Source organism: Canis lupus, chromosome 38 (genome assembly GCF_003254725.2).
Source record: "Canis lupus dingo isolate Sandy chromosome 38, ASM325472v2, whole genome shotgun sequence".
NCBI lineage: Eukaryota > Metazoa > Chordata > Mammalia > Carnivora > Canidae > Canis > Canis lupus.
Genome location: NC_064280.1, coordinates 13,077,508 through 13,146,614, shown reverse-complemented (window position 1 = coordinate 13,146,614; position 69,107 = coordinate 13,077,508). Strand labels below are relative to the sequence as shown.

Genomic DNA, 69,107 nt, shown 5'->3' with positions numbered 1-69,107 from the left:
GAATGGAACTTTATACTTACTGGTCAGCAGCATATAAATTCCATAAATTAAACAAAGTTTTATGTATTCTTCATTTCTTTTCAGACTGATCTTCCTCAGAGGGCCTTTGTTTCATGTTAATTCCATCATCAAAGCTTTGTTCAACCATACTGTTCTCTTTAGGAAATGTATATCTTCATTCAGGATTTGCTTCCATACATATATCCCCATTATTTTTAAATCTTGGAGTGATCTCCATATGGAACTTTCGGCAACCTCAACATTTTTTATCATGGGCTCGCTCCGTCTCCCACTCCTTATATAAATCCCATCCTTGTCCATTTAAAAGAGACAATGTTCAGCTTATTTCTTCCCTTAATGCTCTAAAAGGAACAATCCTGTGATCTCTGAAGATGTGAATGGGAGAAAACTTGGCTAAAGGCATTATCTTTCCTTAAGCATAATCCGGGGGTAAGGTCAGTAAATCAGAGGGGAAAGGTTCGCTCTTTTTACCTGGAGAGAAGCGGAGAATGGGCATGATGGTTCATATATTCCTTGGTGTGACCTCCAGCTTTTTAAAATGACGCCAGGTAATCAGCCATTAGGCAATAAAAAGTTCTTGATGGGCTGAACATTTTAGATACTAATAGCCCCAGTGGATTTCAGAACAAAGCAAAAGTTAGATTGTGAGATTGCAAGAAGCAAGACTAAAGTTAGACTTTTATATCAAACCAAGTAAAAAAAAAAAAACCAAGTCAACAATAGTTTTTAAAAATTTAAACTGTACTGATGTTGAAAATTATGAGTTAAACTAATAGTGTTTGGTGACTTCTACCAGAGAAAAAATTAGCCATATACAAATCCATTTTTTTCTAGTCATCTGGACACAAAGAAATAACTTCAGAGATGTTGGACCTTCCTCCACCACATCGACCAGACACTGGAGTAAAATTTTGGGGTAATATGTCCCATATCTTAAAATGTGGATCTCCTCGCTTTACATCCTGAGGCCAGCCACGCCTAGAGGGAGCCCTCACATGGCTCTTCTACCCTCGTCTTGCTCCTGCATTCATTTGGCTCATACGTGCACATCTTTCTTGTTACTAGATAGCTAGATTGAGAACATGGATTACTTTATTTCTTGTTGTTCCATCTACTAGTGCTTTAACAGTGCTTTGTAATCATAAGCAATAATAGAAAAATTAAAAAGAAATAATAGAAAGAGAGAGGAAGAAGACATTGCCAAAGATCTTAGCCCTAGCTAGCTAGAAACAAATATCAGGAAATTAAGTTAAGAGTAATCTCCAGTTATATGCTACTGTATAAACATGCTTTTCTAAATTTTTATACACAGTAGTCTATTGACATTTCTATTTAGCATAAATATTTCTTAATATTTAAGTAAACTTGGCAAATTTAAGAGCTGGAAGGGACATTAATCGGTCACGCGATCATTTAGTTTATCCTGTCTTTTGTCAGAAGGCTGAGAACTTTCTCCCAGAGATTCAAGAAAAGAAGACTTCCTCAATACCCCTCCCCAACAACCATCATTATCCTAGCCTCACATTGCTTATGGCCAATGGAAAATAGCACCATGTTAGATGAGGAAACTTGGGGAACGTGTGACTTTATGGTTTAAGGTTAAGTGTTAGGTTCCTTTTTTCTTTGAAAAATTAGACAAATTGCTTTTCTAAATCCACATTACTGGTGCCTTTTGCAAACTGCGAAGGGTCTGAGATTTTATCTATTTGTAACCTAAGAAGCTAACCTGCTCATGTCTGCTAGCAGAAGACAAAAGACTTGGGGGTCAGAGACAAGGGATCTATTACTTACGACAAAAGCAGCGAGAGTATCAGCACGTGTCCCTTCCCCAAGACCCAATTCCTACAAGGCAGTATGAAGAGGGACAAGTGGTACCTGTGCATATAGTGGGTTATGTTATGGGAGAAGAATTCTAGAAGAATTCTGACCTTCAAAGCTGCTCTTTGCTCCTGACAGAGACCTTATTTCTCTAACCCAAGGCTGTCTACTGTGCAGACACACCAGGAAAAGACAATCTGGGGCAAAAGCAGCGAGCGCCTCTGCTTGCAGATGGACAGACATATGAAAGGCTCGTGGGAAATGTCTCCTCACGGTGATCATCTAGAAGGGTCAAGTTGTTGACCTTTTACAGGGAGAGCAGTTTAACTGAAGCATCACGTGCTGGGTTGCATGCAAGGTAAGGTGGCGACAGAGCTCTCCGCCACTGAATCACTCCTACATGGGCTCTTAAGACAGATCTCCTTTCAAACAAATCCTTAGTCCATCGCCAGATGTCTAAAGGGTAGAAGTTATGCACTATTGAAATATAAGTGGTGAAAGCAGTTTTAATTTTCTTGCTGGTGCTATTATCTTTTAAGTCCTAATAATCTCTCTCAGGCACAGGCCTTGAGCCTATAAATCTGTACAAGTTCAATTAGCGACGCAGTAGAACTTTTCCTCAACAGTGCAAGGCACTGATAAAAGCCAACAACACAATTCTAGCACGCTGCTTATTAAGAAGGGAGACACCCACACAACCCACGACAAACTGAAAGCCTTTTTATTTTGATGGTACTCGTTCACTGTCTATCATAAACTTAGCGAAGCAGGCTTTCTCTATCCTGCTTTCCTTTTATTGGATATAAATCACCCCTGACAGGAAGTTTTATGCCTAAATCCGTTTACTGTCCTTGTTGGTAGTCTTTAAATTAATATTTATAAGCCGAAAAGGCCTAAAAGGATGCAGCAGTAAAATAGCTAAATGCTTCAGTTGGGTTTGAACTGATTTCCATCCACCTCCTTGACCATTGACATTTTTTAATTACTCCTGACCCAGCAGCCATTGTCAGTTCCGTCCCTACGCCTACAAATCACTGGCTGTGGTGGGATGGTGGTGGACAAAACAGGAGTTCAGCAGGGTTTAGCTTCTGCGCTATGCGTGAATTTTGAAACGCGTTTGTAGGTGAGGAGAGAAATAGAAGAAAGAGAAACTTAGAAACCAGCAGGGGCTGAAAGAAAGCAATGGCATAGGACTTGTTCAAACTGGAATTGTGTCATGATGGATCTTTTTAAATCCCATGAAAATGCACAATATATCCTAAAAATTGCCTGTGAATGAAACATTAAGCTAAATTAATTGTTGAATTTACATGTACGACGTTAGCCTAACACCGCCGAGCAGACAATGTTGATTCCATGACTTCATTCTTCATTGCTGCCCTCTGATAGCAGCTCTTATTCTATTAGCCTCATTGTGTTCACCCCTGTTTTGTTCAAGGGTCTACACTATTATTCCTTTGCCTAGCCATGTGGTGCAGGCAGGCTGGCCCCAGCCCCATAGGGGAGCTTTTTAAATGGTCCAAGTCAATCATGGTGAAGGCATGAGAATGTGACACATTTCTGGCCAATGTGACATGAGGGAAAGTAGCATAGGGAGTGCTTCCTTACTTTTAACAGACACGATAAAGAATGGCACTTCTTAGCTCCTTGTCACATTTAGAGCTAAGTGGCCTTCTTGTCACTCTGAAGAGAGCCAACTGGAGGTCTGATCCAACACATACAGGAGGAGGACTGATCCAGTGGAATCCCAGACAAGCAGAGCTGAAACCCTGACATACCACTCAGGGATTTTGCCCTAACTATGGATTTCTTGTCCTAGGGTAATAAGTCCTTTATTGTTGAAGCTAATCAGAGCCATCGTTTTCTGGTACTTGCATCTTAAGTCATCTTTCTTTACCTCAAGATATGTGGTATTGCCTAGGACACTAGGCCCTCAGAAGAAGTTCAGCATTTATAAAAACAGAGCATTAAAATAAGATAAGCATCTATATATTCAGTTCTCTGTGAGTCCTTACTTCTTCCTCCTAAAATAAATATATCCTTCTATGTGTTGCATTTCTCTGGGAAGGCTTGTATCTTAGGATTCTTCTTTTCCTCTGTAATCCCTTCTGCAGGATCACATCTGTTCTTGAATGTTGTCACATATGAGATTGCTTCCAAGTGTACCTGTTCAACTCTGAATCTTGCCACTGCAGTTCTCCTTCCCCAGCTGCTCGAAGGGTGTTTAATTTAGGCCTGAAAGATACCAAAGTATTATCTTTCTCCAAACAAATTCTACTTCTTTATTTTTTCCATCTCTGCTGAGGATAATGCTCATCCATTTCATATTCCCCCTGCAAGTTGTCCTTACTCTCTCCCACCCAGTTAGTGAATCTGACCAATTTTTCCTTCACGGTCCCTCCTCATACGTGTCACCATAAAAGGAATCTGGCAATATCTTTCAATGTAGGAATCAAGAACAGATGGATGCCTTACAGAGCAAGCAAGAGGCAAGGGGGCTGGGACCTAAGCCAAGGAAGAGTTAGGTCTGTTCACCTTCACTCCATGGCCACCTTCAACTCATTGTACATTTTTTTACTACCTATTCAAAGTTCAATGTCCCATTTGTCAGTCTGAAGTTGCATGCCACACCCTCTCCTCCCACTCCTACTCCAGTGGGATCCAGAAAGAGAACCTGGCCCCTTTAGAGCTCATTGTGGGAGATAAAGTGATGGACACTCACCCAACAAAACTATATACAATAGAAGATTCACTCAAAAGGGAGATCAAAATACTCATAGAAAGGAGTGAACATATAAGGTTGGTTGCTCAATAGACAGTAACCTAATGTCCACTAACATAAAATTTAACTTTCCCCCAATTTACCCAACACAGCTTTAATCCAGATCCCTGCCACATATGCGGTCCTTATTGTGGAGTCAGCCACATATTTGGTCTTTCTGCCTAATAGAACTGTCCACTCTCCACACCCATGTTAACCAACTTCAGCTCCTCTAGACTTACTGGCCTCAAATATGGCCTCAGTTTGGAGATTTTCCTGCTCAAGGACCTCTCTTTCTAAACACAAACAGCTCATCACCATTTCTCAAGTCCCCTTTCTTATTTTATCTGCAACATGACCCTACAGCATTTCCCCACATTTCTTTATTGCTTCCATGTCTATATTATTTAATCTCAACTTATTTTGCTTATGTCTTCTCCTGTTCTTGTACTTCCTTTTTCTCTTAAGCCCATGCAAAAGTATTACTTAGTTAACCAACCATACAACCAACCAACCAACCAACCAATCAATCCATCCACCCATAACTGCTTCCAAGATTGTGTCCTACCAAATTCCACCATCTTTGTGTCCTCCTCATATCCAATATACCTTAGTATTTATATATGAAGTAGATTAGTGAGCAAAGCAACATTAATTAGACAGGAAACTGAGGGGGCAGGAATTATGTCCTACTTCCTGTTGAAGGTTAAGTAAACGACAGGATCTGGCAGACAGAAAACATTCAATAAATGTTTGCTATCACATTTATCTCCACTCCCCATGCCTGCCTCTCTGAGGCAACCATTTTCAATTCTCCTAAGTGTTTCTTCTCCCCCCACCTCTTCTTTTTCAATATTTCTAAATAATATGGTTTTCTTGGTTTTTCAGTTTTATGTATTTATGTCCTGCCATGGAAAGAATAAACTGACTTCTCTTAAACCTCATTTGCCTCTTAACTCTACTTCTCTGCCAGGACTCCTGGGTAGTTCAGGGGTTGAGCATCTGCCTTTGGCTCAGGACATGATCCCAGAGTTCCAGGATCAAGTCCCACACTGGGTTCCCCACAGGGAGCCTGCTTCTCCCTCTGCCTATGTCTCTGCCTCTCTCTGTGTGTCTCTCATGAATAAATAAATAAAAAATTAAAAAAAAAAAAACTCTACCTCTTTGCCAACCTAACACATCAACATACTAGCTCTCCTTGTATCTTACCAAAATAATTATACTATTGTTTTTGGCTGAGGCATTTTATAGCATTTACATTATTGGGTCTATGTTATATATATATTTTCCCCCACAATCTCTGTGCTATTAGCTCTCCAGGCTACTGCTCAGATGGTACTGCAAATGGTCCTTTACCATCATCCTAAAAGTCTCTCTTGTTTTTCTGCTGGCTTGGATCCCTTGCCTTCTGGATTCCATGCATTCCTTTTCCTTGGTTTAGTTTTTACAGAGCACATATTTTAATAGTTTCTTGAAAAATGGTACCTGGGAGGTAAACATTTTTTTCAGGCCCTGCATGTTTAATGTATCTTTATTTGCCCTCACACTTGGTTGATAGTTTAGCTAGGAACAAAATTCCAGTCTGGAAATCATTACCTCTTAGAATTTTGAAGACATTCCTTCTCTGTTTTCTAGTTTCCAATTTGCTATTGAGAAGACTTGTGACATCCTGAATCTCAATCCTCTGTACTTCATCTGTATTATGCTTTAGCTTGTTTGTTTTTCTGGAAGATTTTAAGATCTCTTTACCCAAGAGTACTGAAATATATGATGGCATGCCTTGGTGTATATCATTTCAAAAACTAATTGTACTATGAATCAGCAGGACCATCAGAGCTCAAATTAAGTTCAATACTCAGATCCTAAATGCAGCTGACTTGACCTATTAGCTGCATGTGATATAGTTGGTCACTATCCTTTCTTTACTTCACTTCCAGGTTTCTTCCTCTGACCTCATTGGTTACTTCTTGAAAACTCATTTACTTGTTCTCCATTTCCTAGACCTGCTAAAATTGGTATATTCCAGAACTCAGTCTTTAGAGCTCTTTTCTGTCTTCATTAACTCTGTTGGTGACTATCTACATGCCACCTATGTTTGTGTGCCACCTATAATCTTCAGATCAACACTTTGAACAGCTTCCTTGATATCTCTGCCTGCTTGGCTCAGAAAGACCTTAAGTAACAAGTATGCTCCTGTCTTAGGACATACTACCAACATAAGCTATCTGAAGGATCTGCTTTACTTTGTCTTATATCTATTCTATCAAATTTTTAAATTTCTCTGATATTTACAGGAGTTGTTTTTCTTTTCTTTTGATAACATCCTACTCGTGTGTGTGTGTGTGTGTGTGTGTGTGGTTTCAATATCTTCTCTTTCTGAGGATATGAACTACAGAATTTAAAGTGTTTTCATCTGTTTTATAGTTTCTATTCTTTGCATTACCTCTTTTCTCTCCACTTTCCTTGTTATTAGTCTCTGCCTTTCCCAGTAGAGACTTTCCCCATATGTCTGGTGATCCCTTAGCTGTCTGTTTATATTTCTGAATAAATCATTAGGAAGCTCATTGCAAGCCTCATGGGGCTTGTTGACTGGTAGGTCTTACAATACAGTGACCGAGTGGAGACTAGGCCATTTCACTGGGGGATCCTCAATTACAGAATCATTTTTTTCTTTTATTTTTGTCTTTCTCTTGAATTATTTATATTCCTCAGTCTTCCACCTGGTGGGTCTAAGTCTGCATTTTGGTTATTAAGAAGGGAGCTGGGGCCTATGTGTTTAGCACATTTTAATTTAATGGTATAATTTTATTTTATTTATTTTTTAAAATATTTTATTTATTTATTCATGAGAGACACAGAGAGAGAGGCAAAGACATAGGCAGAGGGAGAAGCAGGCTCCATGCAAGGAGTCTAGAGTGGGACTCAATCCCAGAACTCTGGGATCACACCCTGAGCCAGAGGCCAACGCTCAACTGCTGAGCCACCCAGGGGTCCCTAATGGTCTAATTTTAGTAAGGACTCCCATCCTTGCCTTGCAGACTGATGTTCCACAGAATGCAGTCTCTTGGGTAGGTATTCCAGAGAATGGCCCTTATGTCCTTTTCTGGAGTTGAGGAAGAGTTGCTGCCTGGATGGGGAAAGAGATTGGGGGTTCTAATTGTTCCTAAAGGAAATTTTTGACAAATTCTTTTCATCACGCCCACCTGGCCTTCCTGACTGTGAGATACTTTTTGCCTCTCATTCCTGAGACAAGATTCTCAGGTAAAATCAGCCTGTCTCTTAGCCACCATCATAGGGAAGGACTCAAGTTTCAGCTTCCTGGGTCTGACTAAGTAAATGGCCACTTCTCTATCCATTAGCTCTATCCAAATGGTATCAACTCCTGTTTCCTCCTGAAACTTCTCTCTTGCTTTCTTTGTCTTTGGAGATTTATGCCCTTTTTCTTTCTTCATTGTCACTTTAGCATAGTTTTAGAAGGAGGCTGAAATAAACAGGTGTGCTTATATAATAGATCTTCTTTTATTACATATTTGACTTGGAAAACATAGGAACTAAATCTGCTAAGTAATATGCATCATCCTTCTGGGTAATGCTGTTTTTTGTCAAATGCAAACTGTGATGTGAAATAATGAGATTAGCTTTCTGATGTGGCTCATAATCCACCTCCAAAGGCAATTTTAAAAAGTCAGTGTCAAAATGTTTTGAGCAATAGCTGTCTGCTTAGGATAAGTGACTAACTTCCAAGGGGACTACTTTGTAGGGGACAACAGTACTTTAGATATTTTAATTCTGGTTTTGTATAAAAGTTGATCTTTTACTTTTCTCAGATAATGCTTCAAAGTTGCTCTTTGGCAGTTTCTCTTGGGTGGGTTTTGTCAGTGAAATAATTAATTCCCTCAGGGAGCTCTGACTCTCTGCAGTGGTCATTGGACCATCTCTACAAAAAAAAACATTTGGGAAATTCATAAAAATGCATGTTCCTGAGTCTCAACTCAGGCCAGTTGAACCTGAATGTCTGGGGGCTTGGGGTCTAGAATTAGATTTTTAGCAGGTATCTCAGGTGACCTTAAAGCACAGTAAATTCTGAGAACCACTGCTTTGACTTGTTGATTTGTAGTAACCCTCTCTTACATTTGTTGGGCCAGAAGCAAGAATATAGAAGCTCACATAGCATGCCTAAAAATTTGAAAATCAAGTAGTAAAAAAGATATAAATCAGCCTAAAATTATTAAAAATAATACATTCTATTCTCTTTCACAAGTATCTCTTCATAACAACGTGGAAGGAAAATTTTAAATGTAGCGTTCTCAGGTTTCTTAAAATTCGAGCCAAATCTTGGAAATATGGAAAAAGCTGGCCTTAGCCCTTGACCCCAGCCTGTGGTCTAACCACCTTCTCTCCCATATGGCTCAGAATTTTGCAGTGAATGACCTCAGGAGAACATGAAAGCACACCCCTATACCCGAGCTCCATGCACAACTCCTCCACAAACAGCATCTCTTAGGGGTAGAGGTGAGTACATCAGTGGTACAATTTACACTCAGGAGATTGGACTCTGGGAAGAAGCCTGTGCAGGTTGATTCCATACAATTTGGGTGGCCAATTCTAGGGTCCTCAAAACCTGGAGCATGTTCTAGAGAGAAGAGCATGAATTCATGTTTGTCCCACAGACTCCTCATCTAGTGTGGGGTGTGAACAGAGCAAGAGCCTTTTACCTAAATCTAAGAGTGGTACTGTCTCTTCATGCCTCATGCAATGTATGATAGGACCAAGCATTTATCTGGATGCAATAAAAATGTGATACAATCTTTGGATACTCTGTCATAACCTCCTCTCTAGCCCCCATTCCTTACTCCAAATTTCCCGTTATCTTAGCAAAGACAATTTGGAATGTTTTGTATTGTAAGTGGTTTTGAGAAATATATTCCATTTCTCTCTTGTATGAATCTATCTCCATTCCTATTCTTCCCTTCTTTTTTTCTTTTTTTTCCTTCCCTTACTTTAAGTGACACAGAACTTGTATTGGCTTACAATGTTCTCACTTCTGGTGCAAATCTAGGAATTATATTTTATTATCGTTTATATATTGTACTTAGCACAGCCAGAAATGCATCAAGTCCAAGGCCAGTCTTATAACACCCATTAGCATTAATATTAACATTGGATAAATAAGAGAGTCGGTAAATGAATGTCAGTGAGCTATAAAATACATGATAGTGAAATAGTTCTTTCAGTCACCTTTTATAGACAGAAACTAGCCACCACGAAGATGTATAGGCCTAATAAATCAATGGAAAGGAATTCCAAAATGGATAAATCAATATTGAAGCAGTCAGAGAATCCTACAGGTATATGACAATGACCCACTGGGGTCTTCAAACCTCAGCCAGGAGGTTTAGCCAAGATAGTCTGTAATGATAGATTGACTGAAATGATAAATACTTCTGTGGAGGAACCTTGTATTGTTTGCATTATTCTCCACAGCACCCTTTATGCAATGGCAATATAAACTGACTTTTTAAATATTAAAGAACGGTTTCCTAAGAGGCTCCAGTTGTAAATCCATACACCTGGGGTGCATTGCCAAGGAATTAGGTCATTTGCATAAGTAGTTTTAGGTGTGAGTAGTTTTCTACATAATTAGTCTGGTTACCATTTGCATTTTACAGAAGTGCAGTCATGCCTTGGATATTGGTGGGAGTATATTAATTCTTTCTTTCTGCAATGTAATGTGGCAACATATGTAAAATTACTAATAGTCTTTCACTGGTTAATTTTACCTCTAGGAAGATAAGGTATAAAAGTCATGTGATAAAGATGTTCGTTTTGTTGTTATTTATGATTTTAAAAATAGAAATACCCTCTTAAATGTCCATTGATAGGAGAGTGTTTAAATTAACAATGATATATTCATAAAAATATTAAAATGCATATAGTAAAAAGATACTGTCAAATAAATTTAATAATATGAAAAACTGCTTATGAGTTGAAATTGGATTAAAAACAGGCTACAAGACACAATATAATTATAATTTTGTTTTAAAATGATGAAAAATTAGGGTAACAGTGATGAGCGTTAAAGAGGGCATGTGATATAATGGGCAGTAGGTGTCATAAGCAACTAATGCATCACTGAACCCTATCCCTGAAACTAATAATATGCTATATGGTAGTTAATTGAATTTAAATAAAATTAAACTTAAAAAATGACGAAAAATTATTTAAAAATATATCAATTACAGTATTATCCCTGTGTTCTTCATTCATATTTTTCTATATTTTTCCAAGTTTTCTATGGTAGTTAATTGAATTTAAATAAAATTAAACTTAAAAAATGACGAAAAATTATTTAAAAATATATCAATTACAGTATTATCCCTGTGTTCTTCATTCATATTTTTCTATATTTTTCCAAGTTTTCTATAAGGATCTGCTTTATTTCTATAATCAGAAAAACTCATTTAAGTTCTTTGCCATGGATCTCTTAATTCCACTTCAGAAAATCTATCTTAAAGATAGACTCCAAAATATTTCTAAAAATCAGTATTTACAATGATTACTAATGCCAAAAAATAGAAATTTCCTGGGTCTGACACTAGGTTAAGTGAGAAAATTACAATAGAGTTAAATCATAAAATATTAGGAAGACATTAAAATTATAATTTTGTGAACTTTTAACATTATGAACAACACATGTTAATGTTAAGTAAACAATTACTGAATAATATTGTATATATGATATAAATATGCATAACTATAATAACAAATGCTAACTCTGGTTTAACATTTGGATGTTTGGGTGATAATGTTTACTGTTTGGATGATAAGACTATTAGTGTACATTTACTCTTATTAATTTATTTTCCAAATACTCAATTGCAAATATATTTAACATTTATAAGTGGATACTAATAAGTAAACTTTATATTATCATTTTAAGACCTTTCTGGGGCACCTGGGTGGCTCAGTGGTTAAGCATCTGCCTTTAGCTCAGGTCAGGATCCCAGGGTCCTGGGATCGAGTCCTGCATCACACTCCTCGCAGGGAGCCTGCTTCTGCCTCTGCCGATGTCTCTGCCTCTCTCTGCGTCTCTCATGAATAAATAAATAAAATTAAAAAAAAAAAAAGACCTTTCTTAGAGTATTAGTTCACTGTTTGGCATTGGCTTTCCTGCATAAGTAACACCCATAATGCATTCCTCAGACTTGGGTTTCATTAAAATTGCTACAAAAACTAAAGACACTTGTGATGCAGTCTGAGTGCAGAAAATCCAATGTTCTCTTTCTTCTTTATTCTACCGCATTTTTTAGTGATTTTTCTTTACTGAGTTTTCCAAAGAATTAATTTCTTTTTCTCAGGAAGAACGCTTTTTCTCACTAATACTTAACTTTCATAATATTTAACTAATTTATATATACAATATCAAGTACAACTTGTATAACACAGCTTTAGGAACAGACACAGCTGACTCTATAAACATTCTGCTCAGCTGGGAGGGTCACAGATGCTCAAGCATATCAGAGAGTAGTTCACACCTTCTAGATGACTGTGTATCTATCGCAGGCAACAATCAGCATATTGACAGGGAAATAGGGAACACAAATTAATTTGGTCACTGAAGCGGTGGGCTTGTCGAATGGTTAGCCCCAGTGCTAGATGCTAGGGGTAGAAGGATGGATAAGACTTACATTATTTAGTTAGCATTATGGGTTGACATCTGGGACCACACTGAAGCAGCTTAGTTCACTCATTCCTATGATTGGGAAACATAGACTCGAGACTCCTACGAGAATATTTTTAAATTTAAGAATAAAATTGGAAACACATGAAAAGAAATTCATTTGAAATTCTAGTAAAGCAATTCTTTCCTTTTTATAACAGGGTAGTATTCTATTGTATAGATATACCACAGTTTGTTTATCCACTGACCAGAAGATGAACAGTTGTGTTGATTTTTGGCTGCTATATATAGAACCACTACAAACATTCACATACATGTTTTCACGTAGACTTATGTTTCTATTTCTTTTGATAAAATATCAAGTAGTGAACTTGCTGAATCTTATAACAAGCTTATGTTTAATTTTATATAAAACTGCCAAACTATTTTCTGATGCAGCCCTACCATTTGCATTCCCATCCACAATGGATGAGAATTCCAGTAGGTATACAGGATCACCAGCACTTGATATTGTCAGGTCTTTTAACAATTGTAATCATCTTAGTAGGCCTTATGGGGTTTTAATCTCCATTTCCCCAGTGACTAATGAGCATCTTTTCATCTAGGAAGCTACATGATATAGTGTTGGTCTCTTTCTTAAGGAAGAAATTAATAGACTTATCTTTTCAGGGAGTCAATAACTCAGAAGATTTTGAATTTCTGAGCTCTTTGGAAAGTTGGGTATTCAAGCCAGTTAAATATCGAATATAAGTTAAATACTTAGTACATAAAGGCAACAAGTAACAGAGTTGCTAATAGACTGGTTGAAAACTCCATAATTATTAAGAAATCTAGTTTTGCCCAGAGGAGCTTTAGGTATACATCTTAATACTAGGCAAATAAATAATACTAGTATTTTAACTGTTTTTTGATTTGAAAATGTAAATACTGGACATATTGAACATATTCTCCCTGTGAAAAAATCTAGAGATAGAGTTTATTTCTCTTGCGTTCACCCTAGCAACACAAACCCTTTTGCAGGCTGTATCATTCTAGATTACCCAATGCATTTTTGAATGTTTGTATGTGTGCATTATTATTTAGAATACACGCACTTTGAAACTTTGTTACAGGACACCTGAGTGGCTCTGTCAGTCAAGCTCCAACTCTTGGTTTCAGCTTGGGTCACGATCTCAGGGTTCTAAGATCGGGCCCCACTTTGGGCTCCATGCTAGAGATGGAGCCGGCTTGAGATTCTCTCTCCCTCCCACTGTTTGCGTGCTCCCTCTCTCTCGAATAAGTAAATAAAATCTTTAAAAAATAAACTTCTTTTCACATAAATATATACATTTGTACAAACACACACATAAGCCTGTTTATTTCTTTTAACATCAATAGTATTGAACTGGTGCATTGTTACTCAACACGCTTTTACTGTTAACAATGTACTGTGTACACATTTCTGTCACTACACAGATTTCTCTCATTCTTTTTAACTGTATATAGTTTATTATAGTGCAGAAAGTATTCTAGTTTGTGTGGCTAGTTTTATTTGAAAAACTAGTATATGAATATGATACAAGATATGATATGAAAATTCAGATAGAACTAAAATGTCTGATGGAAACGAAGTCTTCCTCTGGCTGCAAACTCCTGATTGCTTTATAGGCTTTCATATCAGTTCTCTGTGTAGACTTTCAAAGGCATTTTATGAATATATAATAAAAAATGTATATGCATACACATAAACACCTATATACACATAAATGGATGTGATATGCTTTTTATATAGTTTTATATTTGTGGTATACTTCCTTTTGTGTTAAAGATATGTGTATATGGGTGTGTAGTATGTAGGTATATCAAATATAACATACAATATAGATTATTGTATAAAAATTATAAATATTTTTGAAAACTGGAAGTGAACACTACACCCCCTGAATTTTGTTTCTTTCATTAATGAAAAATGCTTCCTTGTTAGCACACAGGGATACAGCTCATTCTTTTATATAACTACATTATAGTTTCATATGGATATAAAATTTTATTCTACTCTGGGAAGTGAATGGACATACATAGTGTTTCTGGTCTCCTATAATAAGTAACATTTCAATGGATCTTCTTGAAATTACAATGTTGCATATATAAATAAAAACCCCTAGAGGGGCCACAATTTATGCATCCATGCTTTTACTGACATTTAGTAAATTCTGGTATCTTATTGTCATAAGATACCAGATATTATTATTATTATTATAAGTGCTCCAAAAGGCATCTTTCCACATAGTTCTTAGCATAAATGTATGAGCATTGCTCTAGAAAAAAATAGAGTTGGAATTATCGAAAGTGTATTAAAATTTAATTTTAAAATATATTTTTAATTTGTCCTCCAAGAAAGCTCTATTGCTCCCACCAAATGAAAGTGAAAAGATCTACCCATACATTTACCACTGTGTAAACTTTTAGACAATTTGATGAGTGAACAAAATGGTATTTAATGATTAGTTTCATTTTAATTTCCCTGCCTCATGGTGAGGTTGAACATATATGTTCCTGTGGTTGTGTTGTTTGTAATTTCCTTTTCTGTATGTTATCTGTTAGGGTTAGCATTGGACTCAGTTTTATTGAGTTATTTGTTTTTTATTGCTTCATACAAATTATTTACATATCTTGGATATTATTACTCTTTATTCTATATACATTATAAATATGCTTGTCCAGCTTCAGGCTTTTTGTGACGCAGAAGTTTTAAATCTTGATTTAGTCAAGTTTACCCCCTTTTTTCCTCCTTTAATGCTCCTATTTTTTGTTTGGTTTAAGAATATCTTCTGTAAAAAAAAAAAAAAAAAATCTCCTGTAGATTCCCCTCCTATAGTTACTTCTTACTTCTAATTTTTATTTTTAACCTTTAGCTCCTTAATCCATATGTAATTTATTTTTGTGAATCGTGTGAGATAATGATCTCTTTATTTTTTAAATAGGCAATCAATCTTCCAACACAATTTGCTGAGACATTCTTTCAACATTGACCTAAAAATCTACCATAATCATGTAAGAAATTCCCATGCATACATGAGTCTGCTTCTAAGTTTGCTCTGCTATTTGATTGATCTGTTTTTTACTCTACCAATACCATGGTGTTTTCATTACTAAGTTTTTAAAATATATTCTGATGGGGGTGACTGGGTGGCAGGCACTGAGGTGGGCACTTGACAGGATGAGCACTGGGTGTTATTCTGTATGTTGGTAAATTGAACACCAATAAAAAATAAATTTATACAAAAAAATATTCTGAGATCCAGTAGAAGAGGCTCCTACCCTTACTTCTGAAGTATTTTGCTTCAAAAAACTATTCTTTGTTTTCCTTTTGCGTTTTCATTTTTTCATATGGGTTATAGAGTTGACTTACCAAATATTTTACAAACTATTGATATATTAATTGAAATAGCCTTAAACTTAAGGAATCATTTGGAGAGTACTATCAGGATATAACGAATAAATTATTCCATGTAATCATAATTTTTAAGAGTATGGGTGAAGAACTTCCATACTAGTTAAAGAAAATGTGTTAGTAGGTTTATATTTGTATTCTTTCATTTTGTGCTCCACCTTTCAATAAACTTTCCAACTCAGTTACACAGCTTCTTACCCATAATATCCGCTATGTAGGATTCAATCATAATGAAACTTTGTTTTCAATTAGAAATCAGTCTAGGAAAATAGGCATTTTTAGCTAAGGGAAGGCCAAATCAGCTTCAAAACTATCTACTTTTTCTTGTCCCCATGCTGAATGAAATACTTGCAATATCAGTTCACTGAATGTTAACCTCATAAACTTACTTTTTTACCACCTTTGTATGAGAAAAATATATTAATCTAGACTTCACTTACTTTAGGATTTTGTGGCAATTCAACTTTAGCTGGACTGATGATTCACTTTTGCCCTACTTAAAAAAAGAAAGGTTTACTTAGGAAATTAATAGTGTAAATAGGCAATGAGCATGTTTAAGCCACTTTGAACACTATTTTTAAGGGCTTTAGCAAATTAATTTTATGCAAATGGTGTTGCTAATGCTAGTCCTGCTAATCTGTTCATTAAAGCCAGAGGGAGCAAACTTTATTTTGGCAATTAGTTGAAGTTACTATATGTATTAAAAAGCACTAAACTGCATTTCTTTTAAAGCATACTATAAATTTAGACTTTTCACTAATCCACACTTTTCCCCATCACAATCTAGTGTGAAATAAAGAGCTTAGACTTTTGTCTTTGGTAGCTGGGGGTGGGGAGGATTGCATTGCTCAGAACTACTAATACCAAGTATCACAAGTTCTTTGACTTCAGGGCAGTGGGGGGCGGGGGTGGAGGGAATGTACTTGGTCAGCTCATACCTGTAATGGAGAGACTCACCTGACTGGGAGGAGCACGACTGTCCCTCCGAGTTGAGAGAAGCTGGAAGACCGCCCGCGTCTGTCTTTCAAAGACAGAGAAGAAATGCCATTGCTTAACAGGACAATGATGTGCCCTGATCCATTATCAAATGTCAGGCTGCTGTTGCGTTCAACGGCTTTCCCTGCTCCAGAAACGCCATGTCGTCTGATAGTGTTTGCAACGAGAGACATAGCAGGTGGCAACTATCGATGTGACCTTTCAGGTTATCTACAGGACACTGAGTGCATTTAAAGGGATAAAGTTGACATTTGTGGTTATGATCATTCATATTCTCGTCATCTGTCCATTGATCTAAGACACTGGTCACATCAATGTCTAGAAGCCCAGTGACAAATGTGACATATGACTGATAGGCAAAAGCTCAAGTGAATTTTGCCATTTATTATTATAATTATTGTTGAGTCAATTTTCTCTCCCCAATTATGGGGGCGTAGGGTAGTGAGCTGTCAAAAGTAAAGATATGGCTTCCTAATGTCATAGCAGGCTGTAGGAAATACTTTGGTGAATAAAAAGGTTGTCTTTCAGCACCCATATCTGCTGCTTTCTCCACTATTTCCTCCATGAATAACTTTTTTAAATGATTAAAACTATGATCTTTTTCCTAGGGGATTCACATTGTACCAGATGCTTTATACGGTTCATTTCTTTTTTCCTCGAGTGTATTCATTACCTATTTTTTTATTGAGGTATAATTGACATGTAACATTATATTAGTTTCAGGTGTACAACATAATGATTCAATATTTGTATATATTGCAAAATCATCTTCACACTAGTCCAGTTAACATCCATCACTATATATAGTTACACATTTTTTTCTTTTAATGAGAAACTTCAAGATTCCCTCTCTTAGCCACTTTCAAATATGCAATGTAGTATAATTAACTATAGTCACAATGCTATGGATTATAGCCTCAGGATTTATTCATTTTACAGCTGGAAATTTGTACCTTTTATCTCCCTTTACCCGTTTTTCCCACCTCCACTCCCTGAATAAACATTTTTCAAAGAAGACATACAGATGGGTAATAGGGAAAGAGAGAGAATTTTAAGCAGGTTCCATGCCCAGTGTGGAGCCCAAGGTGTGGCTCGATTCCAGGATCTGAGATCATGACCTGAGCTGAAATGAAGAGTCGGACACTTAACTAACTGATCCACCCAGGCTACCCTCTTTTTTTTTTTTTTTTTTTACTTTCCACATGTAAGTGAAAAAACGGAATATTTATCTTTTTCTGTCTGACATTTCACCTAGCATAACATCCTGTAGGTCTGTCTATGTTGCTGCAAATGGCAAGATTTCATTCTTTTTTATGGCTAAATAATATTCCTCTGTGTGTGTGTGTGTGTGTGTGTGTGTGTGTGTGTGTGTTACATTTTCTTTTCCATTCATTCATCAATGGACATTTTAGTTGTTTCCATGTCTTGGCTATTGTAAATACTGGTGCAATGAACATGGATGGGGGTGAATATATTTTTTCAAATTAGTGTTTTCATTTTCTTTGGATAAATTCCCAGACGTGGAATTGCTAGATTATATGGTAGTTCTATTTATAACTTTTCGAGGAAGCTCTATACTGCTTTCCAGAGTGGCTGCACCAACTCACATTCACACCAACAATGCACAAGCGCTCCCTCTCCTCCACATCTTGGCCAACACTTGTTATCTCTTGTCTTTTTGATGATAGGTATTCTGGGTATGAAGTACTACCTCGTTGTGGTTTTGACTTGCATTTCCTTGATCATTAGTGATGTTGAGCATCTTTTTATGTACCTATTGTCCATCTGCATGTCTTCTTCGAAACATGTTTATTCAGATCCTCTGCTCAATTTATTTTATCCAGTTGGCTTTATGCTGCCGAGTTTTGTGAATTCTTACATACTTTGATTATGAACCCCTTATCAGATATATGATTCACAGATATTTTTCCCATTTCATAGGTTTGCCTTTTTATTTTGTTGATGATTTTCTTTTCTGTGCAGAGGTTTTTAGTTTGGTGTAGTCCCATTTGTTTATTTCTGCTTTTGTTGCCTTTGCTTTTGGTGTCAGAGCCAAAAAAAACCCACTTCGTTATCTATTGCTGTGTAACAAATCATCCCCCGTTTACCAGATTTAAGCAAACGTGTATTCTTAACCACTTTCTGTGGTCAGTAATCCTGATGAAGTTTACCCCATACCTTAGCTCAGGATTTCTTAAAAGTTTGCAATCAAGATGTTGGCAGAGAGTCTCTCACATGGCTGTACTCAAGGTGACAACTGGGGGCAGCTCGGCTTCCAAGTCCACTCACATGGCTGTTGGCAGACCTCAGATCCTTCCTGGCTTTGGTAGAGACCTCAGTTCTCCACATGGGCCTCTCCATAGGGCAGCTCACAACACGACAGCTGGCTTCTCTGAGAATGAGTGAGTTAGCAAAAGGATGAGTCAGTGCTTGAGATGGATGTCGTAGTCTTTGTAACTTAGTCTCAGAAGTGGCATCCAGTAACTTTTATTAAAAGTGAGTCACTAGATCCAGCCCACACTCAAGGGGTATTCAACTTTTGTTGAGGTAAAGATCAGGACCATCTTGATGGATGGTGCCTACTACATTAGGGTAAACTAATAGGTATCACATGCCTTATGTGTTTCAGAGACAAGGCAGCGAAGATTTACAGAGTTACACATAGTAACTATTAACATAAAATATTAACATAGTTAATATTTTAGAACAGATTTGATTCAGATCATTCTACTGTTTTCCACACTTTAATCACTACATAGTACTGCCTCTCCAGATTAGGGGCACATTATTCACCCTCAGGTGTGCCAGAAAATAAGTTCTACTGTCTCAGGAAAAGGTAAAATAAACACATTCAGGCAATTAAGACTTACTCCCAAAAGCAAAGCACCAAAGTTGATTTTGTTTTGTTCTGTTTTGAAAAAACCTTCAGGGTCTGACATAACTGGCTTTGTTCAACTAGTGGCATCATTACTAATTAGCTTTGTGATTTCAAGTCTTAATATTTGTGATCTTCATTTTATTTTCTTACTCTCAAACTGGAATAAAATCACTTATTTCATAGAATTCATTTAGGATCAAAAAAGATATGTGTAAAGATTCCTAACCTATTCTCTCTCTCTTTCTCTCTCTCTACACACACACACACACACACACACACACACACACTCACAAATTTATAATTCATGCTCAATTAGTTTCTTTTCTCCTCATACCCCACCCAATTGTGGAAATTCAGCAGACAGAAATATGAGTATTTTCTTTAAGCAAAGGAGCTTTTCTTAAGCTCTCAAAATCACTTAGATAGCTTGCCTATGCTTATGATTGAATATTTAAATATATTACACTCTTCATTGGTGAGAACTTTAAACTTTCTTTAACCAAAGCCTATACTCACAGTGAGAGACATATGCTCTGATGCCAGGCCAGGAGAGAGTTGGAGACTGCTCAGATCAGCTGGGTCATATAAAAAAGTTGGTGCCTATAAGAGGAGAAAGGTGCTTTAGATGGGAAAGTAACCTTAATTTTAGTTTTGTTTTTGTCTCCCTCTCTCCCTTGTATATTTCTATGTTGAATACCATGGATTGAATATGACTGCAGTTAAGAGAAAAACACATGTCCTACCCTCCCTTTTCCCATATCTACCCCATATACCCCATAATACTTTTCCCATATCTACCCCAGGCTACTCTTATCCTGAATTCAGTTCTTCTGATCCTGACTGAATCCATAAAATCCTGTTCTTTGTGGTATAGTTTTGCTATCCCCAGTGTCATAAATCATTTGAAAGGCCAGACTCACAAAATACCAAAAGGTATGAAAGTGAATTGATATACAGGGCAATTTATGTCTCCTCTTTGTATTTACTTTTTATAAGACAAATGCACAAACATTTCTTGAAGCTATTTTGTTAACAGAAAAATCTCAACCAAACTTTTGATAAAATGTATTTTGTTCTGCAGCTTATCTAAAAATGAGAATATTGTTGGTATTGGATATTTTTACACCCCCAAAGGGTTAAGAGATTAGCTGCAATGTATCCTTGGACACCTTATGATCATTGATTTTTTTCTTAAGTTCATTTTCTTTTTCTTTTCTTTTTTTTAAAGATATTTTATTTATTTATTCATGGGAGACGCACAGAGAGAAAGAGGCAGAGACACAGGCAGAGGGAGAAGCAGGCCCCATGCAGGGAGCCCAACGTGGGACTCGATCCTGGGTCTCCAGGACCATGCCCTGGGATGAAGGCAACACTAACCTGCTAAGCCACCTGGGCTGCCCCTTAAATTGATTTTTCAAGAGCAATGGTGATCAGCCCTATTGCCCCCCACAAAGGTATGGACAAAAGACACCTTGTGCATTTTTAAGTGGAACTTGAGTACTAACTCATGTCTTCTTCAAACTGGCATGAGCACATGCAAATTAAATCAGATTAACTGACACTTATAAAACAACTACTACGTGAAAAGTACTGAGCTAAATATTCTCCTTTCTACTATTGAATACTCATATCAACCATATGAATTATTATTATCATTTTTTAAATTCAGAGGATAAGCTTAAGAAGATTAAACGATTTTCCCAAGGTTATATAGATAGTATTTCACAGAGTCAAGATTAGAACTTATATCTTTTGACTCCAGTAAAAAGATTTTTCGGGTCTATGTCAAACATGGATAGAAAGTTTGGCCACATTTTTTTTTTAAGTTTGTTATTAATTAGATAGTATAAATATGTTTCTGATGACATTGGTTCTTCATTCATATTCCAAGAAAGTACTTTCAAGGGCCTTATTGTTTTGCAGGAGAGCAATAGGAACTTCTATTTTAAATTTCAAATCCTCTGCCAATTTCCTTACCCAAATTGCCTGCCATTAGAACCACAAGATTAGCATTCAAGGATGAGGTGTTCTTTAGGGTTGAAACCAGTCATGGCTAGGAAAAAGAAAACATAGTCAACTCTTGACTAAGATAATAGGGGACAGGAATTGTGTACCTAACCGAGGCCTGTAATGAATTCTTAGTTTTTAATTTTAATGAGTAGTTTCAAATTTTTTTTCTCAAAAAATCACTTTTAATTTTTACTGAGTTACACTCAGGAAAAGCAAAATTAAATATTATGTTAGAATTAAGTTCAGCTATGGTAAAGTATACTCCCCAAATTATGAGTGAAATTGTTACTTTTTCTGACATATGCAATCTGGAGATGGCCAGTCCAGGAGTGACATGGCACTTGCAGTCATCAGGACCCTGTCTTCTTTTAGAAGCAGTATTGCAATATCCATAGGGAGTGGCCATTGTGCTCCCATCAGAGATGGCTACGGGCAACAGCCATCACAGACACCCCTCATGCAGCAGGATGGAAGACAGAACTTTACTGCCATTTTAAAGAAACTTCCCAGAAGTCTCACATGGCACTGCCCCTTATGTCAAGGTGAATAGCATTAATCTCATGAGAAGCTGGGAAATGTAGTTTTAAGTGAAGATGCCAATATGTCTGACTGAAAATCAAGGTTCTATTAATTTGAGAGAGAAGTTGAGGATATATTGTTGGTGACAACAAGGTATATCTACTTCAAAAATTGAGCTACTATCAATTTTTAGGGGTGCATAACAAAAATAATGTCTGATGAAGTAATCAAAAAGTGACAATCAGAAGAAGACACAGAGCCAATGTGTGTATCACTTCCTAGGTGACCAAAAGTGGAACGTAAACTCTCCATATTTAATACCTTTCATATTGGAAATTGTGGAGACAATGTTTTACACAGAATAACGGTAACGTATGGCCAGATTTATGATCCACTAGACTTTGACTGTGGCAAGAGATGTTTTCCTAAGACAGGGATCATTTCCCTGATGAAAAACTTAAAAGTCTATCCAGAAACATCTTAGCTTTCAGTACTAACCTATATGGTCTGCGTATACATTAATTTATTGAAGCTAGGTTTTGAAGCTACTCAATCTTCAAACTATCTCTTGGTGTTATGAAAATTTATTACTCACTATATAAATTAGCACTTGCTGTAGTTGTCTAAAATTTATCTCCGTCAAGTTTCAAGAGCCTCTCCTTTGATCTACCTCGTGTTCTAAGCTGAGGTGAATAAAATTTGGCTCATTCTAGCTAATTTGTGAGGAAGAAGCCATGTAGTGGCTCTGCCCCCCCCCCAATAACCTACCTATTCCTAGTGATCCTGGCATTCTCGTTCCAAAAGGAGAGAGTTAAGTCCCTATTTTTTTTCCTATTTTTTTTAAATGCCCCTGATGACAACATCAATCTTGCCTACTTTTTCATCAATGTTTCTTTCCTGCCTTTGACATTTTTTCCTGACAATCCCCTGACTACCTTACTACAAAAATAGGGGTAACAGCATAATCAATTGAGTGCACACATTTAAGAGTTGTTAACATTTACTAATTTTCTTGTCTTGGCTCAATAGTAACTATGTGACATTTCATCTCCCTGGGCTTCAGTTAACTCAATTGTAAAATGAGTGAGCCTAGGCTGGATGGTTTCTAAGATCCCTTCCAGCCCAGGAAAAGTCAATGGTCCTGGGATTCTACCAGCATCAGAGCTGATGAAAATGTTTTAGGAAATCCCATTCTTCTAACCACACAGTAGTGAATAGGTAAGTCTGTTCCTAACAATGACACAAAGGCTCCACCTGCCCTCTGCTGTTAATGGCAACTCAGTTGTCTAGTCACCTTGCTGTCCTATAGGTTCTACAGTCTTACACTACTCCAGAGTGAAAAGAAAGAACTCCAGGAGTTGATGTACATCTAGTCAAATCTCAATTAGTTACACTGGGGGTAAAAAGGCATGGATAAATACAGATTACAATTAATTAAAATTCATTCATTTAGTTTTGGCACTATTGCACATTTTGTGGAGAGCTGATTTCTACATAATTGTATGTTCATCTTTTGAAAAAAATATGCATTTTTTATATTCTAATGATTCACATTGCGTCTAGGAAAGAAATCAACTAGGGGAAACAAGCCAAGAAATGGTGGCAGGTAATCCACATATAGATAATTGAGAATGTAATTTTATCTACTATCTTTTATCCGAAAGGACTTGAAGCAGTTTACAAAACTACACATGACACCATGTAATTGAGAATTCATCATATCCTGTTCAATCAAATCCTCTTGCTAGGGCAACTTACACTTTCAATTAGATGCATTTGTCTTTGGGAAGTTTGCAACCAGTCAAGATAGATTCTTAGTATGTGTAAAACTTTTACAAATAAGGATAATAACAGCTCCCCTGCTGTATCAATAAATCACCACGGTTCCGATGTAAGAGACTGACAGCAGCTGTCAGAACACAGTTTCTTTGAAATGCTTTATAAATACCATCTAAAGAGCCAGATTGTTCTTTAACAGCCTTGTTATCCTAATGAAATCACTCTGCTTCCTCCTCTTTGCTCCAGACACCACCAAGGTTGGGCAAAGGAAACCCCATCTCCCCAAATGCCTCTAAACACCAAGTTTGGATGACAGATTAATGATTGGATCTGCCTCCCCATTAATTTATTTGCAGGAGACACCTGTGCCAATAACCTCGTTAGGGTTTGGAGCTTGTCCCTAGAAAGGCATGCCTTCCCTCTCACTGAATCCGCTTCCCATAATTCTTAATTACTTTCTATTGCCTGGTGGGGAAAAGCACATGACATGGAAAATTTTATAGGGTCTAATCATTAACCAACTCTGTTCTTGTGTGGAGTTAGAGTGTCAAAGGAAATGGTCTGTCTCAATCCCTCTGGCTACTTTCAAAATCATTGGCCAAATGAATTTTCCACATACATTTTCTGCTGGAGAGCCATTCCCTCAAAGATAACAGCAAACGCTTTCAGAGCACTTACTTTGTGTCAGGTACTGCTCTAGCCCTTTATGTAGACTTCATTTAATCCCTCAGCAACTCCATTAGTGAAATAATGTTGTTATTCTGTTTTTACAGAAAACTGAGGCACAGAGAAGAGTCACCTGCCCAGGTGGTGGCACCATGATGCAAAGCTAGGTTGTCTGACGACAGGGATCTTGTTTTACTAACTAGGCTCTTCTCCCATAGGAAAGAGACTTCATGAGAGAGAAAACAACTTCTGAGCTCAACCTTCTTTGTTTTTGAGCATTTATCCAGAGGAGAAGAAGAGAGTTCTGAGACATTCCTTCAGTATCACAAAACCAAATTGGTCTGCAGAAGCATTCCAATCTCATTCTAGCTGCTGGAGGCCCTGTGTATTTACCTCTTGCCCTTCAGTCCTGAGATTGTCAACCTGGGCTGCACACTGCAATCACCTGGGGAGTTTTAAAGAATCCTTTTTATTTTATTTACTTATTCATGAGAGACAGAGAGAGGGAAAGAGAGAGAGAGAGAGAGAGAGAGAGAGAGAGAGAGAGGCAGAGATACAGGCAGAGGGAGAAGCAGGCTCCATGCAGGGAGCCTGACATGGGACTCGATCCCAGGTCTCCAGGATCATGCCCTGGGCTGAAGGCGGCGCTAAACCGCTGAGCCACCGGGGCTGCCCAGTTTTAAAGAATCCTGATGCTGAGCCCACGCTTCCTCTCTCCCCCAGGTGACATCGTATCAGGCAATGATAATGCTATGAAGAAAACTAAAGACGGGAATGAGAATAGGTGTTGCTGGAGACGGTATTAATTGGAGAGAGTGTTACTTCTGAGGAGGTACTTGGGCAGAACCTTGATTGAAATGAAGAAGCAAACTTGCTGGCATCCAGGAGAGTGTTTGGGCAGGAGGCACCTCAAATACAAAGGCCCTGAGAGGAGATGATGCATTCTTACCATGAAGAACAGCAAGAAGCTCAGGGAGACTGGTAGCAGATGAGCTTGAAGAGGTGCCCCGGCACCAGATGGCATGAGGCCTTACAGGTCATGGTGAGCAGCCTGGATTTTATTTCTGAGTGTATATAAACACACTTGGAGTTTGTTGAGCAGAAGAATGGCATGATCTTATTTATATTTTAAAAGGATCGCTCTTGGCCGTTATGTGGAAAATGAACTGAAAGGAGCAACTTTAGAAGATTGGGACTGGTTGGGAGGGGTATGTAGTCATCCACCTTGACTAGTTGCAAACTTCCCAAAGACAAATGCATCTAATTAAATGTGTAAGTTGCCCTAGCACGAGGATTTGATTTAACAGAATATAATGAATTCTCAATTACATGGTGTCATGTGTAGTTTTGTAGAGACTGTTGTCTTGGGTTATGGGATGGTGGTGGAGAATGGAGAAGAAACACAGGACTTGTTGATAGACTGGATAGGGGGTAAGAGGGAAATGAGGAGGTCAAGGATGACTCAGGTTTTTGCCTGGAAAATGAAATACTAATATTTACGAGGTTTAAAAAAGAAGACTAGAGAGTAGAACAATTGTGAGGTGGGAAATCTACAAAATTGGCATCAAAAATTGAGTTTAAGACATAGTAAGTCTGATTTTTCTTTTAGACAGCAAAGTAGAGAGCTTACTAATCAAGTCTGGAGCTCATGAAAGAAGTCAAGCATGGAAATATAAATCTGGAATTCATCAGCATACAAATAAGTGATTTTTTAATGTTTTATAAGCTTCCTAAATCATATTTTTAAAAATATATTTACTGCTGAACTGTATAATTCTAGGTGCCTTAATCGAACTGAAAGGTGACCAAAAACATGAATCATTTGCAGGCACCTGGATTCTCCTTGTCCCATCCCAACTTTGAAGTAAAGATATTTATTTCCCATTCAACTTCCAACCCACTTTTTCTATTTAAACATCAAATTCTTTTCCTTACCTCCCCTTATTTTTACTAGACCATCCCTCCTCCTCACAAGCCAAATAATTTCAGAAGGGGATTTTCTTTTACAAAGACACTGAAATCCTTCAGTGTGAGTTGAGCTATGAATGCCTAGGGATTGGGGTGGTTCGGTGAACTAATAACTGCCTTCTCACCTCTGGGATCCACGTTCTAATATAGCCTTTGATTAAAGTGGCTCTAAATCATCCTGATTATCATTGCCCTTATTATAAAGCGGGCACCACTCTAATTTGGGTCGAGATACTTTAAGAAGTTTTTTATCATTCATGTAACTGCCTGCCCATGAAACTCTCATTAGATTTGCTCTCTTACATCTTCTACATTTGAGCACATATGTGTGAATAGCCTGATGAAAAATAGAGATTTGGCATTCACTTGTATAATGTAAGGTCTGCAGGTGGAAATTTACCTGCTTCTTAAAATGTTCAAGGACCAGCTCTGCTTCATTACTTTGGCTTCCTCTCCTTCATATTTCTCTCTCTCTCTCTCTCTCTCTCTCTCTCTCTGCATTAGGAATATTAAACTCATCTATGTTTGTTCATTTTTCAAGGAACACTGTTTTATTATCTTAAATTTACATTTTTGTAACAGTTGTTTCTGAGTGGAAAGGATTTATTTATTTTTTAACCCAAAACACCTAGCTTTTCTATGAGATGTGAACTGCATTGTAGGGTTCATACTGTTTAACCGCTGTAATTCACCCTTAAAAATACATACCAGAGTTCTGTGCTAAAAATCTTCATCACAGTTTGTAAAACAGCATTAGTGATAAACAAGTAATCAACTTAGCATTCTAGTCTGGAACTTCATTTTTCCATTTCATTGTTTAAATGAGTCTAGGTTTTACTGCTAAAAAGGGAGCTCAAGAAAAAGAAACTGACAACTATCCATAATTCCAATTTGCTTCTGGAGTATTTTCATATTTGACCTAAATATCGATATGAAGCAAATATGTTGATGACAGATGAAAGATTAAAAGTAATCCTAACTGAAATTAAAACTTATAGGTATAAAGATAAAGTCTCATATTGAGATTCAAATATCAAAGGCATAAAATGCAGCAACAACTGGATCTTGGCTTAATAATTGCTTACTGAAAAAATATTTGGTGGGGCAGATTCATTGGCCCAAGCTTTAAATGAGCTAATAGCATTGGGAAGCAACTGGATGATGCCAAGAAATAAGCTTCATTAATGGAAGCACAGTGTCTGGACCAACAAGAGTAAGTGTTCATTTGGCCAGACCACATCTGGATTTTAGATGCATATTAACACCACAAAATATTGACAAAACAGAATCCATTTCATGAAATATAAAGGAGGTAGTGAAGAGTAGCAGATAGTCACATTATATAAGAAACAGATGCAGCAAGTGGATGTCTTCAGCCTGTGGAGAAGTAATTACAGAAGTGGCAGGGGTTTGAGGAAGTTAGAGAAGATGTTTGTCTTCAAGTATTTGAAAGACTATGAGTAAAGGATGGCTTAGCTTCTGTTTCAAGGTTTAATGTAATTCTAGTGAACAGAACAAGAACAATACTAAGGAGATACATAACAGCAGCCCTTCGAAGATTGGCTGCCCCTCAGGATCATCTGTAGAGGTTTTTGTTTGTTTGTTTGCTTGTTTGTTTGTTTGTTTGTTTTAGATTTTATTTATTTATTTGAGAGAGAGAGAGAGAGTAGGAGAAAGGGCTGAAGGAGAAGCAGACTCTCCACTGAGCAGGGAGCCTGACTTAGTGCCCAATCCCAGGACCCTGAGATCATGACCTGACCCAAAGGCAGACACCGAACCTACTGAGCCACTCAGGCACCCCTCATCTGTAGGCTTTTTATGATTAAGATTCCTAGCATTCCTATTGGTTCTGATTCAGTGGCTTCTAGGTGTGGTTTGGTAATCTGTGGTTTTGAAAATATTTTATGGGGAATGATGTTCACCTTGGTTTGAGAACAACTCTAAAGAGGCAAATTTCACTCTGACGTAAGAACTAATTTTCCAACAACTTCTACTATTCTGAAGCATAAACTGAAGGTCAGTGTGCCTGGGAGGTCAGGTGGGGGGTGGAGTAAGTCCCTCATTATTGGAAATGTCCAAGCAGTGGCTAAATATTGAGGGAAGATTTACCCTTTAAGAGAGGGTTGTGTTCACTGACTCCAGAGGCCACCAGGCACTGTGAGGACCTGTAAGGACCTATGATGCCAGAGTGTCTGGTTGCATTTCCCCTCAGCATTTGGGACATTGCAAGTGCTCAAATCACTGCTCAGTATTGAATGAATGGATGTAAGTACCCTTCAGGTAGCAGATAGCAGGGACACAGTGGCTGGAATCTGCTTTCTTAGCATTCATCTCTAAACCCATGCTACTTCCAGCCAAAAGTGTATTCTTTCTCTACAGAATGGTCTTTCCTTCTCCTCCAGGTTGGTGCAACAAAAAGTTTCAACTCCTATCCAATGTCACAGAGTGTCAAAATTAGCTAAGACATCATTTGAGGGAAACATCTAACATGAATGTGGCTTTTCAAGATGGACAATAAAACACAAATGTCTGTTACTTCTCTGTATCCCAGGCCTCACAGCCATCCTTGTCCCCACCCTCACCCTGCTCCCCAAGCATCTGCTTTAAGCCAGCCTCCAGCTTTAGTGTCTCCATTTGCCCACTCTTCTGAGTCACCAGGATTCCCAGTATCTGTTCTCTTCAAAAAATGACCACATAGGGCTTATACATTTTTTTTAATTTCAAGATTATTTGACTCCAGCTGGAAGATATCACAACTCTTTAGTGCACATATCTGTCAGCTCAGAACGAGGAAAATTTCCTCACCATCCACTATAGCCACCATGTTTATTTCTGTTTCTGTGCTTCTGTAAATGCTCTTTCTCCTTTCCTTAAATCCAAATCCCATCCATTATTAAGATTTGGCTCCAGTTACACCCTTCTCATGGAGTCTTTCTGTGTTAACTCCAGAAATTGCTAATCTCTCCCTATTCTGGACCCTTGTAATATTCATATTCTATTCCCACCATTTGTGGCTTAACCAGTTTCTGCTTTTGAAATGTTGCCCAACAGTATCAGCTTCTGAACACAGGATGTATTACATTTCTTGGTATTTTCCAGTGTTTTGACCTGGATTGCACATAGCATATTTCCTCAGAAAATGCATGCTTGTAGATTTCATGTAAGATTAAGTGCATCAGTCTGGTTATGTTGAAAAAGCATCTGACATTGGAATTTCTTTGATAATTTCTACATGAAAAGAACCAAAAATCCAGCTTTCAGAATTATACATAGCCCCAGAGAGCTGTGTGTGTGTGTGTGTGTGTGCACGTGCATGTGTATGTATTTATATAAATGCTGTAGTTATGCCCAGACTCCCCTGTCTTCCAGAAAGTTCCATGTCTAATTCTGACTCATCTCCATTCTCACCACAGGCTTCACTCTCACCCAGGGCTGCAGAGGATGATGAAGTCCAACTTGTCAGGATTTGTTACTTGCTTGAAAAATATTCGCACCTTTGACAGAGCTGTCAGATTTTTGTCCCCAAACCAAATGAGCACACAAACTGATTTTCCTCTCTCCAGACTGGAGGGCAGTGCTTTAAATCAACCCTCAGAAATAGTTCACGTAAGTGGAACTGTACCAGCAAAAGCCCAAGGAGGGTAACTCTTCATCCATAGTTTTATCAGACTTTTAACAATGATGTTGTCACATTTTAAAATACAATTAAATGTCCTTCCCCAGAAATGGCCAATGGAGATGGTAAAAGTAGGCTCGAGGTCTAATCATATGAATGCTTGGTGCCTTAATAAATGACAAGCAATCAGCTAAGTCTGTATTTTTACAATGAACAAAAATGTTACATTAGTGAATATTCTAAAGAAATATCTTCAAAGACTTATAAAGATTAACCCTGTGAAAGAAAAATAAGAAAAAAATATATCATTAAATAAATTCAGCAATTTATAAAGTAATATATATTCAAAATAAGACAATATGAGTTGAAAATTATAGGTAGTAAAGATACACAAAAATGAGTGGTAAAAAAGTGAGGGAAAATGAATCCCCAAGTAGACACGGGTTCAGATCAAGGCTTCTAACTTTTTTTAATAAAATATTTTATTTTTTAATTTTAGATAGAGAGCATGAGCAGGAGGCGTGGCAGAGGGAGAGAGAATCCTCAACCAGACTCCCTGCTGAGCATGGAGCCCAACATGGGGCTCAATCCCATGACCCTGAGGTCATGATCTGAACCAATTTCAAGAGTCTAACACACTAAATGACTGAGCCACCCAAGTGCTCCAAGGCTTCTAACTTTTAAAACACTATATAAAACATTATTTAAAGCAGTGTTTTTTATCAATGGCTACAGAATGAACAATGGCTGGAGAATCTCATTCGATTTCAGTAAGATTTTATGTGACTAATTATGGGAATAAAGAATATCCTCAATGTGTCCACCCTCCTCAGCCCTCTTTGATCAAATATCACTTCTGACCTAGTACTCCGGGTCTCATAGACGGGCAGAGCCTGGAAAGTGCTGGAAGTTGGTGCAAGACTTTTCTTTCCTGGGTCACACTTGGCTTGTAGACATCAATGGGCCAGTGGGAAAGGAAAAGCTGGGCTGTATTTGTGTTCTTGCAAGAGACACAGAAGGGTTTCCAAACAAGTACGCTGAGTCCTGCATTCTAAATGAGAGGAGAGAACAAGCTTTTGAAGTTGGAAGAATAGGAAACCATTTCTCAATAAGGAATTGGCCATTTGCCAGCTGGTATATCATTGACTCAAAGGGCAGTAACTGCTGTTTCTTTAATCTATACAGAATTGCTAATGCTTAAGCTACCCCAGCAGCAAGAGCTGAACCTCAAGGATAAATTCAACCATCACCAGGCAAAGAGAAATATAACTCATTTATGGGATTTGATAACCTGATGGAGGAGAAATAAGCAGAACACCCAGAACATAAACTAGCATTTTGGGGAAATATATACAAAAGAAATATATACATACATATATGTACGTGTATACAAATCAGATAAAAAGATTTAACTATAGCATAAAATGCTTTCTGGAAAAAAAAATGCCCATCAAATTTTTAAACTTCAGTAGTTCAGTAGCCCTAACATACAAATAAGAGGAGTTCCAGGAGAGGAAATAAGGAATAGATGGATAAGAGGTAAAAAGAAGCACAAAGTAGAAGGGAAAAGAGGCTTCAGTCTGCATATCAAAAGTGTTCATGAAATTCTAGGCAGGCTTTATGATAAAGCATCTAATTTAGTGTATGGTAAAATTTCTGAAACTCCAAGAGAAACTTCTAAATGTTTTAGAGTGAATAAAACAAATTACTTACAAAGAAGGAGGAAGAGAATGAAAAGAGGAAGAATCAGAGAAGCAAAAGACTTTTTAGCTGTAGCATTGGAAACTAGATTTTCAGAATTACAGCTCTGGACTACTGGGTGTAAAAACTGTGACCCAATAAAATTATTTCCAGCTGAGATAATATTTACCTATCAGCATGAAGGAAAGAAATTTGTAGATATGCAAGGGCTTAAAGAATTTTTCCTCCATAAGGTCTTTTTGAAGAGAGTACTCAAAAGATGGCTATAGTCAAACAGTAAATGAATCAGAGCAGAGATTTTAAGGTAGAAGATTAAAAAAAAAAAAAAAAGCAAGTGATGAGCAGTTAACACTGCAATACTTGCAATGATAACTAAATAATGATAAAGTAACTAGCAATGTGTGATATAAATGCTAAATTATGATTTCTAAAATAAAAGTGACATTCTATAGAAGAAAACCCAAAAATTATCTAAAACAAACAAAAAAATGAACTATTGAAGCAAAATAGGAGCTGTGGGTGTAGGACTGGAGAATAATAGCATCCCAAATATTGTAGTCATTGGGGGGGTACTATATATGTGTATGTGTGCTGTGGGCCAGGGAAGAAAAATTCCTCTGAAAGTGTCATCTTATTGGGATGGGCAGGAGCAGTGGAAGAAAAAATAGAGGATACAATAATAGGCATCTTATTTCCATAAAGCAGTTCAGAAATATGTATCATTATGACTCTTAGGGATGGAAAAGTACCCACTAGTAGAATTGTAAAAAAAGAAAATAAGAAAACTTCTAAATTAAAAATGGTGGAAAGAGTAATGAATAGCAGGGCACCTGGGTGGCTCAGTGGGTTAAACATCTGCCTTCGGCTCAGGTCATGATCTCAGGGTCCTGGGATAGAGCCCCACATCTCCATCTCCCTCTGCCCCTCCCCACCACTCATACTCTCTCTCTCTCTGCTCTCTTTCTCAAATTAAAAAAAATAAAAAAATCAATGAATAGCAATTTGATCAAACCAGCAAAAAAGAAAGATAAAGGGAAAAAGAACAGGAAGTAATTAAATATCAAAGAGAAAAACCAGAGGTAGTTGGTAATACTGAAGATGAATGGACTACATTCTCTAATGAAGAACACCGTGTTGGGTTGTAAAGTAAAACACACACACACACACACACACACACACACACGATCATATACATAAAAGGATAATTACCAAATACTTTTAATTTGTAACAAATTTTGAAATTTATTTTCCAGCTTTGTTGAGATATAATTGACATGTAATATTATATAAGCTTAAGGTATACAGGTTCTTATACATTATTTCTTTTTTTAAGATTTTTTTTGTTTATTCGTGAGAGATACCGAGAGAGAGGCAGAGACATAGGCCAAGGGAGAAGTAGGCTCCTCACTGGGAGCCTGATGTGGGACTTGATCCTGGGACCCCAGGATCACGCCCTGAGCCCAAGGCAGACAATCAGCCACTGAGCCACCCAGGTGTTCCTCCATTATTTCTTTCAATACGCTTTCTGCTTCCTTCTCCTTCTCTTCTTCTGGGATTCCAATAATTTGCATATTGTTTCTTGGGATGGCATCTCATAGATCAAGTAGGCTTTCCTCTTTTTTTCCTTTGTTTTCCTCCAACTGGATAATTGCAAAGATCCTGTTTTCTACTTCACAGATTCTTTACTGTAATTGTTTCATTCTGCTATTGATGCTCTGTCTTGCTTTTTTTTTTTTTTCCCATTTCCATTTCATTATTTTTCAGCTCCTGAATTTGTTTTGTTCTTTTTTCTTATTTCTCTTTGTTAAACTTTTCATTTTGTCTGTGTGTTGCTTCGATTTCTTTGGATGGTCCTTCTGAGTTTTCTTATAACTTGCTGAGCTTCCTTAAAACAGCTCTTTTGAATTCTTTATCTGGTAAGTCACACATCTCCACATCTTCAGATTGGTTGCTGGAAATTATTCTCAACCTTTGCTGGTGTCACGGTTTTCTTGATTTTTCGTGTCCTTAAAGTCTCATGTTGCTGTCTCCATATGTGAAATAGCAAATCTCCTCTAGTTCTATTGACGGATTTTAGAGGAGAAATGCCTTCAATCTGCCCTGCCGGGGCCTCGTAGGCTTTCTTGCATCTATGGATACATCTGCTTCATGCTTTTTTCTCCTTCTTGTGGCAGGATTCTTAAGTTTGTATGCTCTCTCGACCTAGCAATGCATCAGTCCAGGTGCTGGCAGTGTCTCTTTTGCTTTCCCAATGGCATTGCTAAAGCTCAAGTTTCTGGTTTCTTCTGCAAGTGCTCACTAGCTGTCTGTATACTCTTATCACCATTGGGACCACACACAAGGCTGACCACAGCATGGGGGTGTGGGTCCTGTGTGGCATGTGGGATGTTCATGGGCCAGTTGGGGAATTCATGGGTGAGGCATCCCCAGCAGCTTGCAGAAAGGCTTATTGTTGGAGCCCACAACCTAATTAGTAAGATTTATGTCCCTTTAATGCCCCCCAAGAGTCCTATCTGCCATTCTTCCAACAGCTTCCTACCCCCTACTAGTGTAGCTCAAGGCTCAGAATTCTGGATGGGCTGACAGAGAGAGAGATGGGCCTCTCTGGCAGCATCCTGCATAGCTGGGGCAGTCAGGTGCTCACTCACGTGCTCTCACTTTACCTTGCAGGAGAAATCACAGGCCAGGAAGGTCCCTCTTGGAACTGAGCTGTGCTGCCTTGGAAGAGATAAAAGGAAAAGTCAAACTGTTCCTCTTATCCTGTCCAATGCATCTAACCTGATTGTTTGGGGTTTTTTGTTTGTTTGTTTGTTTTTGAGGGGGCGTTGCCTTAATGGTGTGTGTTAGATTCTCTTCTCTGGAAATCTGGATCTTTCCAAAGGCTCTGTTGTCACGGGCAAATGTCTAAGACTGTTATCTAAGGACTCCTCAGCTAGAGGGACTGAGACTGGTTCAGAGTCCACATCAGGACCCACAGCTTATAATGAGATCTGTATGCTGATTACCCAACATGCAGGTTGGCAAGACTCCTCCTGAGTCTCTTGGGTATGGTCCTGGATCCCACAGCTCCCAAAGAGGCCCTTTGGTCCATGGACTGATGCTAAATGCTCTTCTTGAGGGTGAGAAATGATCAAGGAACATTCTCCTGGGGCTTCTTGCTTACTTTACTCTGATGGTTACTAAATATTGGTGCTTATCACAGGACAGTGAAATTTCATGTAATTTTTATTTTCTTCTCTTTACCTTTATTGACTGGTTGGTTTTTTTCTTTTAATTTTCACAATAAGCAGGTGTTGTTTACCTAATCAGAAAAAAAGTTAAACCAGTTCTGTTGTGGAGATAAAGGTTGGTATAATGAAAAGAAACTTGGTGTCCTCATTTTTTCTTTTTGGTTCTTGCTCAGAAAAATAGTAAGACACTGATACCGTTTATCTCAAATTGCTAATCAGCAACAACTGTGTTCCCATCACAGATGATTTAATTTTCAAAATCATAAACTTACTTCTGGGTTTTTGTCCTGCATCTATATGCTAGGAGCTTCTTACCCTTTTGGGGACATTTACTGTATGTCAGATCTCTTAAGTGCATCAGCTCAGCTGTTTCTCAGGTAAGAATAACCCTTTCTATTTTTAAAATGAGAAAATTAACATGACTCAACAGCTAGTTAGTAAGAGTCGGGATTCAGATCTAGTCCTGACGAACTTCAGAGCTTGTACCACTTGCCACCGTGCTCTATCACTAAGTTTACGAAAACAAATAGACCACACGTCCCTGTCCTTACGTGCCTGCAGTTTGTTTGTTTATCTGCAGAGGAAGCTCATATGTAGACATCAGCCTATTTAATCCTCATAGCATCCTCATGAGGTAGAAATGCCTATTTTTAGAGATAAGGCAATTAAAGCTCAGAGAGAAGTTAAGCTCTTCTCAACACTTCACAGAGTGTAGACAAGTGGCAGGCCCTGTGCAGAAAGTGGTTTCGAAACTCAACAGCACTATTCTGTGCTGTGCATTGAGGTTTCTCACTGATCTGTGCCTTGAAGCAGCCTATCTTGCATCTGAAACTCCAGAGAAGTTCTAGACTGATCCCACACTAAAAATGAGCAATTAGGCTGCAAGAGGATTGATGGATTCCTTCCAAATCATCCCACCACCACGCTAGACTTCATAAACCATCTTTTCCCCCACGAGCTCCGGGGAGTTTTGCTTGTCACTGGAATCAACAGAAACATGATTTTGCCTCTTGTCCAGACAGAAAAGAAGAGGTTTAAAAGTATCGAGTCACCACAAAATAAAATGTTCCTTGCTGTTCAAGTGTAATTCAAATTTCTCTAGCCCGCCTCAAGCATGTGCTCAAATATAATCGACCAAACAGGAGATTTGCCTGCTGCCAATTGACATACCTCAGGTCACAGATGTCCTACCCATCTGCATGGTGTGTCCTAGTTTTGTTTTCCTCTCAAGGAAAACAAATATGCTGCAGACTTGTGGAAGGGAAGTGAGGGATTGAAGCTGGCCTTAACGTGTCTGTTTCTGAAGAACTCTGCTTAGCTAGGCGTTATTTGAGCATAAGCTGCTTTGTGTCCATGAGGGGCTTCTCCAGCCCACCCCACCCCCATCCCTGGCTCCAACCCCTCTCACATGGTCGGAGGACTGTGTTCATCACCTGGAGTGAAAGCTGACAGCAATGAGCACAGGCAGGGAGCAATGAGACACGCACGCATTGTCATGCATGACTGGCCAGCAGCCATCAACGGCAATTAAACATGGAGAGCTTGGGATCTTTTTGGACAGGTTCAAGTTCCCTGGCACTGCTGTGATTAGATGTTTTGCACTGTTTCCCTGTAGTCAGGATGTGACATCTTCCCTTCCCCTTGCTCTTTTCTCATCTCTTTTGTGCTGTCCTGGTGCTGCCCACTCACCCAGCACCGACGTTTAGATAACTTCATTTTGACAAGAGTGTGGTCAAAGCAGATGCAGGAGGAACCAAATCAGAGGTGGTCCTGATTTCAAGAGAAATCAGCGTTTAAAAAAAATGCTATATTATTTTCCAGATGCATGCATTTTAGCTTGGTAGGTATAACCTGCCAAGGGAGACTTCCTGCTGCTATTTCCGTGTGTTTGTGGTAATTTACTTCCTGAACTCAATTCTGCAATTTGGCTTCTTTAGAACTCGGCTGTTTTTAAGGGAACTGAAAGACTGCTAAGCTGTGCTTTTTTAAAGCGATGTTGGTCACTTAATTCTCTCCAGGTTTGAGATGGGTTGCTATGATTCCTAAAGCGACTGGTATAGAAGTTAGTGGAATTATATTTATGAAACTGGCCTTGCAAGAAAGAGAGGCTGGCTCATGTTGGCAGGGTTAGATGTCTAGTTTGGAGTATGGGGAAAGGAACTTATAAAGGAAAGGAACCCTCTTGCTCTCAGATAAGTGAAAATAGAGGAAAGAAATTATCATCAATCTCCTGCCCCTAAGATCTGCCTACAATCATGATTAACTTCCCCTAGTTTGATGATTGCCATCATTCCTCCATTACCTGAGTAATTCATAAACACTCAGAAAATCGCTTCTATGTGCGAGGTAGGGATCCCAAAGGTATAATTCAGTGTACACTTAGTAAGCTCTGATGTGTGTCAGGAGCTGTCCTAAGCTTTGGGATACAATGAGGATGAAGGCTGGGGGCCAGCTGTCAATGGGGGGACACAGACGTCTCTAAATACAAGTGTCATCACAAGGACTTGAAGGGGGAGGGGATCCTGGAAGTGAGACTCTGAAGTCTCACCTGGGTGTAGAGCACACAACAGACAAACACCCATTAGAGGTCACAAAATAAAATGAGTTTTTTGGGGCAGCCCAGGTGGCTTAGCGGTTTAGCGGCTCCCTTCAGCCCAGGATGTGATCCTAGAGACCTGGGATCGAGTCCCACATCGGGCTCCCTGCAGGGAGCCTGCTTCTCCCTCTGCCTGTGTCTCTGCCTCTCTCTCTCTCTTTCTGTGTGTGTGTGTGTTTTTCATGAATAAATAAATAAAAACTTTGAAAAAAATGAGTTTTTTGATCCTATAACTGAGGGAAAAGGAGACATTAAAATGTAACTAGCAGGTAAGAGATGATCAGTTAGGTTAAATTAAAAGCCCAGTATCCATTTTTTTTTACTACTTAAGAGGTGTAAAAGGTCATTAAAGGAGGACATGAGTGTGCTGTGCATTGTTTTATCATCGGGAACATAAACATATTTGTAAAGACTGTTTGTCACTGCAAAGCTTTTAAATATTGAGGTCTCTCCTTGGGGGGGGTTTTAGGAATTGAAATCAAAAGTTTGGGAAGGTAGTACTTATTCTCTTTGGCTCTAAGTTAGAAAGACATGTGTCTAGTTCATGACTTAACTAACGTATTCCCTCTGCCTCTTCAAAACTTACAGTGAGAAGTAAATGCTGTAGACAAATAGGAAGCTTTTCTCGAAGTATACCAAGGATAACAGACTTCAGCTGTTTGAAAGGGAAATCACTTAGATTTTGATACATGACAGAAACTCCGCTTTCTTGCTGAGGAATGGTCCCTGCAGGTATCCCTTAGATGTGGGGCTCATGACCTGCATCCTAATATCTGAAAAGAAACAGAAATCGTACTGCAGTGAATCCAAAGGAGAAAAGCTGTATAGACTAACGCTGGTTTGAATTTCAGTTCTCTGCCTTGCCAGCTCTGTGGTTTGGGGCTAGTTTCTTAAACTTCTCCAGCCCTTAAATTCCTCTTCTGTAAGAGGGAAGTAATGCCTATTAACTAATAGGGTTATTGTGGCTTGTTTTCAGAGATAATAAATGTGGAAAGTACCTAACAGAATATGATCAATAAATATTATTGATAATTATTATGATTATTATGAGGGTTCTAGTGACTCCAACCTTGGAACTGCCTAGATGTTTTATACCCTTGACAGCTGCTAGTAAGAAAATAAGAGGTAAGCAGACAAAATTGAATTCTGGCTTTATTAATTTTATAAACCCAACTTAAGCTCATGCTTATTGTTTTGGAGCCTGGCTTTCAGGAACTGTCTGCACGTCCTCAATTACCTAATTCCTTTGTAAACATTTTCAGTGGCTGCTCCCTTAAAAAGTCTCTAAGGAGGATTTATCTCTAATATATGGGATCTAAAGAATTAAGCATGTCAGGGTATCAATACTAGCAAAGCCTCTTGGCATTGATTTTTCCTCTCTGTGAAATGGGGATACATGGATCATAACTAGCGAGGTACCTCTGAGAAGTAGCAAATAAAGATGACTAGAAAGCCATGTAGGAAGTATAGTATGTGTATCAGTTAGCTTTTGCCATGTAACAAACTATCCCAGAACTTAGTGACTTAAAACCACAGTCATTGTTAGCTCACGGTTCTATGGGTTGGCAATTTGGGCTGAGTTCATTTGTGCAATTCTTTTGATATTCTCATTCATATGTCTTCTGTCAACTGTCAGATAGACCAGCGGCTGGGTGCTCTAGGATGGACCCACACACATGTCTAGCAGTTGGCAGGCAGACAGTGAAGGCAGCTAGGTTTTCCTTTCTGTGACCTCTCCAGAAAGCTAGCTTGTGCTTTTTCATAGGATGGATCAGGATTCCGACTGCAGCAAGAGAGAGCAAACCCCTCATACTAGAAGCATCTTTTGAGCCTCTGTTTGCAATGTATTTGTTAATGTTCCATCAGCCAAAGCAAGCCACATGGTTAAGCCTAGATTCAAAAAACAGAATCCGGCAGAGGAATAGACTCCATATCTTTATGAGAGGAGCTGCAAAATATCACGGGTAGTTTTTTAAATATACAGTAGTGAAGAAATGTAAATGAAATAGAGAGTTCCAGATCTACTATCTAGGCAGAAAGGCAGAGGTGTAAAGAGCTATACAAGTTACAGAGCACCTGATAAGACTAGAGCTGACAGAAGGTCTTTTGAGCTGAATTTCTGTGAGGACGGAAGGATTGGAGAGATTCGGCTTCGTACAGAAGAAATAGCCAGGATTTGCTATTGTTAATAAGCTATGTGTTGTTGATTTGGTTGGCTGGAGTGAGAGTTCAGGTTGGGCATTTATGGGGAAATTTGAAAATCAAGTCAATAAGTGTCAGTAGGAAGAGGACCTTTGATTAATACTTATTTTTCTGGAAATCTGAAGACATAGATTCTACTCCTGGCTTTCCTCCTTCTACCACTCACTGAAAAATAAAACCTTGTACAAATTATTTCATTTCCTTAAATGCTTACCTATAAAATGGAAATTATGAAATAAATAATCTTTTAATTCTATTTGCATTCTAAGAATTGATTTTTCCTTTAATGAATTTTCACTCAGTTAATGCATTTTGACCTTCTCTGCTTAGAGCTTACAGACTAATGTAGCACTAGACCATTCATTCCTCCAACACCTATTTATTGGGTGACAGTCCAATGCTAGGAATTGGGAAACAACAATGAACAAGATGGACGAGATCCAAGTCCTCACTGGTGGCTGGGGTAGGGGTGAGGGAGAGATAACACACAAGGAAGCAAATCAGTTGACATAATAGTAACCGATCATGTTAAACACCAGGAGAACAATAAATTGAGTGATGAGATAGAGTAAGTGTGTGTGTGTGTGGGGGGTGTAGGTGTATGTATATCACATATATCAAGGGTACTTTAATTATAATCATGGAGATCCTCTCTAAGGAGATGACATTTAAACTAAAACCTCAAAATGAGAGGGAGCCTGACATATAAAGAACAGATATGAAAGAATGTGCCAGGCAGAGGGAACAGAAAGTTTAAAAGTCCTAAAGTCATGAGCAGATAATGAAAATAGAGAATTATGAGGGGTGGGAGTGGGATGCAGGGCACTACTATGAAATTTCACAATATCAAAGAGGAGAACATCAAATATAGACAGAGATTCTCCATAAGCCAAGCTCTTAGGTGCCAAATAGTCCTGTGAACAAAGACAACAAGGAATTCTAAAAGGCAGGTAGTTGCAAGATGCTGAGAAATTAAATTCTACCTTCATCACCAACCATGCCAATTGTATACACACACACAAAAAAAAATGGTTGGAAAAAAGAAAAAAAAATGGTTGGGAGATAAGTCTGCAGAAACCACTGTAACTGGTTAAATAACTCTCTGATGAACACAAATATAAAACTGCAAAAAGACAGGCTTGGGAAGATTGAGGCCAACAGCAGGCAAAGCTTGTGACACTGGAAAAAACAATAAAAGAAAAATCTATTTGAACACAAGAAGGTGAAGACTTAAGAGACACATATTTTGGAATGTTTGATGTATTATTTAGCAGACAGGTTACAAAAAAGAAATCCAAGTTATTTGACTCTTATTTGGCCTTTTTTAATCAAGCAAAATGATACTCATAAGTTAAACAGTAGAATAAAAATGTTGAAAAAGATATGGAACACCAGTGTAGGCCACTGTGCTGGAGACAATGGTGCAGATAAAGCAGGCATAAAAAAAAAAAGAATAAGCTGAGGTGTGGAAATGTGCACACCACAGTAGGAAGGTTTGACATCAAAATGGACAGTTATTTGTTAGTATTATATTCTGGTTTGTATTATAGGCTTGAATCATTTCTTCAAAAGATTTATTTATTTGGGTGAGAGAGAGAGCACGTGAGTGTGCAAGTGGGGAAAGGGCAGAGGGAGAGAAGTTCAAGTAGACTCCTCATTTCATCAGAGAGCCCAACACAGGGTTTGATCTCATGACCCTGAGATCATGACCTGAGCTGAAATTAAGAGTTGGTCACTTAACCAACTGAGCCACCCACACGCCCCATCTTGTATCATTCTAATTTGGGTTTTGCCTAAATCGAGGGCAAATAAATACTTTATGATTAGCAGAGTATTCAATGGCACTATGGAATTGTCGCTGTTAGAAGTATTTACATCCTTGTGGAACTTCTTTCTCAGAAAACTGTCTTTTAGTTTCCACCCTCATTTATCACAAAGCTTAGTCATTTTCTTGCACGACGGACTAAGGTAATTGCCTTGAGCTAATGAATTCTTCATCCTCATTATCATCATCATCTTCGACAACACCTTTGCAGATAGTATAGGGCTCTGGCACGCTTTATCTTATATGATTTTTATATCTTCTCTGTGAGGCTGGCAAAGCAAGTCTGATCTCACCCCGTTTTACAGATAGGAAAGAGGAGGCGCAGATAGTGTGAGCAATATGTCATGATAACAGAGCAGGGAAGTTGCTGGTATATGGTCAAAATCAAATCTTTGCATCCCATGTCCCATGTTCTCTATACTTAAACATCTTATGTTCGTTAATTTAAATGTATCTTAAATAAATAAATAAATAAATAAATAAATAAATAAATAAATGTATCTTCCTCCTCCTTCCCAAAAATATGGAATAAATAGTTCACATGCTTAACTTATGAATGTACATTTACATATGGAGGATTTGCCTAAGTTACATTTAAATTCCAGTGTAACCAAGCTGTCTTTGATTTTTCCTCATTCTCATGCTCTTAACATATACACTGTTCCTCTGATGAAGAGATATCTCAGGTCTGGTTTTGCCTCAAAGATGAAAGGTTCAATGGGTCCAATACACTGAGTTATTAGGGTCCTGTGACCATGTGCTTTGTGATACTGTATGGTTGGGAGGATTGCTTTGGCCAGTCCTCATGAGTGTCTGCTCACAGGGCCAGAGCTCTCAGGACCTTCTGGAGATAAATATCTTAATATAACAGGTAAGTAAGATCCCCGTTATCACTCCAGAGGAGCCAATTCCTGGCTAATCCTCAGTGTTTGACTCATCTAACCAAATCCTTCTCTGAAACAACACCGTTCTCACACGATGAGATCATCTGTATGGGGAAAACTTACAATTTAGGAAGGGAAATAAAAGAGAGCCTGCTATTTCTTGTTAATTTGATAGTTATTCTTAAACAAACAACTCACAGGCATTTGAAATGAGTTATTTATTTTGCCTCTGATGCTCCTGTCTCAGAACAAAAGCAAATGTACTATTAATTCTCATTTGCAACACTAGTTTGATTTCGATTTTCATCTCAATTTACTTTTATGCTTTGTGGTGGTGTGGGTATGTGTTTAGGATCTAGGGATATTACAATAGAAAGATTAGGTTCTATTAAAACAAATGCTTATGAGGTTTGGCTTTGTTTTTAGATTTTACCTCTCTTTTGGTAAATCCCCTCCCCTGCCCCCACTCTGGTCCCCATTCTGCAACATCACTAATTTGGTAATACCTATTCTTTTGAAAAGTGACCCCTCTTTTTTTTTTTTTTTTTTTTTTTAAAGAACCTCTGAGTATTCCATTAACTGCTAGATTGGTTCCACAATGTCTTTGTAATGGCTTTTTGCCTCCTGGGAGATTTCTCTCTATCTTATATCCTTAATTAATAAGTTCTTTACCAATTGCCACACAATAATAGAGTATTCTTTTAAGCTTAGCAAATGTGTTGGTGCTTGTTAACTCATTCTCAGTCTCTATCCTAGAAAATCTGGATTGATACCACTGTGCCCCTAACTGTTGTGTTCTAGTCTTGAGAAGGGTGGCACTGTTGATTCCCCAGTCTTGCTACCCCAGCAGGTAACCACTTGTGGATGAAGAAGGCTGAGCAGCAAGTAAGAGCAATAGCTGGAGGAGAACAGAGGTTCAGAAAATCATTTATATTCTTAAGGGTTCTTGAGGAAAGCAAAAGCCAAAGATGATGATGTTACCAGTTCTCTATTATAATGCATCTGACTATAACTTCCCAGGGGCCAGTGAGACATAATCCAAGGGATGTCTTCCCATCATCACATCACTCACTCATTTTTTCATTCAACCTATTCATTCATTCATTCTTCATATTTTTCAGCAATTATTACTCACCAGGTTGGGACTGACAAAAGGAAGTAAGATACAATTCTTACTCATAAGAAAAAGTGTTCTATCATGAGTCTCCATGGAAGACCAAATGGATAAGAGCTGTATGGAGGGAAGAAATTTCCAGTAGAATATTTTTCAGATACAGTAGGGAAGACTACTCTACCTTCCACCCTAAGAATTTTTATACCTTACATTAATGAAATACGTTAACCAGACATTTTTCAAAGGACTAAGGGAGTCCAAAGTAAGAAGCTGATATGCCACAACAAATTCAGGTATAGGAGGGGGAGAAGCAACACTTGGGGTAAGATTAGAGACTTTCAAAAATTGGGGTGCCTGGGTGGTTCAGTTGGTGAAGAGTCTGCCTTCGGCTCAGGTCACAATCCAGGGGTCCTGGGATAGAGCCCCGCACTGGGCTCCTCACTCAGCGGGGAGTCAGCTTCTCCCTCTCCCTCTGCCTTCTGCTCACCCTGCTTGTGCTCTCTCTCTCTTCTATCTCCCTCTCTCTTTCTCATATAAATAAACAAAATCTTAAAAAACAATAAAATACAAAAAATAAATGGGACTAAAAGAATAGTTCAGGTTTGTCATTTTGTAGATGAGGAAACAGGCATGGGGAAGTTGAGCACACTGCTTAAGGTGAAACAGCAAATTCGTGGTAATATGATTGTCTTGATTTTTTTTTTTCTATTTGACCCAGTGACATCCTACTGAATATTCTGAACTCAAGTATTGAATTCATCTCCCTTCTTCCTATTCCCTCTGCCTACCTCAGTCTCTCTCTGTCTGAATCTAGACAACACAAGTAGCCACCTTTTGGGTTTTCTTCTTTCAGTGTTTTTTCACTCTATACTTTATCCAGCTCCTACTCAGAATTATCTTCTGTGTTAAGAGCTCCCTGCTCCAAAACCTTTAATGGATCCCATGCCCTGCTGAATAAAAGCAAATTCAGTTCAAAATTCAACATCTTCTTAAATCTGTCTCCAATATGTCTCTCTCGACTCTTTCTACATTTCCTTATGAATCCAGTACCTTAGTGACCCTTACCATGGGTTTTACAGGCCAACTTCAAGTGTTTGCTCATGCTTTCCACTCTGTTCGATTTCAGCCAATATATGCCAAGTACTCTCCTAAGTGTTGGGGAGACAGAGTTGAGCAAGATGGACAATGTCTCTGTTTTCTAGGGATAACATTCTAATGTAGAGCCTTTGGTCAATGTCCTGTACAAGATTACCATTTTATTTATGTGCTATAATCCAAAAAAGACTGGGAATGCTGTTCTAGCAAATGATACTTTTTTTTTTTTAATATTTTACTTATTTATCATGAGAGACACAGAGCAAGAGGCAGAGACAGAGTCAGAGGGAGAAACAGGCTCCCTGTGGGAAGCCTGATGTGGGACTCAATCCCAGGACACCAGGATCACAACCTGAGCTTAAGGCAGACACTCAACCAGTGAGCCACCCAGGTGTCCCCAGTAGATGATTTGAATGCCTTTCCCTTCTTCACACATTTATTCTTCGTATCGATTTCTCAAGACCTAGAACAAATGCAAACTTCTCTATGAAACTATCCTCAATTCCCTCCATTGGTAATTTATCTTTTGTATGTTCGTGTTTAAGTCCTTGCTATGCTCATTCCATCAACAAGTATTTATCTCCAAATGCCAGGCCCTCTACAAATAGATCTAGGTGTTAGGATTACATCAGTGAAAGAGAATATATGAATCTTTCCCTGGACCATACCTATATCAAGGACGGGAACCACTGCTTAGTCATCTTGGTATCCTTAGCCTATTTAAAAGACTTTTTTTGAATGTTTCATTATCTTCTAGATTAACTCCATAATACATTTGCTCAATTAATGATAGTAATGATGATGAGGATGGTGGTGATGGCTTCCCATGTACTCTTTTTTTTAATTAAAAATTTTTTTTCAAAGATTTCACTCATTTATTTGAGAGAGAAAGAGAGACGAGAAAGACAGAGAGAGAGCATGAGCAGGGAGAGGGGCAGAGAGGCGAATAAACTCCCCGCTGATTGAGTTGCTGGATAAGGGGCTTTCGATCCCAGGATCCTGAGATCATGACCTGAGCCAAAGGCACTTAACTGACTGAGCCACCCAGGCGCCCATCCCCCATGTATTCTTATTTAATCATCACAACAATCTTATGAAGTAGTTGTTCTTATCTTCCTCAATTTACAAATGAAGAAAACCAAAGCATGAAATTGCTAGCTAACTTCCTCAAGGTCATATAAGTGGAAGGTGGCATAAATATTCAACACATGCTTTGGGTTGTTTTGTTTTGGTTTGGGTTTTTTTTTTTTTTTAGATTTTATTTATTTATTTATTAGAGAGAGTGAGCAAGCATGTGGGGGAGAGGGATAGAGGGAGAGGGAGAAGTAGACTCCTCACTGGTTAGAGAGCCCAACATGGGGCTCAATCCCAGGACCCTGAGATTGTGACCTGAGCTGAGGGGCAGATGCTTAACCCACAGAGCCACTGAGACCCCCTCAATACATGCTTTCTTAATTGAAATATATCACAGAATTAATCACTTCTTGAGGGCCAGTTGGTATTCAAGATAAAATCATTGAGAAATTGCTGGGAGTTTTGGTGTCTCCTGAATCCAGATAACCAAAGGTGTGTACAACCCCTGATCCCAAAGTAAAAGATAAATCATAACCCTGGGCCATGGAATAATAAGCCATATGCCAGTCAAACACACACACACACACAAAACGTAGGGTAGATTAGTAACACCCCAGCAATAAGAGTTTAACTTGAGGATAAGTTAGACTCATATGCTGAAAGAGCCCTAAAACTAGCTCCCTAACTCTAGAAGGTTATGGAGGCTTTACATCAAAAAGTCAGTAAATGACATTAGGAGTTTAATTATGTACCTACCTCCCGATGTCTCTGGTTCTCTAGGTTTCTGCTCTGGTCAGCGTTGCCCCACTTTTACTTCATCCTACAATTTTTCTGTAGATAATACATAGTGTCAACGGGCCCATCCGTCTCTGCCCTCTCACCGTAAGGCAAAATCTCTTCGGAAAAATGCTGTGTCAAGAGAAAAACACCACAAAAAGGAAAAATTGCAAGAAGACACAGGAAAAGACTAAATCTGCCAGCAGGGATTTGGGTATGGGAGACTATAATTACCTGAGTTGGAACCTGGCCAGCAAACAGGAAGAAATAGGAAGGCTTCCATCCTGTGAGAAGGTCCAAGCAAGCTGTGGGGGCCTGCGGTGGGCAGGGCCTGCGTTTTATGTTTTACTTGATTTCTGCCACCCCCGGGAACACAGTGGCCCCTCGCTGAAACCCTCCTTTCCAACCGACTTGAAGAACAGCATTGCTAACTAAAGCATCAGCATTATCAATTACTCAGTATAGTCTAGGAAGCAAAGGGATTTAAGTGTTGGCAGGATTATGAAACACAGTCCAGTGTGTGAGTAGGAGAGAGGAAGGGAGCAAGTGTATTTCAGAAGCACGGACAGGTAGCACTTAGAAACTCCTTAGTGGCTTTCAAATCTTGTCTCTCCCCATCCTTCCCACATCCACCAGCAGTTCAAATTCATGCCTGGGATTTTTGCAGAGCTTGTTGCAATGGAGACACAAAACTCTAGGGGGCGCTCAAGCCCCCTTGGTGGGTGCTGTGCTGTAGGCTTGGAGAAAACTCTTCATCCTGCTTCAAAATGCACAGTTAATGAGCCTTGTGACAAGAACCAAGAAGCTGATGGCTGTCCCTCTGTCAGAAGTCCTTCCATCAGAAGTTGTCCAGTCTCTTGGATGGTTCCCTCTATTGCGAGCTGTGTCAAAGGAGCCTGGAACTTCTTACAAGAAAAGCTAACCAAAAAAGAAAAACAAAAAAGAAAAAAGAAATTAAAAAAAAAAAAAGAAAGAAAAGCTAACCAGTTCAATGATTAAAAACAAAGGGCAGGGGGTGCCCGGGTGGCTCAGCAGGTTAAGCATCTGATTCTTGGTTTCTGCTCTGGTCATGATCTCAGAATCCTGAGATCAGCCCTGCATCCATCGATGGGGGTGTGGAAGCTGCTTAAGATTCTCTCTGCCCCTCTTCCTCTGCCCCTTCCCCCTCCCTCCTTCCCCATCTCCCCATGCTAGCATGTCTGTCAGTGTGCATGCTCTCTGACATGCTTGCTCACTCGCTCTCTAAAAAAAAAAAAAGAAGAAAGAAAGAAAGAAAGAAAGAAAGAAAGAAGAAAGAAAGAAAGAAAGAAAGAAAGAAAGAAAGAAAGAGAAAGAAAGAAAGAAAGAAAGAAAGAAAGAAAGAAAGAAAGAAAGAAAGAAAGAAAGAAGAAAGAAAGAAGAAAAAGAAAGAAAGAAAGAAGAAAGAAAGAAAGAAAGAAGAAAGAAAGAAAGAAAGAAAGAAAGAAAGAAAGAAAGAAAGAAAGAAAAGAAAGAAAGAAAAGATAAAGGGCTGGCTACCAGGGGTAAAAGGGTGTGAGAATTCTTTTCATTTTATGGGTGTTATGGGTTCAGAGATCCAGTGTGGGCTGTTGAAAGGTTCTGGAGGTGGATAGTGGTAATGGTTGCACAGCAATGTAAATTTCCTTAATGGCACTATTTGCACACTTAAAAATGTTTAAGATATAATTTTATGTAAGGTCTATTTTACCATGATTTAAAAAAAATATTTCATCATGTATTTGGATAGTTTCAAAAATTTAAATTTCTAGTGTATTTCACTGTTGGTACCTCTAATATAAAACATGATACCACTCTTTAAAGTCAACAAATGGCATTGAAGGAATATAGGTCTGGATGGATGTCTCCAACAAATTACTCTTCAAATTCATCCTTTTCACAGAAAATGTGCTCAGAGAAAGCCAAGGGTGGAGTCTCCCCTCTCATCTTGCAGAGGAGGAATCTGGGACCCATGTGCAATCCATCCAGATCTTGGTCCACTGTCCTGTAGGCCTCAACTAGATCTTAGCACACTGGCCAGTAACCCTGAACTCTGCACTCATGATGCTTTGTCCATCTCCACATGTTACCCAGACCCTCCCCACTTAGTGCTTTGTGTGACTCCCTTATCCCCTCAAGACTCGACTCAGGTGTCATGCTTTTCCTGGGGGGATGGAGTAGATACTTCTTCTCTGTGCCCACCTGTTTATTGTCTTTCTCCCTAAACTAAAGAGTGAACTTCCAGAGCATAAGAACTGTCTTTAAATCCTCAATACTAAAGGCCATATGTGGCACATATGCCACATGGTATGTAGATACTCCATGATATTTGTGAAACTCAGCTTCCCATAATATTGACTCATTTGTTTATTGAGAGAGAATATGCATGGAAACAGAGAGGGGACGGACAGAGGGAGAGGGAAAGAGAGAATCTCGAAGACATTCCATGCTCAGCACAGAGCCTGACTCGGGGCTTGATCTCATGACCATGAGGTCTTGACCTGAACGGAAATCAAGAGTCAGTGCTTAACTGGCTGAGCCACCCAGGCGCCCCAGTTTCACATAATATGAAGCCCCTTCACGCACTCCATTCCCCAACCCCCACAGGCACCAGGATGACTAAACTTAGAAGATGACACATCCTGTGTCGGGAGAACTCTAATTCCTGTGGAAGGAGGAATATGCAGGTGAGAGAACACATGCATGGCACAGATCCCAGCACCCAAGCCCAGCATGTGACTCCACACCCGAGGCGTGCTTTCCGGAATGAAAATCCTCCAGCATGGCACTGAGTTAACGTGGCTGGTTCATTCACGCCTACATCCACTTGATGTCACTCTCACTGCCCAGTAGAACCGTGCATCAGAGACCTCTGGTCACAGAGCTCTTGCATTAAGGACTTTTGGAAAAGCACAGCAAAGCCAGGTTCAGGAGGATTTGGGGGTTCCCTGATGATAGAGAGAGCTACCTGCAGTGCATTGTGTTGCCTGGACTCCCTCCTTACGCCAAGAACAAGCCACTCTTGCCTCGTTTCATTTCCAAGTTCTTTGTCCTGAAGACAACCCAGAGAGAGACATCTCGTACTGGTGGTGCTTGGCACTGAGCCAGGCGTGCAAGGGCAAATGCCTGCCGAAGTCAGGAATGTGCCCTGGGGATTAAATTCAGGACCTTTTCTTCCTGTTCTTCGTGGGGACTTTCTTTTTCTGCTGTGAACTGTCCAGGTTACGAGTTGACCAGTTATATTTTCCCCCCAAGATAGAAGGTTCCTGCGGGCTAATTTGTAGTTTCTGAGAATGCAAAAATCAAAGAAGAAATAGCCTGGTTCATAACCAAGAGTAAGGAGTTGGACCCTCAGTTCTTTTCCTGGCCCCAGTAGGCACTTGCCAGGTGACCTTGAATAGTTCACCTCCGCCGGTGGTGTCTTTAAAAAAAACCAGATAACCTATTGGATAGTTTTCGGATCGTGATGAGAAACATGTGACAATTTTTCTAGAAAACTTTTGAGGAAAATTTATACTTTAAAGCCTGGCTGGCGTTCTTCTCCTTTCTAAATCCGATCAGTAGCTAATAACTTTGGGAATCCACAACCATAGAGACGGGGGCCCTGAAGTCATGAATGCTCTCTCCCCCCTCCTCCCTTTCAGACCATGGCAGTCTCATCAAAGTGCCAGGTGATCGAAAACCAAGCACTTAACTTCTTTAAGCCTGTTTTTTTTTCTTTTTCTTTTTTTAATATTTTATTTATTTATTCATGAGAGACACACAGAGAGAGAGGCAGAGACACAGGCAGAGGGAGAAGCAGGCTCCCTGCGGGGAGCCCAATGCAGGACTCGATCCCAGGACCCCAGGATCACGACCTGAGCTGAAGGCAGACCCTCAACCATTGAGCCACCCAGGTGTCCCTAAGCCTGAATTTAAACAATTGTTCACAGCAAACCCCATTTCTCCCTGGTGAGCCATATATTGCCAAAGCCCACTGGCCAGGATGAAGTTCTTCGGGAACAGCTGTCTGCTGCTCAGAGGAGTCTTCTCACTGCTGTCTGCTTGTAGCCTGAGCAGCAAACACTGTTGGTTCACAATTATTTCTTGGTGTCATGGTCCAAATCAGATCTGACACTGCCACAGAGTCAGGCTTCTTGCTCCTTTCCAGCCTGGTGTGAACGCTTTATTTATTTATTTATTTTTTTGCTGCTCCTTCCTTATCAGTAAGTTGTCTTGAGCTCTCAGGTGACTCTGAGGAGGGTCTAGGGAGCAGCAGGACGAACAGTGCTCAGTGACTCAGTGACGCCTCCCATTCTCTGGGGGGCCTGTGCCTGCGTGTGGCCCTTGGTGGTTCCCAGACAAATGTCATCCACATCCTTCAGTGGGCTCCACTGAAGAGACTCAGTTTTGTTAACCACATACGTTGATGATCAACAGAGCCACAGACACATTCAGACTACTTAGGAAAAGGAAATGGCTGTCCAAAAATGTGTCTTCAAAAACACTTATCATGGGTAATATGTGCATTTTGTTAGTTTACAATGATCTCCCACATAGCTGGTGGACTGCACGAGGGTAAAGACCAGGCATATTTTGTCCTCCTTGAGCTCCAGAACCGAGGAAGGTCTACAGCTCGTGGTTGGACTCACAGGAATAATATTTGGTGAAAAACACCAAATCCTTCAGAAATCCTTATTACATAGAATCTCGAGGGGTTAAAGCTGACCAAAGAACTTGGGTGAATATCTTTTTTAACTTCCCTCTTCTACAGATCCAGAAATTGAGTCTAAGAGGGTGAAGGGTACCTAAGGTTATATTAGCAGCAGAGGTATATGCTCCTGGAAGTTCATTCATATCAATTCCGTTTTGTTCCCTATGTGTCCCCAAGGCTCAGATAGTTCCTGGTACCTGGTAAGTGTCAAGTGTCAAGGGTTCCAGAAATCACAGTTCAAGATCCACTGGTCTATTAACACTAAACTTCTCGTACTTACTGGGACATCATACATGTAGCCAAAACAACATTTGAGACTTGCTTTGCCTTCACCCCTGCCAGGCTTTCATATGACCTTTCTTCAGTGTCACCCAAAGTCCATGCTTCTACTCTAGCACTTACCATATGGCATAAGACTCCTTCTGCCTGCTACACTCCTCCTTGAGGAAGTTCCTTGAGGAAAGGCCTCATGTTCCTCTGCCTCCCTCTCAGCCCAGCACAGTGCCCACACATAAGGGGAGCTCCACCGTGTGGTTGGAGAAGCACAGTTGCCAGCCATGAATGTCCACAGTACGCATTCCTCCAGACATGTGCCAGTAACAGTGTTTTCACATCCTGGTCTTCCAAACCCAGTGGGCACCAGACAGTAGTTAAGGATAACTGAAATCATGGGGAATGTTTGCAAGAGCACTCGTCCCATAACCCCTTGGCACATGCAACGTGTATGTGCAATGTGCCAAGGGACAGAGTGGAGCCAGGTGGAAGGAACAAAGCCATGTGTGCGTGAAGGATGGAGGCACACGAGGCTATCTGCTGGCGAGGAGCACCTATGCTCCAAATGTTGTTGCTGTTCCCTGTGACTATTGGATGCATCGTGGGCATTATCCTACTTTCAGGATGAATAATTTACAGTGGACTATCGGCACAGGGTTAAAATGCAGCAGTGGGATTCTGGGAAACAAGCTGAAGAATCATGCACAGGCCACCAACATGAGGTTAGTGTGTGCATAAGCACCACGAAACCCCTGGGAAAAGCACCTGGTCCAGGTGCCAGCTGGAATATTCTAGATGTCAGGAGTCCTGGCGAGGAGAGAGCACACACTTTGAAGGTGGAGCCCACCTAAAATGATGTCCCTGCTCTTTTTCTGACTAGTAACCTCAGCAAGTTGCTAACCACTCAGCTTCATTCCTCAGGAAAATGGAACTAAAATCTTTGCCCATCAGGTTGTGAGAATTAGAGTAGGTAATGAATGTAGAGTGCCCCTCAAAGAGCAAGGTACGTGGCAGGTGATGAGGGAGCTATTTTTTTAAATTAATAATAATATTATTATTCCACCAGCTACTTTGTAATAATATTTTGTATAGTCACAGAGATTCTTTCATAGATGTTAAATGGATTATCTTAATATTTTAAGAAAAAATTAACCAAGTGGTCAGAACACAATTTCACCTTGATGTGGCAGGAGCAACCATACCAGTATTCAAGGAATGCTCTGGATATTTCTTTTACTTGTTGTCATTGTTTTTTTGTTTTTTTTTTTTTTTTCAATATGGCAGTGAAAATTGTCAGTCAAAATAAATCCCAAGTAGAAGTGGAAATTGAAAATGACAATGGTACTGATATTATTATTAATAGCACTCATTTAATGACTGCCTAACACGTGTGGAAACCAGGCTAAGAGCAGTAGAAAACTGATACTTATTTAATCCTCAGGACTACAAAGGGCTTAGTCTTATTTTGAGGTAGATTCTTTGAAGTAGGTATTATTATTTCATGCAGTAGATACTATTATCGGGAGTATAGTATCCTCTCAAATGGGAGGAAGCTGAAGCTTGGAGACAAGTAGCTCAGGGATGAGCCCAGAGATGAGCACAAGTGGCAAAAGCATCCCAGCAAGGTCACATGGTGGGCCGGGACTCAGACCCAGGTCAGCCTGACTCAGAGGTCGTGGCCTTGGCCACCACCTGGATGGCTTCTCTATATATGATATGGAATAGTTCTATCCTTCTCCAAGTCATGAGTCCTGGTTTCTTAAGTCCCTCAGCATTGCTGATTTTATGGCCGCATTGGAGAAACATGGAGTGGGAGTGGTGCTATGTTCGGAGTTCTGCGCTAGTAGCCACGGTGAGGGATTTCATAATGTGCAAGTCATGATTTTGTCGTCAAAGCAATTTATAAATAACAAAAGGTATAAAAAAGAAATCAAAACTGGATACAAAGTTAGGTATGGCAAGGGGCAGAAGCGCTCAGTAAGAATTCAGGTGGCCTCGAGCTTCCAAAGTAGAACTTTTCTGCTCTAGCGTGGGCCTCTTTTAACTCCTGTCTGAGTGGCCCAGTTCAAGACAGACTTTTACTGAGGTCTGGGGCAGACAGGCTGGATGGATGGGCTGCTTTTAAATCCACATACTCCCCCACGTCTAGCCATCAAGCCAGGATGTCGTTTCTTTCCAAGATAACTCAGACATAGCTATCTTGGCAACTAAGTTGTGTATCTAAGTTGAAATCATAGGCTCCACTGTGTGGCTGTCCTTCTGGAGGGGTAACCTCTCCCTGCACCCCACCCCCCCAGCCCCTTCTCTTAAAAATGTCAGCCTCTCATTTTAGCTGTTAACAGTATTTTAGGAAACTCTCTCCTCACACTTTTCCACTCACTTTCTCTGATTTCAGGGTTTCTGATTTCAGGGCATCCTTAGCGAAGGCTGGGCTGGGTAGCAATGAGGGCAGATCGGGCTCATTTGCAAAGCTGCGTTAATTGGTGACGGTTGTCCTTACAATACATTCTTAATACACCTGCTGTATCTGTGGGGAACAGACTCACTAACCTTCTGTTGCTCTTTTCAGAAAGTAGTATATGATTGAGGTTTGTGTTGGACTTTATTTTTACTCAGGCACTTGTGTCAGTTAGAAATGAAGGCAAAAACTTCATTTCAGTGAAATCGATGAAGGTGCTGATATTAATATCATGAGGCCTAGGTGTAGATATATAGAGAGCGTAGCAGCCCAGCTTTTGCCCACCAGCAGTGGCCCATGAGCGTGGAACAGTATGGAATATAAAAAGCAAACCTACAGGGATAAGACATATGCAACAGACATTTCAGTGTTCTTGGGGGAACCAGGACAATGTCACCAGAAGATGGCAATGAACAGTTCTGCGACCACATGCAGGTGCCAGTGCAAGCATGATGGAAGCAAAAGAATAAAAGAGAAACAGAGCCATGTGGGCAGGAGGAAAATGGAATGATGCTTGAAGGAAGGTGATAGAGACAAATGCTGTTTGACCATTTCTCTTAGATCTAGAGATGTTAGCATCATAACAACCATACCTCATCATCACCATCATCATCATCTTCACCCTAATGATAGTTATATATATATTTATATATATATATTTAGATTTTATTTATTTATTCATGACAGACACAGAGAGAGAGAGAGAGGCAGAGACACAGGCAGAGGGAGAAGCAGGCTCCATGCAGGGAGCCTGACGTGGGACTCGATCCCGGGTCTCCAGGATCACACCCCGGGCTGAAGGCGGCGCCAAACCGCTGGGCCACTGGGGCTGCCCTAATAACAGTAATATAAAGTAGTTGTCGTTTACTGAATGTTGTTTACCTGTGCTGAGAATTGTGCCAGTTGTTATGCAAGTATTTTGGTTGCACCCAAGTTAGACGAGGCCTTCTGATATTTCACGGTTCTCTTAAAGTCCATCAGAAATTTTCATTATCTGAGAAAAAAATGCATTCTTTTTTTAGTGTAAAGCAGTGAACTAAATATGATTAAAAAAAAAAAACAGTGATCAAAAAGTGAGACCACATCTCAAGTAGAGATTTCAATATGCTCTGTACGCTCAAGTATGCTCTCAGGCTCGGCTGTTAGACGCAGTTCTCCGTAGAGGAGATGTCCATTAAGGCTGTTGTGTTCTCAGCTGTGTGATCACTGTTCCTTTTACACTCGTCAGCCAAAATGAAAGAAAAACTTTATTTATCATATTAAAGTGAAATCAATGGGCATTCCATGCATGCTTAAGAAAAGAGCTTATGTAAGAGAATGGGATGTTACGTTGACACCTTACATGTCTGCGGACCAAGGCTGCACATGTATCCCCAGAGTGGGGTAGGGTACTACCTTTCAGAGAGGAAAAGCTCCTGTTTGGGCCTCTCTTCAACATATCTAACTTTAGACAGTTTGATCACCAGAGGATCCCAGAGGAAGTGTCAAGGGTCAAACGTGAGCAGACCACCACCACAACTGAGCAAAGTTGTTGCTGATCATTCATGTACACAAGGGACAGAACACATACACAGGAGTTACGAACAGCCAAGTCTCCATCATTTGAATACCAGACATGATCGAGAAACTATGTCCTGGATAATGGGCCAGGCCCTAGGTGGACAAAGATGAATCTGCCAGATTCTAGGCTTCAAGCAGCATGTGGTCTAGTTGCGGGGTGGGGGTGGGAGGGCGGATGGGAAGACTATTCTGTGTTAGTGGAAAGTATGAATTATAGATTACTTTTAAAGTCATGATTTCTTAAGAAAAGTAAAAGGCAGCCAATTTGAATGGATCAGTTACAAGTGCACATTCTTGGGTCTTGCCTACTTGAATCAGAAACTCTATTTGCAGGGCCCAGAAATCTGAATCCTTACAAGCGTTCTGAGTGTTTCTGGGGTAGCTAAAGTTTGAGAATTGTGGTATTAGAGCACAGGACACAGGAGTGGCAGATGAGGCAGGTGTGGGGAGGTAGGATGGCATGCAGACACTTGCACAGGATGGAACGAGATTTGACAAAGAGATGCCACTGAAAAGTCTCTAAGCAAAGGAGTTGCATGATCCTCTCTGTCTTTTTGGAAGAGCAAGGAGAAAAAACTCACTAAAATGCACTTACTTTAGTGACAACAGGCATATGGATGTCTCCTCTAGGACCCGCTTTATAAGAGCTCAGAAGGAGTCCAAGCCAGAAAAAAATAAAAAGGATCCTGGATTTCCCAGGCTCCCTTGCAGCAAGAGGTGTTCATGTGATACAGCCAGAAGTCTACTGTGGAAGATTTGTGAGAGAGGTTTTGTTTCCTCCATAAAAGGGAGACAAACATGACAGGCATGGATACCTTTCCCTAGTCCTCTTCATCTTACCTAATGGTTCCTGACATATGGCTGGGGCCAAAGAAGCCAGCTTGGAACAAAGAGGGAAAATCCAAAGGAATTGGAGGAGATTGACCTCCAACATGGTTGACCTGCTGAACCAACACCAGAAACCACTTATTTCCTGACTTCCTTTTTTCTTTTTAATTTATTTTTATTGAGGTATCATTGACATGTACCATTGGGTAAGTTTAAGGTGTGCAACTTGTTGACTTGATACACATATATAATCCAATAGAATTACCTCCGTAGCTGACACCTCTATCACCTCACATGATTGTCATTTCTTTCTTTTTTTTTTTTTTTTTTTTTTTGTGGTGGGAACAATTGAGGTCTTATCTCATAGCAACTTTGAAGTTTATAACACGGTACCTTTGTCTATGTGCATATGCTGTGCGTTAGATCTCCATGACTATTGGTTGCAAGTTAGTGCTCTTAAACCTCATCTCCCCAATCTCCCCAGCCCTACTATTCTACTCTTTTTTTTTTTTTTTAACAAGTCCACCTTTCTTTTAGGTGCCACACATAAGTGATACCACACAGTACTTGTCCTTGATTTACTTTTTTATTTGAGAGAGAGAGAGAGAGAGAGAACACATAGGGTGGGGAGGGGCAGAAGGAGAGAGCAAATCTCAAGCAGACTCCATGCTGAGAGCAAAGCCCAATGCGGGGCTCTGTCTCACAATCTTGAGATCATGACTTGAGACAAAAATCAAGAGTCAGACGCATAACTCACAGAGCCAACAGGCACCCCTCACTTACTTTTTATAACGGAAAAATATGGGCAGCCCGGGTGGCTCAGTGGTTTAGCACCACCTTCAGCCCAGGGCCTGATCCTGGAGACCTGGTATCAAGTCCCACGTCAGGCTCCCTGCATGGAACCTGCTTGTGTCTCCCTCTGCCTGTGCCTGTGTCTCTGCCTCTGCCTGTGTCTCTGCCTCTCTCTCTCTCTCTATCTCTATCTCTATCATCTCTATCTCTATCTCTCTCTCTCCCCCTCTGTGTGTGTGTGTGTCTCATGAATAAATACATAAAATCTTAAAAAAGGGAAAAATATGCCACCATCAATTCAAATTTCAGGGTTTCTTTACTTGCAGCCAAGCAGATTTTTCACATATTAAGCTCTGTTTCAATCCTGAGATCTCTCTTCATGGTTCCTGTGAACTGTGATCACATATGCCCCCTTTTGACACCCAATATAAAGAGGAATTACTGGTTATTAAAATACTACACCTCACAGACAGGGAGGGGATGAAGGTCTTGTCATTTTGTCACCAAATCTAGCTCCATAAAGAAACTGTGTATGTACAGGAAACTCAGGTTTTCTTTCTGTGAAACATCAGAGCGCACCTTGCATTCACTTTATCATTATAATCTCCTTCTCTCCTTAATCCCAGATACAATGTGTAACCAAGTAAAGTCAAGTTTTTGGAGGAAGAAGAAATTGGATGACATTCAGAAACATCTGAGTGTGGAGCTCTCCTGGTCTGCTGCTTGCTGTGCATGAGGAGCAGTGAGGACTTCCATTCGGCTTCAACTTCATCAATCTGTGCTATGTTCATGAACTTGGTGGAAGACCAGGGAATCCAACCATCCTTTCTCTGGTTCTCCTGCTGAGGGCAGGGACTTCACACAAGAAAAAAAAAAGAAAAGAAAAGAAAAGAAAAACTCTTTTCAACCCCTGGAATTCTCTTAAAAGAACAACTTCTTTCTTTAAATTATAAATTGTGGATTTGGGAACAGCCTTGGGAGTCATTTGGTTCAGTCTCTGATTCAAATCAATCAAAACGAAAATCAGACTACCTTTAAAAAAATTCCTTGAGGAGACAGAAATCACAGGGATATCTGGCAGAATTTGATCAAGGCTATGTCAAGTGTGTCTTCGTTTGGCTTCATTGAGCCTCCTGTCTTTAATTAAATGTGGAAAGAAAGAAAGAAAGAAAGAAAGAAAGAAAGAAAGAAAGAAAGAAAGAAAGAAAGAAAGAAAGAAAGAAAAAGAATATTACTTATTCCCAAAATAATATTCCAGAGATTGCAAATAATTACTAATTTGCCTATCTTTCTTCCTTGTCCAAGATGGAACAAGTCTAAATGAACGATGTATTAGAATGTATTAGAATCTTTCCATTTTCTTCATTCAGAGTCAGGCTCACAGAATATTGTAAGTTCAGGGATGTGTAGGCCCCGCAACCATCTTCTGCTCACACTCCAGCTCCTTTTCCCTACCCTCCTCTTCTGCTCTGCAGCTCTCATCCTGCAGCCCCTCAATGACACACAGACACACTTCTGTGACCCTTGGCGTCCCCCAGCTCCCTCTGCATCTGGATGGAGAGGGAATATGCCTCTCTGAGACTCTCAAAATATTCCCCAAGGGCTGCCCTCTGAGTTTCACTGTTTCCCTTTGCTGTTCTGCTCATCATCTCCAAGATATCCAGATGATGATGATGATGATGATGAGGATGATGATGATGATGATTTTAAGATAGCAATTCAACCTAGACATGGGGCTGAGCCCTCAAAAGTGTAAGCCTAGTGATTTCCTGCCTTTTCTTGTTTTTATTTTATTGTTCTCCATCCCCCTTTCTCTATGTCAGAAAATGCATTTGCTCCTCTGTCGGAGACCAGTGGTCCAAGTGGCCCCATCCATCAGGCTCCACGTAATCAGGATAGAAGAAAGGGAGTCTAAAAGTAGGGCTCATTTCAGAATTAAGTGCAGGGTGAGCCAGTGTTATCGACAGAAAGTCTCTCGCTCATAATTGGTCTGCAGATATACTCAGAGACTTGGAAGGCCTTCGGCTTTGAAGAGGAGCCATGAGGTAAAGCTATGCCCCAGCCTAGCCAGCTGTTGCTCTCTGAGTGATGGGTTGACACTACGGTCCTCTGTCAGCATTATTGTTTCTGTCATCTCTAGAGACCAAAGCAAGTGCAAAAGCTAAGAAAACCATGAACTCAAAAGCAAATGGATTCACTCTCAAGGTTCCGTGAGTGGATTCTTCCTCAAAATATTGCTAATTTTCCTCTACGTCTTGGAGCATAAGAGGAAGGTCTGCTGCCTATTTGTCCCTGAAGAATATTATCTATTTTGTAATTTTATACGCTTCTAAACCTATCTTCTCCCTAGTGGAAAAAATATTTGATTTCTCTTTATTTACTTTTTCCCCAAATATAAAACATACACTGCACTGCAGTAAAGACCACTACATAGATCCCTGCCTTTTTTTCTCTTTCTTTTCCCCTCTTCTGGCGCTACTTTATCACAGTATCCATGAGGATTTCCACAATCTTATTAATATTTAACATTTATTGTTAGTCTCTTGAGCCACCACAGAGACATATATTATCTCTTTGCAAGATTTAATGCCACCCTTAGTGATTCATATTCTCAGTGGTGCGCTTTCTACTTAGGAAAAAGAAAAAAAAAACTTTCTTCATCTCCAAATTAAAGCATTCTCTGCCCGGCTGAAGTTCCAATGCTTGGGCAGAAGGAGTGGGCAGTAGACAATGAGGTTATTTATATTTTATCCACCAGGGATCAGAAGTTTTTCACAGGAACTTTTGGAATTATTCAACTCATGTCCTATATTTATGTTTCTTTTGAAGTGCCTTAAAATATAGACTTTAATTAAATTAAAAACTTAGAAAGGCCAGACATTTAACTTTGCACTGTCTTATAAGCAAAGTTTGCTCAGCAAGCAAGTATTAGGAACCTCAATATCATGGAACTGATTTACTTATCAATGGGAAAAATTATTTTTAATATTTTAGCAGGACCTCTCTACATAGCAACTGTTAGTGTGCTAATTAAAATGATTTTTATCTAATCAAAAATGCAGTCCGCAGATCTCACTTGGAAATACTTGGTAGACTTACTTTGAGTAACATGAACTCCAAAGACATACACCTGATTTATTCTTTAAAAAATATTCTCTAGGGCTGATTCCTATATTCCAAATTAGTCATCCACATAACTAGTGTTTTTGGCTCCAACCCTACAATAAGAAATAAGAATTTGAATTTGCTCTATAGTTTATCCCAGTTCAAAGTATCGAGGTTCATATGTCAGACCTCATTCCAACACTGACTTCATCTTTTCCTTACTGTGTGACCTGTAGAACAGACATTGAATCTCTTCAAAACTATTAATTAGCCTAATACAAAAAAGTCAACTGTATTTATTGAGCTACAACTATGTTTGAGTAACTGAAAGTTACTCAAGATGCCCCACTGAAAGTTGGGGCATCTGCCAGCCATTTCTGATGCATGAGAAAGTTCACCCATAAAGCCAGTCCAGTGACCCTGGCTACACCCATGACCTCTACACAAAGCCACATTATGTCGCAGTGTTAGAGTAATTTCTCTCTCCTTATGGAGATTACATGCAGAAGTTGGTGAATTTAATAAAAGATCAGAGTGTCCCTGGTGGTCCAAGTTAAGCATTTTGGTACTCTTTATAGGGATGTCATTATCATTGTTTTTCTAGAAGCATCTTATGTATTTGCAGATGATCCTAAACAGGAAGGATGTTTCACTTCCAAATATTCAGGCTGTGAGTCAAGAGTATCTCTGTGAGGTCTTTCTTTTTATTTTTTTTTAAGATTTTTAAATTTATTTATTCATGAGAGACAGAGAAAGAAAGAGAGATTGGCAGAGACACTGGCAGAGGGAGAAGCAGTCTCCATGCAGGGAGCCCGACATTGGACTTGATCCCGGGTCTCCAAGATCCCACCCTGGGCCGAAGGCGGTGCTAAACCGCTGAGCCATCGGGGCTGCCCAGGTCCTCCTTTTTATTTACTTAGTACTCTTTGATCTGGTTGAATTGGATGTTGCCTTTTGGCCTCTTTTTAAACATTTAGGATAAATTGCCCTAATCTCAAGAATTAGCCAGAGAGCGCTAGGCTGGAGTTTGAACAATAAGCTAAATAGCACAAGAGAACAATCTACTTTCCTGGATATTCTCTTTGCTTTAATGACTGATATTTATTAAGTGCTTACTCATATGATTATTCCCATCGTATAGATGAAAAAATTGAAGTCTCAAAGGTTGAGTGACTTGTTTAAGCTCCCACGGCTTATGAGGGACAGAGCCAAGACTCACACAGGGCACATGCCTCTTGAGCTTGAGTTTGTAAACTTTGGTCCACCTTGTCTCCTTCTTGAACCTAAAAAACTCACTTCGACCTTTTTGTTTTATTTTCTCACTTGAGATTCCATCTCTACTTCTTCAGGGTACTCCGTGGGAATGAATTAGTACATTCGTGCCAATCTGTCCCATCTCTCTCCAATCAGCATCTCAGGTAGGTTCAACTCATTAACAGTTATTTATGAACTGCCCGAGAACCCTGCCTTCTCCAAACATCTTCATAAATTATTCCATTGAGGTTCTTTGTTTGAAGGGGAAGGTGTATAAACAGCACATGCTTTTTACTTTTCCAAGTTAATAAACCAATTGTCATATGGATACAGGAGACAGACAAGTAGATCTTATGGGGTTGCTCATGTTCTTTTTAAATATTGTTTGTTTATTTATTTATTTATTTATTTATTTATTTATGAGAGAAAGAGAGAGCATGAACAGGGTGAGGAGCAAAGGGAGAGGGAGAAGCACACTCCCCACTGAGCAGGGAGCCTGATGTGGGGCTCAATCACAGGACTCTGGGATCATGACCTGAGCTGAAGGCAGACACTCAACCCACTGAGCCATTCAGGTGCCCCAGATTGTTTGCTCTTTATTGTTGAGTTTTAAGCGTGCTCTCTGATTTTGGATACTAGTCATTTAGCGCACAAGTGTTTTACAAATAATTTCTCCCAGCCTGTGGCTTGTCTTCTGATTTTCTTCACAGCGTCTTTTGCAGGGTGTAAGTTTCTAATTTTAATGAAGTCCAATTTATCTTTTTTTTTCTTTCATGAATCATGCTTTTGATGTTGTATTTAAAATGTCGTTGCCAAACCCAAGGTCACTTAGATTTTCTCCTATGTTATTTCTAGGAGTTTTATAGTTTTGCATTTTATATTTAGGCCTATAATCCATTTTGAGTTAATTCTTTGTGAAAGATGTTAGGTCTGGATCTGATTCATTTTTGCATGTGAATATCCACTCGTTTCAGCACCATTTGTTGAAAAGACTATCATTGTTCCATTGTATTGCCTTTGGTCCTTTGTCAAAGATCAGTTGACTATATTTATGTAGTCTATTTCTGGGCTCTCTATTCTATTCCATTGATCTATTTGTCTATTCTTTCTCCAATACCACATTGTCTTGATTACTGTAGCTTTATAGTAAGTCTTGAAGCCAGGTACTGTCAGTTCTCTGACTTTGTTCTTCTCCTTCAATATTGTGTTGGCTATTCTGGGTCCTTTGCCTTTCCATATAAACCTTAAAATCAGTTTATCAATATCCACAAAATAACTGGCTAAGATTTTGATTGGGATTGCAGTGAATCTATAGATCAGGTTGGGAAGAACTGACATTTTGACGGTGTCAAGTCTTCTTATCCACACATATGGAATATCTACATTTATTTAGATCTTCTTTGATTTCTTTTGATCAGAATTTCACAGTTTTCTCCACATAGATTTTGAACGTATTTTATTAGATTTACACATAAGTATTTCTTTTTGTTTTTGGTACTAATACAAAAGGTAGTGTTTTATTTCAAGTTCAAATTGCTCATTGGTGGCATAAGAAAACAATTATGTGTGTACATCAAATATATATTTTAAATATCATATTTATTACTGTGTGAAGCTGGATTTGAATATAATTCTGGCTCTGCAACATTGTATAGAGATTAGACCACCTTACCTACCCACTCAGACACAGCTGGAGAGACACAGACATATGAAAGACTGCCCCAGGGAGATCACCAAAGAGAGGAGCTGAGAATGAATCCTGAAGACAGGGCCCTTTACAAAGAGAGAGAGAAGCCCAGAGCGATAGAGCTAGCCTTAAGATGAAATAAGTCACTCTACCTCTCAGGGGCAGGAGTGAGGTCAGGTGCTGAGGAGGTCAGGGAAATATGAGACTTTGGCATAGAACTGCCCTCCAAAATTTCTTACTAACCTCTCCAGTTTAAAAATCAAGACACACAAAAAAATTTAAAATAAAAATAAAAATCAAGACACAGGGGCACCTGGGTGACTCAGATAATTAAGCATCCGACTCTTGGTTTCAGCTCAGGTCATGATCTCAGGGTCCTGGGATCAAACCCCACATTAGGCCTGTGCTCAGCAGGGAGTCTGCTTGTCCCTCTCCCTCGGCTCCTCTCACCATGCTCTCTCTCTCTGGAATAAGTAAATAAAATCTTTAAAATAAATAAATAGGGGATCCCTGGGTGGCTCAATAGTTTAGTGCCTGCCTTTGGCCCAGGGCATGATCCTGGAGACTGGGGATCGAGTCCCGCATCGGACTCCCTGTATGGAGCCTGCTTCTCCCTCTGCCTGTGTCTCTGCCTCTCTTTCTCTCTGTATCTCTCATGAATAAATAAATAAAATCTTAATAAATAAATAAATAAATAAATAAATAAATAAATAATATCGAGACAGAGAGTCAAAGCTGAACATGGCCTCAAAAAGTAATTTCCTGTGTGTTTTTGTTTGCTTGTGTGTGTGTGTGTGTGTGTATTTGTACATCTCTCATATCATGTATATCAGGCTTTCACAAAATTAGTCCTATATAAAATACTGTCTCCTAAGATCTGGGCTCTTATATATATGGTACGTCAGCAGGAATTTTGCCTTTTCTTTAAATAATGTGCCTTTTAATAATAAATTCTTAATTCTAATATGTGAACCAAAAAAAAGCATAAATAAGAATGTATAGACTGCTATTATGTCACTGCTCAGAGTTCAGTATTTTCCATTATGCAAATACGCATATATATATACATGTACATATAGATTTTTAAGAAGGATTGATTACAACATGTGTATGTTTTATACTCTATTTTTTAACTTTGTATATCTTGAAAATGTCTATGTCATTAAATAGTCTTCTTCAAGATGCTAATGTGTATGTACTATAATTTAGTAAATCAACCCCCTATTGCTAGATTATTTATAGGTTTTTCTCTACCTTACAAGATGTTCTCATGAACAACTATGTTCATTAATCTTTGCATAATTTTCTAATTATTTCCTAGAGTTACAACCCTAAAAATAAGCATCACTAGGTATACCCATTTTTTTAGTTTTTTGAAGCATTTTGTCAAACTATGTCACAGGCAACTCTTAATGAGTGCATTCTCCTAGTTTTTGAATTGCTACTCACTGATAGTGGATATGCCAGCTTTGAAAAAATTTTTACAGTTATTCGAGTCATGCTAGGTCATGAGCACAGGATTCATTGAAATTATTCTGAAAAATAATTAAGTTAATGTAAATTCTTAAGTTGGTAATAGCTGAGATGCACAACTAACCCAGCAAATTCCACAGTGCATCCACAGTTTGGCTTTTTCTCAAACTTTCTAAACTTCTCAGAGAAATTGAGACTGCTCCTTTGGATAAAATGCCATATGGAGAGAAACTCCTTAAGCTCTGAAATACCTTTTTACCTAGATCCTGATAGACAGCAAAATCTGTGGTGTGACAAATGGCATCTGACATCCAGGAAGGAACATATCCTGAAAAATAAATCCGTATCTCTCTTCCATCTCTAATTTCAGGGGACAGGCTCTCATGCAAGATCCATATCTGCCTCTGCCTTCCACAAACACCAAGCCCTAGTTTTCTGGCCCTGTAATCAACTTGGCTGAAACATAGCTACAACCCAATCTTAGTTAAACTTTGTTCCCATAAAAAACCCTGACAATACTGTTTGTCTAAAATTGATTTCTAAGAAGAAAACTACAAGTAAGCCATCATTTAAAAACATGTATTTTAAACTGGTTTTTAGAAATAGGTTTAAAGAATCCATATGTGTGTGTATGCATGTGAATTTATATCCATATCTATCCATCAATCAATAGAATGATATCAATGTGTTTGTGCTATTTGGAAAGAATATTGATAATAGACATTATGTACTTAAGATCTTTCTTATGAGTAATTCAAAGCACAGTACCATTAAAAATTAAATATATATTCATTCCTTTTGTAAACATTATTGAGTTTCTACTATGTGCCAGTTCATATTTCGTACTAGAAATAGTAAAATAAATATTTTGATCCCATACTTAAGCATCTCCCTATAGGTGAAAAAATGCTCAACATCATTAGTCATGTTGAGGAACATGACTATCAGTAGTCAATGTAATCAAGTCGAAACCACAATGAGGCAGCATTTATATTCACTAGGATGATTATAATAAAAAAGACAAACAATAACAAGTGTTGCCAAGAATGTACAGAAATTAGAACCTTCATGAGTTGCTGTGGGATTGTAAAGTGGTGCAACCATTTTGGACAATAGAAATTTCAGTTCCTCAAAATATTAAACATAGAGTTACCACATGACCCAGCAATTCCACTCCTGGGTTTATACCAGAGAGAACTGAATGCATATGTACCTACAAGATTTGTACTGAAGTGTTCACAGAAGCATTATTCATAATAGCCAGAAGGCAGAAACAACACCAAATTGCCACCAACTGATTATAAGCAAAGAAACGCGGTATATCCATACAATGGAATATTATTTGGCAGTTAAAAGGAATGCCATGCTATGACATGGATGACTCTTAAAAACATTGTATTCAGTGAAAGGAGCCAGGCAAAAAGGTCATATATTGTGACTCCATTATACGAAATGTACAGTATATGCAAATCCACAGAGATAGCAAGTAAATTTATGTTTTCCAAGAGCTAGGGGGAGGAGAGAGTGAGAAATTAGTAATGATGGTATGGGGTTTATTTTGGAGGTGATAAAAATGCCCTGGAATTAGATAGTGGGGATCAATGTACAACCCAGTGAATATATGAAATACTATTGAATTGTAGCCTTTAAAATAATGAACTTTGTGATACATAAATTACATCCCAATAAAGATGTTATTTAAAAGAAGTTCCAGGACAATAGGATTCATTCTACCAATAAAACAGGGTAAAAGAGGGGGAGCACTAATATCTGCCTTAAATAATGGAGGATGAGTCAAAGCAAAGTTGATGAAAGGAACAGAAAAGGACAACTAGGTGAAAGAAATGATTCAAGAACCTAATAGATAATAAATATTTTTCAACGAATTAATGACTTGAAAATGTCATAACAGCCTTTTCGCCATGTGCCAAGATAGCTGTGGACATGCCAAACCATGTGACCAAATTGGATGAGGAACCACTGTCCTTCGGCAGACTGCACAAAATATGATCTTATTAGTTCTCTCTGTTATAAAACACCTATAAATATCTCTCTCTCTACCTCTCTCACTGGATTGGCCTCAGATGAGCTTTCGGAAGACACTATTGTTATTCCTTTCATCCTATTCTGTGTCTACAAATACAGACATAAATTTTGGTGAAATATCAAGGATATGCTAATCATCTCACATCATATAAATAAGCAAAATTGCATTGAATTTTTTCTTTTTAAACTTTTAAAAGTTTAAAAACATGTATTTTAAACTGGTTTTCCTTGGAATAGAGAACTGTAGACTCCTGTCTATAAATTCTACACATTTCCTAAATGATAAGTAATGTTTATGGAATCCACAACTAATCTCTTCTATTTCTGGATTTTAAGAATATTTAAACAAGCTAAATGTTCAAAGTATATTAAAATTATGTACAAAAACCCACAATTTGAATTCCAGTAAGGCTTCAGCTATGGAAAAATTTAGTTAAACCAGTACAGATAGGGGACGGCAATGAAATGGAGCTGGGCGCTACATAACTTAACTTTAGGAAAAACATAATTAACCTGCATATCATTCTGTACAATTGATTATTTCTCAGAAGAAGGTTTGAGGATGGAATGATAACAAGAACCAACCTGAGGAGAAAACATTTTGCTGGAGAAACTGTCTGTGGTTTGCAAACATGAAGAGAATAGGTGTCTGAGAGGTGGGTCAGAAGGTAATAGGATTTTGCCCTACTATGGAAACATAAGCCACAGATCGGAAAGCTTTTATGTGATATCGCCATTTGAGTGACAACTGTCGATAGGAGTTGAACAGTAGTGAGGTCAGTATGGATTTTTTCCCTGGGTCTCCCTGATGCCATTGCCTGTGATGAGAGTTGTCATTTTCAAATCACTTATGCACCTCCAGCTATTTCACTGCATCTATATGCGGCAAAAAAAAAAAAAAAAAAAAGTAACACCAGGGTAATAATAATGACTTGTTTTAAAATTTCTTCATCTTGGGGCAGACCAGGTTGGGAAATGCTCTGAATACTCTTTAAAGCTTCGTGCTTTAAAAATAGGTTAATAACCTGCAAGTAATTTTTTTCAAAGATTTGGATAATTCAATCTTACAGTGTATTTTATGTTTCCTTTAATGAACAGAAAATTACTTTTATTTAAAAGACTTTCATTTACTCTATTGTACATTTTTCATCTGATGTAGAGAAAATCAATTATTTTAAGAGTTAAGTTCTTTCTGGCAGTTCATTTAAGTAAATCCTACTAAGTTAAATGACCATCAGTATTTTTCCCTTATTTATCAACTCCAACAAAAGTGCTATAATGTACAGAAGTGGAATATAATTTGCTGTTGAGGAAATGGTATTGATTTTCCTGTCGGTTAAAGACTGCTAGTTGGAATGCAAGAATAATATGTTAACTTCTACTTGACAAAATTTACTTGATAATAATTATTCTAGAATTGGGAAAGGAGGTGGCTGTTCTCATACCTTAGGTAACAAGCTTGTGTCTGATGTATTCAATGCTCAGGTGGGAATAGAGAAAGGGTGCTAAGTTTGGAATAATTATGACCAAAATAATAGTTTACCATTCACATGTGCACAATATTTTGAAATATATAAAACGCTTTTACATGCATGACATAATTTAATTACTAACACATGCATTTTATACAGTCAGGCAACTGGATGGCTAAAAGGAAAAACTGCTCGCTTGCTGTAAATTAAATTATATAATACATCTTAGGGCTTGTCTGCGTTAAAGCAAAACACATAATGCACCTATATCTGTTCATTTCATGAGGTACTGACATTTGATTAGGCATCCACAAAACTGTCAAAATATGTAAACTGGCAAAAATATAAAAACTAGCAAACTATATAAATTCATATACACAAAATATATAAAAAGCCTATCTTTGTATGTGTTGATTTGTCTGTACAGGTCCAGGATAGTGAGGTGACACGATCAGTAACTAGTTTGTGTGCTGTTTGTCCCTCAAAACATTAAGAGGGGAGGACATATTTGCTGGAAATTTAGGGGGATCCCAAACAGCTCCCCTTCATTGCTGTTTGATTCAGGACCAGTTGAGAGATAGACACTGGAGAGTCTCCAGAAGCTCTGGAGAATGTGGTCCAGTTGTACAGCTACAGTGGGCTTCCTGACATCCTTGCCCAGCCCCTGGCACAGCAGAGGACTGCAGGTCGCTTCACAGGGACAGAGCCTCCTGAGGTAACAACAGCAGCATGAGGAGCAGAGATGAAAGAAAACAGGTAGTAGGACCAAGTTAGGCTACTCAACCCCTTGTCCTCCCAAGCTCACCAATCTGCTATCTTGGAGGC

The 69,107-nt window shown here is 38.9% G+C and overlaps 1 long non-coding RNA gene across 1 annotated transcript; it reads right to left on the bottom strand.

Annotated features, from left to right (window-relative positions):
- Window positions 1-18,838: 18,838 nt before the first annotated feature.
- LOC112642899 (uncharacterized) lies at window positions 18,839-39,178 on the bottom strand. Its single transcript, XR_007409162.1, has 6 exons — window positions 39,093-39,178; window positions 38,260-38,446; window positions 31,008-31,197; window positions 21,566-21,641; window positions 20,105-20,188; window positions 18,839-19,102 (listed from the first exon to the last, which is right to left on the bottom strand). It is a non-coding gene; the product is annotated as an uncharacterized LOC112642899 (long non-coding RNA).
- Window positions 39,179-69,107: the final 29,929 nt, after the last annotated feature.